At 35.4% G+C, this 72,089-nt stretch overlaps 1 protein-coding gene across 1 annotated transcript; it reads right to left on the bottom strand.

Moving 5' to 3' along the window:
* Positions 1–12,946: 12,946 nt before the first annotated feature.
* RFX6 (regulatory factor X6) lies at positions 12,947–68,123 on the bottom strand. The gene is made up of 19 exons (XM_054491814.2): positions 67,867–68,123; positions 67,413–67,569; positions 64,700–64,823; positions 62,933–62,994; positions 51,107–51,184; positions 49,964–49,991; positions 34,130–34,237; positions 29,093–29,170; positions 28,864–28,977; positions 27,030–27,079; positions 25,830–25,989; positions 24,667–24,811; positions 22,962–23,071; positions 21,898–22,015; positions 20,329–20,451; positions 19,456–19,662; positions 17,578–18,090; positions 16,134–16,346; positions 12,947–13,775 (listed from the first exon to the last, which is right to left on the bottom strand). Exons 1-19 carry the CDS (start codon positions 68,087–68,089, stop codon positions 13,600–13,602), a joined length of 2,787 nt encoding a protein of 928 aa, XP_054347789.2. The 5' UTR covers positions 68,090–68,123; the 3' UTR covers positions 12,947–13,599.
* Positions 68,124–72,089: the final 3,966 nt, after the last annotated feature.

Genomic DNA, 72,089 nt, shown 5'->3' with positions numbered 1-72,089 from the left:
CCTAGACTGTTGCCATATTCTCACGCACCTACCTGTCTCCAAAGATATGCCCATAGTTAATTTGAGTGCAAATGGATGTTCATCTTTCAAAAGGTCTTTTTTTTGGGCGGGGGGGGCGAATTTAGGCCAACGAGGTTATTTTGCTATGTCTACCCTAAAACTATCACAAAGCAGGTTCTCCTGACATTCATCATGAATAGAAATATATTAATAGAGTTGTTGTGAGGACTAAAAGAATACATCCATTGATCAATATTATTAATATTTTGGAAAGAATTCTAATTTAAGAATATTTAAACAACTTAATCATCCCCCAAGAATTTCACTTTGAGCAGTTTTAGTGTGGCAACCCTTTTCCCTATCTCCAAAATAGGCAGATAAAAATCACTGTGGGGATATAGTCCTACCCTAGGGATGCCAACTTCCAGACATTCTAATAGGTGGCCAGGGTGTTATAGTAGTTTTGTCTCCTGGACATAAGACATGCTGAAAATACATAAAAAATTTAGCTCATCACCTGGATGACTCCTTATGTTAAAAAAAAATCAACTCTGTGTATTTATATGTTGGGGCTCAATAAATAAAATGCGGGGATTGAAGGATCTTCTAAACCATATTATTTCCAATGAACCAGGAAATCACTACATTTATATATTTTTAAGTCTAGAAACCACTTAAATATCCAACAGTAGGGAACTGGTTAAATAAGTTATAAATATCCATATTTAGAAACTCTATACAGCTACCAAAATTTTCTGTCAAAGGAAGCTAGTTAATATAGAAAAAAAGTTCACATATAGTACATAAGTGTAAACCAATATGCATAGAATCATGTTGTTAAATCATATGTGCACATAGGCTTATATGTGTATATGTGTAAAATTATGTTTTATAGTTTTTACTTATGAGAGGTCAGTTTATGCATTTCTGAGCATCTTTTGCTTTTGTATTATAGTTAGAAAAATATTTATTTTGTCAAAGGAAAAACAGTCTTCTCCATCTTCTCTAACAAAACATTTATTACTGCCTAATTAGCCTCCCTGGAGATATAAACGTTTGCTAATGAGACTTAAATAACCCCTTAACTTCAATAGCATATATTTTACTCCACTTACTGCTGTACTGTTCAACTAATATCAATGGGTAAATTATGTTTGAATTTTTGAAACTGAATAGGATCTCTTTTCTTATGGCTTATTTTTATTTTACCTTAATAAATCATTATGAAATATTTTAAGTTACCAAAAGTACACAGAAAAATATAGTAGACATCAATGTATCCATCATTGTACTTGAACAAGTATGTAACATTTTGTTATATTTGCTTTGCATCTTTTTAAAAATGAAACCAAGTCTTTCACATACAAATGGACCCTCATCCAATCTCATCCCCCTGCCTCCTTTCCCAAAGGTAATCGTATACTGAAAATAATACATATAACTATACTTACCTCCCAATCACATATTTATATTTTCACCACATATGTATGTTTATAAACAATAGTTTTATTTTATGGTTTTATTTTTAAATTTATATAAATACTGGACTTTAGTCTTTTGAACTTGACTTCCACTCAACATGATCTTTTCAAAATTTATTCCTAATATGTAGAGATTTCATTAATTTTGCCTGAAGTATACTATTCCATTGGATGAATACTTACTCATTTTGAAAATCCATCCATCTGTTGATGGTCATTTAAGATGTTCTAATTTTTTGCTTTGAGAAATAATGCTACAGTGAACATCCTGTCATCTGTCTCCTTGAGCAAAAGTACAATCATTTATTTGGGATGTACACTTGGGTTCCGTGACTTACAAAAGCATCTTCCAGTTCTCCCCAATCAATCAATCAAACAATTAGTGCATTAATCAATATTTGCTGAGAGCCTAGTCTATGAAAATAAATAACTAGACATTAGTTCTTAGAACCCCCTTGTGTTTCAGCCCTGCCATTGATTCAAAATAAAATCAAATCTAAAGACAAAAAGTAAGTAGACAAAATTTATGTGCGTATATAACACAACTTTCTTCCCCAAGGAAAGTTTTAGATTGGTAATTATGCCATGGCAAGTCCAGCCTCCATAAATTTCCATACTTTGTGCAATTCTGGTCCCGTTAGATGACAATGATTGTTGTCCAGACTGTCTCCGGCCTCAAGATGTTATTTGGTGCACGGCATCTTGAGTGATGAACCCAAAGGTGACTACTCTTATTCTGAGTTTAAAGGTGTTTACTTGCAATTTTAATTAATCATGTATTTATTGCAGGATTATATCAATAAACCTGAAAATTGCCTCAGCCATCCCAGAGCATATAGTCTAGTTCAGGATACAGAAAAATAGCATAGTATAAGTGCCATGTTGGGGAAGGACCTAATGGGAGCTTATGGGAGGAACACTAACCTGGAGTTTAGAGTTTCAGGAGAGACTTCTTTGGGAACAAGACACCTATACCGGAAGATTAAACAATCAGCCAAGCACAAGAGGGGCAGAAGAGAGAGTTTATTAAATTCCTGTGTATTAATTTTATTATCTCAGCCTTTGCCTCAATTAGGTCTCAATATGCCTTTATGTCATGGGGGTCTATCAAGGTATTTCCTCAGCTTTTCAATCTCACTTTGTCACACATTAAAGAGACTGAGAATTGAGCCAGAAACGCCCATTAAATAAGGTTTCTTTCAACGTTGTTTGTGTCAAATGCTAATGTCCTGAAATATTTAAAACCATTAAAGCTACTGATTTTTATAAGCAATTTCATCTCTATTGATCCTTTATCCTACACTTTCTACTCTGACAACAAAACATAAAGGAAATCCCAGTACCTACAGTGATTATTTTTGCCATCTAAAAATTCTATAAGCCTTCCAATTGCAGATGAAGTCCTCAAAAGCGTATACATTATAATGATTAATACTAGCTCCAGGCAAGAAAAGTGAAAAACCTTAGACTCATTCAGATGAGAGTGGGCCTTGTTCCGAGGTCAAAGAGGAGCAAGTGACGAATCTTGAGCAGAGGTGTAGCTTGTATCTAAGAAAGATCTCTCCAGATACGACGGAGAAACTGATTGAATTGGGCTAATATCACAGTCCTGACAAGAAGAGTTTGCACGGGGTTGTACACGAAGATAAAAAGAATGAGAGGGCTCAAGAAGACAATTAGAAGGAAAAGACTGACCAGAAGAGGGGGCAATGAGGGAGCATTTAGGATAATTCCCAGGTTTCTGGCTTTTGTGGCACTGTAATGAGGAGAAAAATACATGGTCAGAATACAACAAGAATGAAGCAAATGGCTCCAAGTCTGTAAACACCGTACTTCACGGGCCTGGGGGACATTTTGGGGGAGATTTTCAATTGACAGTTGGATGTACAGCTTAGTGGCTTGCGAGACTGGCCTTTTGACTAGGGTGAAGGTTTTCCTTATAATAATAAGGAAGAGATCAGAAAGCACCTTTTCCCTAAGCAGTTATGAAGGCATTAGAAATGTCCAATTCATTAATAATTTTTTGTTATAAATTTAATCACATATGCTTGTAGAACTATTAATTTAAATGACTTTTAAGGAAGAAAAATTAACCCATGAAAAATACTTTTTTATAATAGAAATTTTCACAGACAAATTTCATGTTTTTATGACTTTATTGCAGGTCTGTGAAAACAAATACAATTAGACTGACATAAACATTGACAATTCTCCTGCTAGAATTACTGATTAATAGAGAAAGAATTTGTATGATTGTATGAAACCAGTAATATATGTATAAAAACAAATTGTTTTAAAATATTGCTTGTAATCTTATTTTCATATCTAACAATTCAGACCATATTGTTACCCCATGAGTATCACCTCTATGAAACCACATTGGAGTAGTTAATGATTTACTACATTTTTCCTTTTTCCCTTTACTTTTACATAATAAATTATTATTTAATTGGCACTGGCCTACGTTATCTTACTAGACAACTCTAGCAATAGAGCAGTTCATGTTACACATAAAGACATAAAAGAACAGTCTGCATTGCTTTTACTACTGCTACTGATTTCATGGGATTTGAAGAATAATAATGATAATTAGCAACCATTGCTATTTATTGAGCCTGTACAACGTGTCAAGAACCATCATGCTATATGGCTTAATTAATTCTCACAAAAACCTTCTTTGATAAATACTATTATTAAACCCATTTTACAGATGAGAAAAATGGTTCTCTGAAAAGTATCTAAATCATCACACAAATAATGTGGTTAAAAACAGATCCGTCTGACTCTGTGGTAAGAGTTTTAAAATTATACATATTTGGTCTCTACTTTAAAATCATATTTTAGCTAATTCTGTCTTTATATTTTAATATTATATTTTAATAGAAACTTGAATAGCCACTTCAATGCTATGACATAGAGATGAGTATGGGAATCTTGAAAAGATGTCTTTCCTGGGAAAGCTTGAGACTTGCCTACATCATCCTGACACATCTTAGTGCCCGCTGCACCCCCATCTGACTCTCAAATCAAGGAGCCCAAGAAAAGCTATACTGGACTTTCACTAGGTCAAGCCATCTAGCACTGAAGCATGGGCCAAAGACAAGCAATTCTTTCTGGTTCTAGGATTAATTAGTTAGTTCTTGGCCACTGTTCCCATATACTCCCTGGGGAACATCAGTATGTAAGAGAACCACTGATATACTAAGGGGTTATCTTTCATCCGAGGTTCAATGTTCCCCCGGAAGACTTTGTTCTGCTGGCTTGATGTCCAAGTGTCTCAAATTCCCCAGGCAACTGAATATCCCGCTTCCTGTAAAAATGCTGACATCAGGTGTCACCTTCCGGCACATCTTCTAGGTGAATCTTCCTTTGGGGAGTAGAAAGTCAAAATGGGCACAATACATTGTACAGGGGTCCAGACAATAAGAAACGCGTGGAAAACAGCATGTGTGTGGCAGGGAGGGGTAGCAGATAGTACAAATATATTACCCCTGAAATTCACAGGCAAGAAATGTTGCCATTTTTAATATAAAAATATTATATGAAAAAACATGAAAAGTTTTATTTTTTCATAGAGGTCACGTGTAAAGCATTAATAAGCCAAAGTACACAAAGCCAAATGACAAAGCTTGATTAACAGACTGCCCACAAAGCTCATATTTGCCTCAGTGTGTTTAAAGATGCTTGAAGGCTGTAAATCTCTGACCCTTATTCTGACTATTGATTGGTAAGAACTCCACCCTTGTTTTTAACTAATAAAAACAATGGTTTCTCTTTACTTTAGAGCAGGTATCATATTGGGTAGGTTAATTTTTCACTTTTGTAAGTGTGTTTCTCACCCAAATCTTACTTGGAGTCTCTACGACATCTATTTTGAGAAAAGAGGTCAAGTCACCACATCACACTGAAAAATCTTGGTTTTGACCTCTTCACCTTTAGTTCTCTTCAATTTTAGGGTTAAAATCAATCACGCCATAAATAAAGGAAAACACCATTTAAAAGAATTCACATACTTTTTCCTTTTCTTGTTATCTAAGTGTGTTTTTCAAGAAAGGATGTCTGGGATTAAGTTTGTGGGGGAAAAGAACAGAAAATTCTACTAAAACTTGTTTATATTGGCTGAAATCATTTTTAAAAGAGATCCAATTTGAAACCTCCACAAAAAAACACATGAGATTAATTTTCTTGATTATGTGTTGTCTTTGGACACATAAAAGGGACTTACAGCCTATTAAATAACTTTTAATTGTGAAATCTAGGAGAGCAAGGCTGTTCTCATCATGAAAATGTTTCAGCATTTCAGAGTTTATAAAAATCTCAGTTAGGCATTCTTACCGCCTCTTCTAATTCTTTATAGATCTTCACAATCACACAAGTTTCTCACATTTAACAATAAATCGCTAAGATCACCATTAAAATTTGAAAGCCTCAGTAGTCGCTCTCTCGACTTGTTCTGGCCGCTCTCCCTAGCTGTCTGTGATCTGCCACATCTTTTCAACTTTGATGACCAGTCTTTAGTTCCTCACATGTTGGATTCTTGTCCTGAACAAGCGGTTCTGCTGCTCACCACCACTCTCTCTCCACCAGAAAGTTTCTCCCCATCACCACCCACTTCCTACTCATGCTTCAGGTCTCAGATTGGACATTGCTTCTTCCAAGAAGCTTCCCTGACCAGCTATCCCTGCCCTATACCTTGCCCTGCACACACCTCCATGAGCCTAACTCTTGTTATCATTTCTCTGAGCAGCCTTCACTTTTCACACTTTCAATTAATTATTTCTTAACTGTAATCAATTGTGTAAATGTTTAGCTTATTGTCTGCCCTCCCTCATAACTATTAGCTTCATGAGGGAAGAAATCTTGTCTGTTCTTGTTATCACTAGTGTGAGCAGACATATTCATTAAAATGTGGGATAAAAGGGACTATTTCTTGGAACTTTCAACACATTAATTTCTTAACAAAACTTAACCAACCTGAGATCACTACAACGTTATCTCATTACAATATTCATGCATTGGCTTTTCTAATTCTGTTATTTATTTATTATTTTTTGAGACAGTCTCACTCTGAAGCCCAGGCTGGAGTGAAGTGGTACAATCCCGGCTCACTGCAATCTCTGCCTGCTGGGCTGAAGCCAGCCTCCCACCTCAGCCTCCCAAGTAGCTGGGATTGCAGGCACCACCAGGGCCGGCTAATTTTTGTATTTTTATAGTAGGGACCATGTTTCACCATGTTTTCCAGGCTGGTCTTGGACCCCTAACCTCAAGTGATTCGCCTGATTCAGCCTCCCAAAGTGCTGGGATTATAGGTGTGAACCGCCGCACCCAGCTATTTGTCTAGTTTTGAGAGGGGGTCTTGCTCTGTCACCCAGGCTGGAGTGCAGTGGCATAATATTGGCTCACTGCAGCCTTGACCTCCTGGGCTCAAGTGATCATCCTGCCTCATCCTCCTGAGTAGCTCAACTACAGGTATGCATGTGGCTGACTTTTTTTATTTTTTGTAGAGACAAGGTCTCACTATGTTGCCCAGGCTGGTCTCAAACTCCTGGCCTCAAGCAATCCTCCTGCCTCAGCCTCACAATATGATAGGATTATAGGCATGAGCCGCTGTGTCCAGCCCAATTCCGTTTTTTAAAAAGAAAGCAAATAGGCCGGGTGCGGTGGCCCACGCCTGTAATCCCAGCACTTTGGGAGGCCGAGGTAGGTGGATCACGAGGTCAGGAGATCGAGACCATCCTGGCTAACATGGTGAAACCTCGTCTCTGCCAAAAATACAAAAAAATTAGCCTGGCGTGGTGGCGGGCACCTGTAGTCCCAGCTACTCAGGAGGCTGAGGCAGGAGAACGGCGTGAACCCGGGAGGCGGAGCTTGCAGTGGGCCGAGATGGTGCCACTGCACTCCAGCCTGGCCAACAAAGCGAGACTCTGCCTCAAAAAAAAAAAAAAAAAAGAAAATACTACTCAAGCAACTGATAGATTTTAAATATTGATATCAAATGAAATATTTGTAAATAGTGAGACAATGTTTTTAATAGGAACAAGAATCTAGAGTTATTTTACATTTATATGTCCAAAGCTTCCCATGCCATTGGATGGACAGAGTCTTCTACTACAACCTCATCATATGACAAGTAAAAGGGTCAAACTAACAAGGGGTCAATTTTATCCTCATAAACTTCGCATGAATATTTTTGAAAATATAGATCTTTAAAGAGAGATTTGGGAAAAATCAGAGACCTCTCCAGCTGGATTAGATTCTTTAAAAAACTAAATAAAAAATGATTTTGCTTGTTCTGGAAAATAAATTGTTTTTATAACTGAAAACATTTCTATGATGGTATTATATAGCCAAGATCAGTGAAAAGCAAACTGTATTTATAGGGCTTTGATATTAGAGAACTAATTAAAACCTTTTATCAGTAAGGAGACCTTATTTTATGGTTAAATGTCTCAAAATTAGTGAATAGATCATTCCTCAGAGTCTGCTTACAACTACCAATCTTTTCCAGTCATTGCTAATGCCTATAATCAAGGAATAACTACAATTTATTTTCTTTTCATTTAATCAGTGTGCTTTTGAAACAGGCAGGTTGTGTTCTCTGCCATTTACAAACTCAACTCAAGGATTTAATTTAAAATTCAATAATTGAATGAGATGGTATAATAACCTTTTATATAAATTCATCATTTCTTATCTTTCCCAAAGAACAAAATGTCCTGTATGCCATAATCACTACTGTTTACTTTTCTGGAAGGTTTTTGTATAAATTTCTATATCTCACCCTGGATTGTAAATCTGTCCTCAAAATACAGTGTGAACAGTTTACTACTCCAGGCCTTACAAGGGCTCATAGCTGCTATTGTAACATTGGTATGGCAATTAATTTCACTCCCTGTTATAAAGAAACAGAAGTCCCTGTAATATCCCTTTCCAGGGAGTTCAGACATATCACTCTCATTTGCCTCCTGCTTTTTAAAAAAGTTGGAACTTTGAATTTGGGTTTCACAAGATGTATCTCAAAGATTTTCCTCCCCTACCCCCTCTCCTCTACTCCCCTCCTTTTCATTCCCCTCCCCTCCTTCTCTTGCTTCCTCTCTCTCTCTCTCCCCCCCCGCCCTTTCTCTCCCTCTCCCTCTCTCTCTCTCTCTCTCTTCTCTTGTCTCCTTTTTGGAGGGGTAAGAAAGGAAAATGCATTACCTAGGCTGACTTTCAAGAATTGACAGTATTTTTTGTCCTATTTTAATGGACTGCATTTGTATGAGAAGAGATTTATTTGTTGAAAAATAAAATCAGTGAACCACTAATGTATTATTTATCAAGATTTTCTACAGAAGAGGAAATATACCGTAGTATACCTGGTAGTATAGTTAAAGCAGCTGTACTTTGAGTGACTATACGAAGACCATGTCCATTTAAGTTTCCAAGGGCAAACTCAAGTAAGTGGGCAGAAGAGAACTGGGCATTGTTTATCATTGGTCAAGATGGCACAGCTGCAGCTCTGGTTTCTACTGCAGGTCTGGGAAGCTATCATTTCAGTGTCCCATTAGAGGGGGCCAACCAAAGGGGGCCAACCATTGCTGCCCAGGGCCCTACTCACAACTCAGCTTCTCTCTACCTCTGCTTTTTCTCTGTCTCCCTCTCCCAGCCTTACTCTTCTGCCTGTTTTTTTCTCTAGGCTGTGTGTGTGAGGTTTGCAGTCACAGTTCCTGAGGTTTTTTTAATAATTTTTTTTTAAGTTCCAGGGTACATTTGCAGGACGTGCAGTTTTGTGACATAGGTAAACGTGTGCCATGGTGGTTTGCTGCACTTATCAACCCGTCACCTAGGTATTAAGCCCAGCATGCATTAGCTCTTTTCCCTAATGCTCTCCCCTCCTTGCCCTCCCCCAACAGACCCCAGAAAGTGTTGCTCCCCTCCCTGTGTCCATGTGTTCTCATTGTTCAGCTCCCACTTATACATGATAACATGCAGTGTTTGGTTTTCTCTTCCTGCATTAGTTTGCTAAGTATAATGGCTTCCAGCTTCATCCATGTCCCTGCAAAGGACATGATCTTGTTCCTTTTTATGGCTGCACAGTATTCCATGGTGTATATGTACCACATTTTCTTTATCCAATCTATCACTGATGGGCATTTGGGTTGATTCCATGTCTTTGCTATTGTGAATAGTGCTGCAATGAACATACACATGTATCTTTATAATAGAATGATTTATATTCCTTTGGGTATATACCCAGTAATAGGATTGCTGGCTCAAATGGTATTTCTGGTTCTAAGTCTCTGAGGAATTGCCACACTGTCTTCCACAATGGTTGAACTAATTTCCCAACAGTATAAAAGTGTTGCTATTTCTCTGCAACCTCACCAGCATCTGAGATTATCTGATTGGATTAGTTGGATGTTAGATAATATGAAGCATCATTATTGGGCAAAGTTTTGTGGCAACCACCTCATAGCCTACTGGTCTGCCTTCATTTCCTTATAGAAGCATTATTGGCTTTTGAAGTAAGACAATTCCTCATTGTGCAAATCTGACCCACACATGGCAGGACATTCACATGCATGGTCCTGGCACTAAATGCCAGTGTGCCTTCCCTGTTTAGGCGTTGTGATAATCATCCCCCCTCCATTTCCAAAATAGGCTCTGGGCATGTTAGTCCTTGAGGGTCTCCTGGATTCTTCTTTGAAAGGGGAACAAAGAGAAAGGCTTTTACATCACAAGTATAATGGGAATTTAGCTTAAATTTGTGTTTAAACATTCTGACCTGAAAGCATACTTGGGAACATATAACTGATGAGAGTTCTAATTTTTCTTAGTGCAACACTACCTGCAGAGAGGAAAATAAACCAGGTCCATTGTGATATGTGATTCTATGTTAATGACATAGCTGGGTTTTAAGTTGTTGTAAAACAGGTTCTTGGTCTCTAAATTCTATTAAGAATTTACTGAAGCCAGGATTGAAGTGGCTCATTACTGTAATCCCAGAACTTCAGGAGGCTGAGGCAGGGGGGTCACTTGAGCTCAGGAGTTTTGGGAGGATCACTTGAGCCTAGGAAGTCTAGGTTGCAGTGAGCTGTGATCGCCCACTGCACTCGAGCTGGGCGACAGTGAGACCCCGTCTGAAAAAAAAAAAAAATCTACTGAGTTAATTGGAGCATTCATTTTTCAATAGGTCTTTTATCTATAGCAGCCACCACACCATAACAACATTTGAAAAATACTACTCGAGGACTGAGTTATAGGTCTGGTACTGTGGCTTATGCCTATAATCCCAGCACTTTGTGAGGCAGGAGGATCACGAGCCCAGGAGTTCAGGACCCATCTGGGTAACATAGAGAGACCCCCATCTCTACAAAAAGTTAAAAAATTGAAAAAGTAAAAGAATTGAATTGTAAAGCAAGCACTTTTTGAATTCTGATTTCTAACCTTAATTTTGCATTTGACATAAGCATTAGCTGAAACAGGTCACTTTATAATTGATACTTCACAACTTCTAAAAACTACTTGAGGAATAATATACTTGCTTTTGGAAACAGAAACACTAAAACGCTAGGCAAGATCCTTTAACCTATTAAAATAAACAAGAATATCAGAAAATGCCTTGAGCACCCAGGCTTAGATCCATGAAGGAAACCATTTTTAAATGATGAGTGTAACTGAAGGGCAGAGAGGTATTATATTGTCTCATGCTCCTTCTAGGTAAAATTAAAGATGTTGTCACCTTTAATTCATGCAGAACTAGCACTGCCTCTCCAGAGGCATTTGAAAAAAATGTGAGGTGTTTTTGGTTGTCACAGTGACTGGGAAAGGGAGTTCTATTGAGATTTAGTGTTTGAGAGCCAGGGATATAAATCTTGTGCAATATGCAGAACAGGGAGATAAAAGAACTGTCCTGCCTGAAAGCCAATAGTGCCTGCATGGAGAAACACTGTTATGCATTTAACAGAGATAAACTCAACTCCCACTGCCTGGTGAAAAGAGCAAGTTAGTCATCTGTCTCTTGACGTCAAGATTGAGCACCTTGTTATCAGCCAGGTGCAAATGAGACCCAGAGATGCTGTTCACATGTCTTGTAAGCTTCTCCCTGCTCTGGGTCATTTTCTCTCATTTACAAAGAGGGCATCAATATATGGCAAATTATTTACACTGCAATGCTTTACAAATAGCGTAGGGAAATCCTTTGCAAACAGGGTTAGAGAAAATCCTTAAATACATTCTTTTGAAATGATGCTTCTTTCTCTCTCCCTGATCTCATTCCCTCTGCTTCCAAGTATTCTCTGTGTTTATCCACTGGACATCTAGATGAGAGAAACAACCTCCAAATAGCCCCCTTTTCAGACTAATTTCTCCGCTATACAATTCAGCCCCTCTCTCCAACTAGTGTTAGATATTCCCTAAACATCACTTTCCCCACGTTGCTTTTCTACTCAAAAATCCTCTAGGAGCTTCTATTTTCTATCACATTACCCCTTCATTGTTACACAAAAATGTATAAGGTATGACAGTGTCTTTCCCATCTTTGTATCTTCCATGTTGTTATATAATGAAGTGTCTGACACATAGAGGCTGAACATGTATTTAATTAGTATACATTAAAATTTTGGTTAACTTTCAAGACTTATGGCCAAACGCTTTTTAAAGCTGTTTTGTTTACTACTTAATTCCAAGTCTTTATTAATTTTCTCCTCTGTATTTCTACAATATTTCTAGATCAAAGAATAGAACATTTGCTATTCTTCATGATTTGTTACTGCTACAATCTTTTTCTGTTCAATTAATTAAATTATAAACTGCATACCATTGAACATACAACTAAGCAAATGGTAGTAATACTCTGACAGGTCCACAGATAATTGTTTACTGCTTGCTGAAAAAAAATCCACAGTTTGTTTTACCAAATTCCATCATGATGTATAATGAGTATCTGGGGCTTATAGATCCTTTTATGATGTACCTAGGGTTTATAGTGTAACCTAATCCTTAATACAAATAATATGAGGCTTGTCATAAGACTATAGGAGAAGCCTGTAAAGTTATGGAAGTCTCCTACCACAGGCCAGGAACTTTACAACAGAGCTTTCAGTGAAGACATATGGAAAAGAAAAAGAAACAGAGCTAGAAAGATAGTGTTATCAAAATGTATTAATTTGTATGTAATGATTCCTTCACTTCTGAATTAGGCTTTGCATCTAGCTAATCCCTGAACACTCATTTACTTTCAATGTATAAGAAAGTACTTGGTAAAAGACTGCTTCTAAATCTGAAAAGGTTCAAATAGTCTACAATTCACAATTTCTTTATATGTATAGGCATGGATATGATATGCAAATGTTTTTAAATTATAGTGTTTAACCAAACTACTTTACTCCTTAATCTCATATCCGAAGGAGCTGAGATTAAAGAGTAAATCCCCAGCATTCTTCAGAAACAGTACCAGCCCCAAGAGCACCAAGCCTTTAAAAATATTTCCATACATTATTTCTTTTATTCCTTTTAATCTTTTTTAAATAAAGAGGGGAAAGCACTTATCATCTCCATTCAGTTACATAGAATCGGAATGCTGCTATGTGACAGAAATCATCACACTAATGCACGGGAATTGAAAGTCAAGCAACTTTGGTCTTGGCTGAGTTGAATTAAGTCTTGACCTTGTAAACATTTCCGTTGGAGGTAGAACATACACATTTGACTTTTTGTCAAATAAGGGATAGTAAACAATGATTCTGAGATCCTAATAAATTAAAGGTGTAAAGGCATTAAATATACTTTTAAAAGAAACCAAAGATAAAAAGGCACACAGATGTTTAATAAATTAGAAAGTGAAATGTAAATCTTCATAGTTGAAATTTTTGCATCTTCAAATCTTCAGTGGTTTTATTTGATAAATTTTGAAACTATGATTAATAATGAGCTCACATTTTAAACTCTTAGTGTGCATGACAAACTCTGCAAGTATCTCCATTCACTATGGAGTTGTCCATAGTACCAGTGACTTAAAAACAATGTCAGCCACCGCATATTCATTTTTCTTTACTCTTATGGAAGTCTGAGTGAATAATGATATTTGCACAGTAGAGATTTTTAAAAAAGTTTTAGCACCTCCTCCCACATTGGTGGTTTAAGTGCCTCCAGCTGCTGTTCCCATGAACACAGTGTTGATAGGTGGTAAAGAAGACACCATTTCTCTACTGCTTGTTCCATGGGAGTCCAGGGTTTCTTGAGCTGGATACTGGTTGGAAGTTCCATACATACATTGGGATGAGGAAGAAGGAATTGGGGTTTGCAAACTGGAAGCTGTAAGGGAAAATATAATCAGCAACTGAAAATTGATTGACATTTTCTTTTCTCCGCAAATGCCACTCATTTTAATTCCCTGTATTTATTTTTGCACTTAGCACACATACCTATTCTAAATTTGAGTCTGTATGGTTTACCAGAGCAATCATCTTTTCTTCCATTTGTTCCCACTTGCTAGTCTCCCAGAAATTATTTCCTCTACATATTTCACAAAGAAAACTCAATTTCAACTTAAGTGCTACTACCAAAATATATCCCCCAATCTCCCTCCTCTTTCCATCTGCACTTTCACGGTTTTAGTTCAAACCACCATCTTTTCTCTCCTGGACCAACACAGCAGCCTCCTGACTGGTCCCATGATCTCCACCTTTGTCTCACCCACTCACCCTCCTGAGAACAGCCAGAATGATATTGCTGAAGAGTAGATCAAACTTTCATTTGTCTCAAATGCCATAGTGGCTTCCCATACCCTTGGAACATGACCCAAGCATCTTACCCTATGTAGATGGGCCCCTGATTTTTTATTTATTTTGCTCTACTCTCTCCTTCATTCAACATGCTTAAGACACACTGGCCTGCTCTCTGCCCATTGATTTTTTCAAACTTATTCTGATTTCAGAAGTTCTGCATTCACTGTTTCTTCTACCTGGAACTCCTCCCTCAGATCTTCACATCTTTGCCTCCTTCTCATCACTCAGCTTTCAATTCAAATGTTTCTGCCTCAGTATTCCTTTCTCAGCTGTCCTACTGAAAGCAGCTCCTCCTTTACTATCTGTCATTTTACCCTATTTAATCAGGTTCAGAGTACTTGGCATTAGCTTTTTAATGCATTTGCTCATATATTTATTGCCTTACTGTCCCTCTACTAGAATGTAAACTTCTTACAGGCAAGAACTATGGCCTGATCACCACCATATCCTCACGTCTAGAATGGAGTCTGGCTCCTAGTAGGTTCTCAGTAAAATTCACTAACTGACTCACTAGCTCTGTATTTCCCTCATATATGGTTGGGGCCTTCTTATTGCTGACATGACATGCTCTCTGTCTAAGAACCAGGCTTTATAATTCAGAAACAGTTGAACTCAATTCTCCTTGCACTACTTATCCACTTATTCTATCCCCTCATTTTACCCTGCAGCACAATTTGCAATCTACTTGTAAGCCAGCTCTGATAAACCAAAGCTTAGACTCCACCCTACTCTTAACCTATGTTTCGTCAAAGCTTCCACTATCTCTTCAAGTAAACAGAACTAATAGTAACAATAGCAACACAGTACATTTTAGTCTCATGGTGAGAAAACTTCCTGAAGTGGAATTTTCTGCTTCATTAGAGTAACCTAGAAGCAATGACCATTTGCAGATAGCAGCAGATGAGCTGCTAGATTCTGCTCAGGGAGCATGTGTGACAGTGACAGGAAGAGAAGGAGTACTTCCTATTGAATTATTGGGAAGGTACACTGAGTGAGGAGAGATGAAATTGATTTCATTTTCCCTTATGCTCTGGTTGTGTGTCAATGCCCTCTACTTATGCTAGTCTGAAATCAATTTCATTGGAAGATTTTAACCATCTCATATAAATATTAACACTCTGCCTTGATACTTAGTGAATATATACTTGTCCTGTGAAATCTTATTAGTATTTTTAGAAACTAAATCTATAGTGACTAAATCTATGTTATTACTAATAACTTACTAATTATTATTGCAGAATTTCTTCATAGATGAGGATTAAGAAATGTAACCTGGTTGGAAGAAGATTCCAGGAGGCTTCTTGGCAAGCACACATTTTTCTTATTTTTACTTACATGATATGTTAGAGAGCAATAAAAATAGCAACATTTTCTACAGAGGTGTTGAATCACATTTGACATAAGAATGAGAAAATGCTGGTAGCACCCATCACAGAACACCAGTTTTTTTTAATCTTGGAGTGATTTCTGGATACTGATGGAGATCATGAGGCCTAAAGATATCTCTTGGCACTACAACTGGGTCCAACACTAATCAAGAGTGAGAAAAAGATATTATTACTGCCCTTTTAAAACTTACAGTTTTAGACTGCATTTGACAGGTCATATTAATTTTTTGCATACTTAATAGATACCAGCTATCTTTTTGTAAAAAGTAACAGATCTAGCAGTAGGTTGCATAATAGAGATATACAGAATAAGAAATGAAAAACTGTTACTAACTGTGTAGTCAGATACAAGAAATATAACTTTAGATCCAAGGTAATAAATCAACCATGGGAACATGCTTGCTCAGTTCACCTCAGCATATCTCCCTCAAGTAATATTGCATACCTGAGGTTAACAACTTCTTAAAATGTTTTCAAGAACTACTAAAATAATTTACCTAGGACTGGAGTTCTACATGCAACTGGAGATGATGTGTCTGTGTAAAACGAGCTGGTCTGTTTTCTACCACCGTCATCTAAAATGTTAAGTGGATCATGGATGTCACTGTAGGGGGGCAGTGAGCGAACGCTGCTGATGACAGAAACGTGCTGATTCACCATTGATCCGAGCCTGTGAGACTCTGGGTAGTTTATGTTGCTTCCATAGTATCCTGTAACAGAAAATGTTGAGAATTTGCTGTTAATTCACTACAAAGAACTTTCAGGAAGGAAAAAAGTGACAAAGTAATGAGGTGACGTCCTAAAGATATCAAACTGTAAGTATTCCATGTGTATCTATACATGCTACAGAACTGGATTTGTGCTTGTATATGGATAAGGTTTACTATGCTGTTTTTTTGTGTTTTTTAATACATAAGAATTGTAGCATCACACATAATTTAATACAATAATTATAGCATAATACATAATTTAATACATAAGAATTGTATTAACTTTAAGACCAGATTACACTTCTGTCAGATTTCCCTTATCTAAATTAACAAGATCTACCTTTGAAGAAAGAAAAAAGCACTATCACCTGTCACAAAAATACTACTTTCATGTATAGATGCATGTTTAGGGGAGACAAAGACTGGCCTACACTTAGGAGAAAGATACCAAAGAAGCCTACACACAAAACCTATTTTGGTGACTCAAGGTCACAGGTCTCTCTAGTTCCCTTAACTTCCAATTTTTATTGGTCTGTTTTGGTCCCAATCTTTAAAATCTGCTTTTAGTTATCGGAAGAAATATTATCCATTAAAAATGTTTTCAAAAGACAGAACATTCTTCTTTGGGGCTATTAAGGTAGGTCTCAAACATATGATTTAACTATCTTTTTTTTTTTTTTTAACATATGCGGTATTTAGGAGGACAGCTTTAGGCCAGGGGTGGTAGCTCACACCTTTGGGAGGCACCTCAGCATTTTGGGAAGCCAAGGAGAGAGGATTGCTTAAAGTCGGTAGTTTGAGACCAGCCTGGGGAAACATAGCGAGACTTTGTCTCTAGAAAAAATTTAAAATTTAGACAGGGATGGTGATGCGTGCCTGTAGTCCCAGCTACTTGGGAAGCTGAGATAGGAGGATTGCTTGAGCTAGGGGTTTGAGGCTGCAGTGAATCATGATCCTGCCAAGCACTCCAGCCTGGGCTACAGTGCAAGACCCTGTCTCAAAAAAAAAAAAAAAAAAAAAAAAAAAAGGAAGAAGGGCAACTTTAGGAAAGCCACAAAAATTAGGAAATATATATGTATGTGACATAAATCAGCTCCAAATGTCTAAGATTCCATGATCTTTGGAAGCCTTAAATGAAAGGACATGCTAGTCAGCAGAGGTAGAACGCAATGTCTGATTTTGCCTCATTGCCATCTCAAAAACCAAGAAAAATTCTTTTAAATATCAATACCATTTGGTGAATTAGGAGGCAGTGTTGCTCCTTGGCAGCTGGCAGCTCCTGTGTTGCTCAAGAAATTGAAGCTTCCTGTATTTAAAAACTGCATATTGTGTGAATCCTGGGCTTGCAGGGATGGGCCATAGCTAGACGGTGGCCGGGAGTTATATGGAGACCCTGCACAGCTGCCACTGAAGAAGTCTCTTGAAAGCTGCTGTTCAGTCCAAGCCATGCATCGACCATGCTCAGTGTGATGAGGATAGAGTCCTGATGTGGGGTGGGGCTGTGCCCTAAACACAGTCTGGTAGTTAGAGCTGGTGCTATAAAAGTCATGATTGGCTTGAGGGAGAGTAGGATAAATGGGCTCTGGGTATGTGGAGCAGTGTGATGGAGCTGACAGTACTGGGCCCACACTTGGGGGCCTCCCTGCCATTGGTCCTTGGTTAATGACACTTCCTCGGCTTGCCATGGCTGGAGAAATGGGTGGTGTCATCAGATGACCAGCATTCTGTGAAAGCTCCATTTGACCTGGAAAAAATTACCAGAACATTCCTTTAGTGTGATATTAAAGTAGATGAGCTCACATCTTTAAAAAATATTCAAAAGATTTATTAATATATTGTTTTCCAGCTTGCTTCATTCCTGCCCTCCAAAAATAACTAAACTGAAAAGCATCAAAAATCCAGAATTTAAAAAATATAATCACAATACATGTATATATCACAACAGTGGAGACTTGGATTTGGTGACTATAGAGGAAAGTCTGGGATGGCTTCATGGTTTCTCCACAGGTAGCATGGGGAAGACACGGGTGTCTGCTGCTCATATTTCCCCATAATTAAAAAAATTAGCTGATTATTAAACTGTTTGATTTTTAGGGTAAAAAGAAAAAGTCACTAATGTCAAAATGGCCATGGCTTCAAAGCAGTCAATTCAAAATGTCATGCAAACACCTCTTATAAGTAATGTGATTTATGAATGCCACCAACTCTGTGGCCGCCAATGTTCCATTGGTAGAAATGGACCCCTGAACTATAAGGCTCTTCTAGGTTTAAAATTCTGTATATCAAATGAAGTAATGTAAATAAAAAGATTTCAATAAAGACACAAGGCAATAAGCAGATTTAAAATACTCCCGAGTAGCTAGTTCAAGCCACCAAATATTCATTTTGACACAAAGAGAACCTTAGACCAAAAGGGAGAATTATTGTAACGATTATCCTAAAATGGCCGAATCCAGTTTTTTTGTTTGTTTGTTTGCTTTTTTGATATGGAGCTTCACTCTTGTCACCCAGGCTGGAGAGCAGTGGCCTGATCTCAGCTCACTGCAAGGTCCGCCTCCTTGGTTCAAGAGAGAGTACAGGCACCTGCTACCAAGCCCGGCTAATTGTTTGTATGTTTAGTAGAGACGGGGTTTCGCCATGTTGGGCAGGCTGGTCTCGAACTCCTGACCTCAGGTGATCCGCTCGCCTTGGCCTCCCAAAATGCTGAGATTACAGGCATGAGCCACCACACCCAGCCCGAAACTACTTTTTAAGGGAGGAGAAATAAAGTCTCCTCAAAATCCAGAAATAAGCAACCCATTTTTTTGATCTTCAAAGCATCTTAAGAATTTTATGTATACCTAATCTAATTATTTCTTCCACTAAATTAACTAATTATTCATACTTCTAATATAATTTATGGAGTGTGTCAAAACATGATACTTTTGTTAATAATAGTATCACCAATGCTGAAAATCACAAAAATACTATAAATCTTTATTAAAACTCAGTTAAGATCATCCTTTTTTATTGTTGGAATTCCTGGACTGGAGGTTATGAGTTTTAAGAAAAATGAAGCAACAGGCTTCTCTGAGATGTGTTGGAGCCTAAGCAGTTCTCTTTAGCATACCTGTGAGCGGCATGTTGTCTGTATTCCCAGCAGGGAACGGGTGCAGAGCAGGGCCTAGGCCTCCAGGTTGACTGGATGGCAGAGGGAGATAGGTTGTCTCCACATGGCTTTCATTCTTCACAGCATCGCTGGAAACCATGTTCCCTTTATTACGGTTGGCCAGAAAGCATGAACTCGGAGAAGCAGTGAAAGCAGCTTTACTCGCATCTGGAAAGAGTTTTTAAAATGGGAAATTTGAGATTTTTTTCTCATATTCCTCGTAGATAAACCCAAGTAAAAGAAAATGAAAATGTTTCATTGTTGAGTATTTAATCTGGAAACTACTAAGCAATGTTTCCCATGGGAAATGAGGCTGGCAGACCTTTGCTCTTGACAGTGATGCTAGGTTTTTTTTAGCTGCATATTTGTGGATGTGGATGTAGTTAAGGAGCACTAAATAATCCAGTTTGGAGTGAAGTCTTCAAAATGCAAGTTGCCCTGTCCTGAATAGATGTGTTTCTTTCCTTCTCTAAACTCCTATAGAACTTATTTTTATACCACTTACATATGTAGTATACCACATGTGTCTTGAATTACAGTTACTTTTTGTATTATAGTCACTTCTCCAACTTCACCTTAATTCCCAGAAATTAAGATCACCAATTTTGTATACTTCAGAGTTTCCAGTAAAGTACTTTTGACTACTCTACATAGCAATGAATGAAAGAAAAATAGTGCCCCAATAGTGTGACTGTATGGTGAGAATTAGTAATGACATGTTTGGAGAAAAACTCTGAGATTATGATAAACCCACTTAATATCTGAACTTACAAATTCTTGAACTTAAGATTAAAACAAAGAAATATGCAAAACAAAACAGTTATTTTAAGTTACCTGAATTCTTCATATACTTGTCCAATAAATTCTGTAACTCCTGCTCCTTGTCATTATTAAACTGGGTCTCCATGGCCAGGAGAATGTATTCATCGAGAAGCATTCGAATCAAATGAAAAGAACCTTGTTTATGGATGGAGAATGAGGAGAAGGACAGTGTGAAATGTAAAAAGGGGAGAGAAAGAGAAGGAAAGGGAAAGAGAAGTCAGTTATCTTTGTGACCATCTCACAACACTTTACAAGGAGCAACTGAAATAAACAAATACTTGTTGGACTTTAAATGACCTGCTAAGACCAACATGCTTAACTTGGATCTCTAATCTTTCTGTGTATTGCCTGTCCTGCTCACTGTGTGTACTGTCCTGCCAGCTCTTTGGCCACTAATTACATCAAAGGAAAATACGGATGAAAGTGAGACATGCTTTATGCTTTAAGAGGGCACACATTGGAGTCTGATAAGCTTTAACTTGGGGAGAATGAGCTCTACTCTGCTCTATTTCTGTTTACTTTGTACTAAATAATTAGACAATGGCCAACATGGTCTGAAAAAAGGCAAGTAAAGAGATGTCTTTCTAGCCTGAAAGAAAATATTCTTAGATTTGGCAAAAACTAAAAGAGTAATTTTCAAGTGAAATATGTTCTGGAAAACTAAAACTTCTTTTAACTATTCAATAGATTTTCCAACAAAAGTATTTTTCGTAGTAAGGCCAGACTTCAATGCTGTATATTTTATAAAACTTTAAATATGGGAAGTCTATTTCAAATAATAGACAATGTGTTTTGTTTATTCTTCAATACAAATTCACTGATTTTATTTAATTCTATAGAACATTAAATAAAAACAATTTAGTTAATTGTAATCTCTTTCATAATGTGAAGATTTCCTGAAATGCAGCTACCAAATGCAGAGTTACTACTCATGAGTTTAACGTTATAACTATAAAATAGGAGTCTCAGGAATTTTAAGGAAAAAGAAGGCATTCAATTTTATAAAAAGCTAACTTAACCCTATTTGTCTCCCAAGTCATATAGAACAGGAAAGATGGGTCAGAAACATGAGAGTGTGTCTTCCAAGCTGTTTTTTGATTCCTGGAGTGCAGCTATATGGGTGCTCAGAAAAGCTGCAGAAATTTGCCATATTGCAATGAATAATAACTTTGGAAAATAATGTCTTAATTATTGTTTGTTTAACAAAGAAAATTTATCCAAGCACTGATGGAATGTAATAATAATAGCTGCTATGCATTAAGCATTTCCTGAGTGCTAGGCAATTTGTTTTTATACACATCATCTCACCAAAGTACCTACATAACCCTTTGAAGAGAATATTCTTCCCCTTCTTCAATGAGCAGATTGGCCCACAGCCAGAGAGAATCATTGTTAGGATTTAATCCTGCTTGTGGTCTGACTCCAAAACCCAGGCTCATAAATACCATTTTCTCATAGCTCCATATTCAGATACAGTTTAAGAAGTGACGATGTAACATGTTTAAAAATTGAGAGGAACTGTGAATGGGAAACAAATTATATAATTCACGTAAGAACAGTTTTATAATGCACATATGTTACCAAAACTGGATGCATTGTTCAAGGTGAGATTATGCATTACTCGAGCACCAAAAAAACTCCACTTTAACAGAAAGTCTTGAGCTCTCTTCTTTAATGACCTTCCATTTTGTTTGCTGGTCTAAAAGTAAAGGAACAAAATGAAACAATAAAATCTGTCCTCTCAGTACTACATGCATCCTGTGTTAGATCAAGAAGTAAATAGATTGTCTAACAAATGGACAGATGGCATGGTATTTATTTCATCAAATAAAACTATCTGTCCAGGGAATTTAATGTTAGCCTGTCTTTGCTGATGTTTTAAGGGTAATAAGTCTTTATTCAATATGGCTTTGTTTCCTAATAGAATTAGACAACAAAATGAAATAATATTTTTATTTTTTAATTTTTCTTTGACAGAGCTTTAAAAAGAACAGAAGGTGAGGTGTGAAGGAAGGGCTATATATTTTTGTGAATGATTAACTCTGACTTCTTTGGTACTGAATGATAATCTATTTTCCTTACAGAAGGAAAAAAGTCTCCAAACTATAACTAGTTTCCTTGATATGGAATGGCCAACACCAACTAGTGATGGATATATTTGTTCTTATTGTTTGTTTCACAATGGATGACTAGATTAACCAAAGAAGGTGAAGAAACCACAGAGAAAACACAAAATATTGAGCTTTTGAAATTCAGAAATGCAAATGCTTAGAACCATGTTTTCCATCAGCATTTATGAAATCTTGCTTTTTAGAAATGGGCCAGATTATTCCAGTTTCTAAGTTTGTCTTTCTCTACTGATGTTACTCAGCTGTAATGTTATTGACTGTTAGGGAAGGCAGAGCATCTTGTAGTCTTTGGGCAAGAAAGGAGAAATATAATGGAATCCATGCCCAATGCTCTCAAATGTTGACATATTCCTAATTTCAATATTTGGCCTGCCTTATTCGTAGAGCATCAAAAGCTTTTCAAAGCCTTTACACACACAGCCTTCCACCCCTCTCCCCCCAGACAAAAAATTATAGCCAGTTTAGCATTTACTCTTAACAAGGAGCTTATTTTCTGAATCTGTCATTAAAAAGTACCTTAATAACTCTCTGTTCTACCACAGTATCCAACCATTCAATAAAAGCCTCCACAGTGGCATTCTTCTTAAGGAGATCCTTCAGTTCTTGGAACACAGTGATAGAGTCATCTACCCAGGAAAAAAAAAAAAGAAAGAAAAGAAAACAGAATATTGTACTCTACTTGGAATCCAAGAGAAAACCTAAAACTTGGAATCATCAATACTTTGATAGCATGAAAGGGAAAGACAGATAAATGTGTGAAAAGAATTAATATCATATCTTGAAAACAGTAACAAAAAAATCCTTAGTACTGTACTCTTCAATGGTGTGTGTGTGTGTGTGTGTGAGAGAGAGAGAGAGAGAGACAGGATCTTGCTTTATTGCCCAGGCTGGAGTGCAATGACGTGATCATGGCTTACTGCAGCCTCAAACTCCTGGGCTCAAGTGACCCTCCTGCCTCAGCCTCCCAAGCAGTTGGAACTCCAGGCACGCACTAACAAGCCTGGATAAATTTTTTAAAAAAATAGTAGAGCAAGGTCTTGCTATGTTGCCCAGGCTTGTCTTGAACTCCTGGGATCAAGCAATCTTCCCACCTCAGCCTCTTGAAGTGTGCCCAAAATTTTAATAAGTGTATATATCTTGGTATATATTGAAATATAGGTTTAAATCTTATATATGTATTCATATACTAGGGAAGATTAAGTTGTTTATGTAGTTAAATATTCATTTTGAGTCTAGTGTTTTCATTAAATGGAACAGATTAGTTAAAAGCGAATGAATGAACCTAAGCTTGGTGATTTCCTGCTTTCCAAAATATCTTTTATCTTTAGTAAAAGTTAAGTTCTTCACAGCAGAATTGAGCCATTTACCTGAATAACGTTTTATCATGTAATATTTAAAAGGGCAGTTTAAGACTATCCTTTTATTAAAGGGTTTAAAGTTTACTGAATCTCAAAAGGTAATACTATTTTATGTTAGGCAATAAAAAGTGGAGTTGAGACTGGGCCCCAGAGAGCAGTCCATAGTTTGTGCTCCAGTGTGTAGGAGGCTGCAAGTTTTGTCTTTTCAAAGACAGAGGGAGAAAAAAATAGTGGCTGTTATCCCTTGAAATTCAAGCCTAGTTGTCTAGCCATGCATATTAGCTTGGTAAGCTCTGTCAGATGGTCCAAACCTGAGTAGAGAGTCTGCTTTGAAAAGCAGTATTGTGCTGAGATACCATTTTGATATGTATCACACACCACAGGATGACAAGACTATAAAACATGCAAATTTCTATACATGTAATGTAAAACTGAAAGAAAACTTACAAAACTCAAAACCATTTTGATTATTTTCAGATTATTTCCATTTCATTTATTTCTAGGTAATGAAATTACAGATGACTTATTTTCCTCAATATTTTCTATCTTTTCCATGGTGAGTAATTATAACTATTTTTTCTTAGAAGATACATTTTTTAAATTAAAAATATTTTTATAAACCAGGTTTTTTTTTCAATCAGATGTGATTTTTCAGCCCAGAACACCTTTGACAATGTGAGGAAACATTTTTGGTTGTCTCAGCTTGGGGGAGGCTGCTACTGTCATCTAATGGGTAAAGGTCAGGGATGTTGCTAAACATCCTACAACACACTGGACAGGCTCCTCCAACAGAGTTACCCAGCTCAAGATGTCAATTTTCTGAGCTTGGAAAACTTTGTTCTAAACAAAGAGAATGGACTTACGTTCAGTGTAGATACCAGATTCAGTGTCTGTGCTGCCTGAAATGGTAAGAAGGGCTTGAGAGCCAATGCTGTTCAAATCAACCCTTTCAATATCAGATACCATAGAATTAACGACATGCTGGTCAAAGAGAGCTGGTCTGGCAATCTGCATAGAGAAAGTAAAGAAGACACTACACTATATCATTTCTAATGTATCTAGAAGAAATTTTTAGCTATCAGAAAAATAGTTCCTTGAGATAAAAGTATCATAAATAACTTTTTTCTTATTTTAAAGACAAAAGCAGTAGCTGAGACTCATGATCATCTCTGTTAAAAGTCTGAAAATTATAGGAGATACACCTAATGTAAATGATGAGTTAATGGGTGCAGCACACCAACATGGCACATGTATACATATGTAACAAACCTGCACGTTGTGCACATGTACCCTAAAATTTAAAGTATAATAAAAAATTAAAAAAAGAAAATATAAATGGATTCTCTTTGTCCATGATCACAAAATAAGAATTTTTAAATGTTACATTTTGTATCTGAAATCATCTCAAGCTTGTCTTTTAAAATTTAGAAGGCAAGAAACCTTCATAAAGCAGATAATCATTTTGGGGAAAGAGAAATATATTTTAACAATATACAAATACATCATTCTTAACTTATGAATTACTTTTGCTCTCCCTATTTAAAAGAGCCATGATTAGTCAGCAGTTTAAAATGTGTTGAGTTTGCGGTTTCACAATATTAAGTATCACATAGGCTTATTTCTCACAACCTTAATTTGTACCAATTAGATTCACATGGCAAATAAATGTTTAATTGCATTCAAGTTTTTTAAATTTCCAATCACAGAGAAGTTGCAAAGATAGTGCAGAGTATTTCCGTATACTCTCCATCCAACTTCTTATCATCTTCTGTAACTATTGTATATTACCCAAATTATGAAATTAACATTGGTACAATACTATTAACTACAGACATAATTCAAATTTCACCAGCTTTCCCACTAATGTGCTTTTTCTATCATAGCATTCACTTTTGGGTCTCACGTTGCATTTAGTTGTTGTCTACTTAGCTCCCTTCAATCTATGAAAGTTCCTCAATCTGTCCTTATCAGAAGATTCATTTTTTATACGGTGACTCAAATGCTCTCGACTTAGCAACCAACATACCTGGGCAAGATGTAAGAAAGATGTTTGTCGTTTCAGAGAAGATACAAATCTTCGCACAATAGGTATTTTCTTGTCAGTTAGAGCTTCTGGCAAGTTTTCCAAGGATGAAACAACCCACTGTTCCCAATTTTTAGCAAAATTTCTTATGTCTGCTAATAAGCTACAAAGAAGGCTATGTGTTAAATGCTTCATTGTTAAAAAATGCATTAAACAATTATATTTTAATTGAGGTATACTATTATTCTATGATTTCATGAGCAGTACTTTTGAAGTCAGACAGCCTAGATCTGCCATTTATCATCTTTTCTTATGCTATATTTTTAAAATGTTTGTGGGTGCATAGGAGGTGTATATATTTATGGGGTACATGAGATGTTCTGTTATCATCTTGGTCAAAACACTCAAGCTCTTCAAACTCCACTTCAAGTACCCAATTCACAGTACAGAATAGATATTTAAAGACTACAATTGATAATTAAAAGACATTACTGATCAGGCTAATACCAACTATCATATAGATGAAATAATCTAGAGGAAAAGGTAAATAAAAAGTAAAATTTGTTTTACCAAGCAACATCTATTTTTGGAGCACCAACTATGTCCAGTCCTATATGAATTTGTACCCCCAAAATACTAAAATAAATTTTATCATTTCATTAGATTTTGTTTTCAGAGAAAAAGCTGGCTTTTTTTTTCAGAATTCTATTGTTCTTATATTGAAAAGTTTTTTTTTGAAAAATCTTCTGGTATTGTTTCAATAAACTATTTGAGATTTTATTCCTATGTTAAAAGGCAGTAATTTCATCATGCCACTTTCTGATTTTGTAATTAAGACAAAAGTTAATAATAAAATACAATAATTTCTCCTATAGTTTTATTCTTGTGGTTATTTTTCATTAATTATCTTTTTTATCATACTCCAGCTAGTTTCCATTGAAAAATTTCTCGAAGGTCAACAGTGCTTAAATCTATTTTTCACTTTAGCCGCTCTCAAATTAAAGGGATTGAAGGATTGTTTCACCCATTTTGTTTATTGAGGCCAACTATAAGACACATCTCTTCCAGCAAATACAAAGGGAAAAAAGTAGAAAATAGTCTTCTTGATAAATGAATAAATTACTACCTAATGTTTTCTTCTAATATAATGTATAAAGTTAAATCCTATACTAGGAATGCTCGTGTTTTATTAACTGAACATACCTTTCAGGCATTTCTTGCATTGTTGCAGGAATGAGTACATCTGTAAGAACCTTAATCATAGCAAAAGAGGTTAATACAAATCTTTACTTAGTATTTCTATAGAAGACGTATTATTGGTCAACTACTTTTTATTCCTAGCTTCCTAGAGAATAACATGTTAACTCCTTTCTCAAAGTTATAATTTTATCTCCAAAATGAATGTATGTATGAGTTGTGTGTGAGTGTGTATGACAATAAAAAACAAGAGATAGCACTGTATATGTATATGCTCAGTATGTTAATTACCAATGGATTGGTCCATGGTAATCATATACCATTTTATGATGAAAAGCTGACCACTTTCTAGAGGTGGGAGGAAGATTTTTGTAGAAGCTCATCTTACACCGTTCTACTTACAGAGCTCACTGTGCCTGTCTGGGTCCACCATGAGGAGGAGAAACCGGGTTCATTTAAAGATATTTAAAGTCAGGATTTTTATACTAGACTAAAAAAAATAGATCACTTAAAGGGAGAAGTATGTTTTAAAAGTATTTCTTGGACAAACAGAATGACAGTCCAAAAAGCTTTGCTCTGATGGAAATGTGTGTGCATGAGCCCCAGGTCTTTTCTTATACTCACTCATGGAGCTGCCTCCTCTCCCCTTTTGGGAGCCTTGTCAAGTGTTAAGCATTACAAAGAATTAATGCAAATTAAACTTTTTCTCTAAATAATGGCATTCATATTCAATCCAGAAAAAAAAAAAAAAAACAAGACAATCCTTACTCGCCTTTGAAATTTTTTTCAACTTGAACTTGAACTAAAGGCAGAAAATATATTGTACTTTATTCCTCCTTTCTCCTATCCTGTGATGAGGAAGTACCAGACAGAGGATAAAAATATGCACTCTCTTATTCAAGTTGTCTCATTAGTTCTTGGTCTGCATAGGGGCTTCTGGACTTAGTTTATATATAAATAGCTTTTGCTTTACTTTTCTGCAAAGCTGAGAATCTGATAGTGGCAACTAACTTAGAAGGATTTTATTTCCTAAATGTTTAACAGCGTCCAGCTTGGGTTTTCTTGCCAACTCAGATTATTTTTTAAAAGGAAAGCTTTTGTTTTTCCTTATGGTAAGTTAGCAAGCAAATGTAGGCAAACTCACTTTAAAGTACCCACATTGCAATATAGTTTTATCCATCAGCTTAGAACTTGTAGCCACCAGGGAAGAGACTGTCAGGAATTAGCCTCTTTCTGTCTCCCATTAAATAAATGTTTGCCTAGAAGGACAATCAGTTTGTCCTTATTTAGGATGTCTTCGAGATCCTTCTGCAGACACTTAAGAACCCTGATTTGGTTTGAGAAGAGAATTAGACATTAATGCATTAAAGTTAGAGGTTTTTGAGATTTTCAAGTTATTAATCTCATGAGGGTGCCTAATTCTGCTTTCTGCCAAAACACTGGCATTGTGAAAAAAATCCATTGTGTTATTTTAATCCGAAAACACCTTAGAGAATTAATAAAATTTAACTAAGTTTTCACATATTAATAAGTGTGTCACATATAGATTCATTATTAGCTGTAAAAAGAAATTGAGTTTGTTTTACTTAATGTAAACTTCAGTTAAAACACATACACTATTAAACGTGCACTATTAAATTCTTGCTTTCTCATCAAAAAAAAGACAGTGTATCTCCAGCCATAAATAACATATTTACTGAAAATATATTTAATTATATAAATATATTGCAAGAAAATATATTGCAAGAATATATTGCAAGAAAATATATTGCAAGAATTTAGATAGAATGCTATGTAAAGAAATAAATGGCTCATGTTTAAGACATCCCAAAGTGCTTACCTTATAAAGAATTGAGTCACAAACACAGAAAATATCAATGATAACAGGATTTTCGAGTAGGGGAAGAAGATGGTCAGGCATTCCTTGCCAAAAGTGTAATAAAAAATGCTGGATCTAGTTGCAGAGTAAAAAGTATGTTAAGATTTTTTTCTTTAACATGAACTCATTAAGAACAGAACATGAAAGCATATATAATAGGGTCAAATAAAGCATTCTTTGTCATTCTTACCTCTTCAAAGTTTCCATTAATTGCATTGTCCAGGATACACTGGCAGTGAGTTTTGTACATCATTATGAGTGTATCAACCTATTTCAAGGAAGAAAAAGCTTAACCAAAGTATCCTTTTAACACTGCCTTTTCTTGTTAATTTGTTCAACACAGATTTTTTAAAAGATCCTATGACGTACCAAGCAGTATGCTCAATGTTGAGGACTCAAAAATTAAGGCAAAATTCTTATTTCAAGGATCTTACTGCCTTGTGAAGGGAGAAAAGCAAACAAATGGACAACTACAGTATAATATGAAAAAGGTAATTTTTCAGAGTACTATGGACCAAAGCAACATCCTAGTTTTATGCCTACTAAAATATTAAATTTTAAAATTTAAATTTTTTAAAATTAATTTTTGGGTAAATAAACATAAAGTAGTAAAAGTAGTAACAGATTTGGATAAATAAACATAAAGTAGTAAAATACATCAAATCTTCACACAGTTTTATGAAGTGGATGCTTGGAGCAGTATGGCATAATGGTTTCAAATTTTGGCTCTGGAGTCAGCTCAACTTGGTTGCCCACCTTCACTGCACTACTTACCAGGTATGACTGCAAAAGTGGCTTTGTCTCTGAGCCCCCAAACTTTTTAAGTAGGCAGTAATAACATATTACTTACATGGTGTTAAGAAAATCAAATAAAGTAAGATGTGATACATATGGAACAGTGCCTGGCACCCAGTAAGCCCTTACTAAACATTATCTGGAGTTAGTAATAATACCAAATGATGCGTTTTCCAAAAAAAGTTTCAAACACTGAATGTCTATTATGAAAAGTCTCTATTTTCAAGTTACCATGGATATTTGCATAGCATAGTTTAAAAGTTTTAAATATATTCTAAAATTTGCAATAGGCTAGAACTAGATAATATTCTGGCAACTTAATAACATTCAAACTAAAACTTTTATTTTACATGTTAGAAATTTCCCTACCTGTTGCCAGTTATATACTCTACGTGAAAAAAAGCAATGTTTAGAGGTTGAATGTGTGAACTTTGCCTTCAGATTACCTGGATTTCAATCGCAGCTCTAATTTGCCACTTACTAGTTATTACTAGTTATGTAACATTAGGCACACTACTTGATATTTATGTGCTTTAATTTCCTCATATCTAAAATTGACATGATAATAACAGTAGCTATAAAATAGGGTTGCTAGGAAGGCTAAATGAATGAACAAATATAAAGTGTTTGGAATAATCCATAGTACATATTAAGAAACTGATGGATGTCAGCTATTTTGATTCCAATAGCATCTAGAGTGGTGGTGGTGATGGAGGTGTCCTATCCTAACCCTTTGCATCTCCCTTTATTCCCGCAACCCAATACACGTATGTTTGTGGTTTAGCTTAGAGCTGTAGAACCATGACATGAACATTATTGATTCATTTGAAGGAGCTGTGCTGACTATAGAATACTTCTAGCAGGATATGTTACCATCAATGCAAATGAGAATTGCTCTATATTTCAGGCAATGCTATTACATTTTCAGATTATTCCAAGTCATACGTTTAAAATGAGGATGAGTAAGACATGAAAGATGGAAGGGAAGTCATAACTGTTGTCAAAAATTAACCCTTTCTGTATATATCCAGAAAAAGGAAATAAATATATCAAAGAGAGATATCTGCTCTTCCATGTTTATGGCAGCACTATTCACAATAGCCAACATATGGAATCAACCTAAGCGCTCATCAATGGATGAATGGATAAAGAAAATGTGGTATATACACAAGGGAATATTATTCATCCATAAAAAATAAAACCCTGTCATATGCGGCAACATGGATGGAACTGGAGGGCATTATGTTAAGTAGAATAAGCCAAGCAGAGAAAGACAAATATCACATGCTCTCACTCATATGTGGGACCTAAACAAGTGGATCTCATGAAGGTAGAGAGTAGACTGGTGGTTGCCAGAGGTCGGAAAGTAGAGGGGGAGAGGAAAATAATGAGAAGTTGATTAATGGGTACAAATACACAATTTGATAGAAGAAATAAGATCTGGTGTTTGATAGATTTGTAGGGTGATTATAGCTTACAATAATCTATTGCATATTCAAAGTAGCTAGAAGAGAACAATTCAATTGTCTTTAGCAAAAAGAGAAGATAAATATTTAAGGTGATCAGTAACCCAGTTACACTGATTTATCTGTACAAATTATATGAGCATATTTATCACATGTGCCCCCAAAATATGTACATCTATTCTGTATCAATAAATTCTTTTAAAATTAATCCTTTGAGCCCTGAAACCTATTAAAATACAAGTCAGCCTTTATCTTCACAAGTATTTCTATTTGTTACAAAATTTATTGCTTTATATACAAATCATCAAAATTTTTAAAACTTACAATTAGTATAATACTTAATTTGTTTATTTAATACTTACATAGTCTTAGCGCAATAAATTTTAATTCCAGTGTACCTTGCATTCTTTGTAAACATAATCTTAGTCAATTTTCTGAGAATAGACATTGTATTAGAGTGGGCAGGAGCAGAGGCAAGGCTTAGCTCCACTAAAGACAGTGAGCACGTGGTGGGGGAGACAACTGCCTCGAGAGACACTATGAGTAGCAGGCCCCCAGCTTCAGTCAGTACTCTCACTGGAGTCAGCTTTTCACTGGGCAGTTTCCATTCTTTCGGCCTTAAAGAAGCAAGTGCTGGCTGGGCGCGGTGGCTTACGCCTGTAATCTCAATGCTTTGGGAGGCTGAGGCAGGTGGATTACTTGAGGTCAGGAGTTCGAGACGAGCCTGGCCAGCACAGGGAAATCCCGTCTCTACTAAAAACACAAAAGTTAGCCAGGCATGGTGGCAGGCACTTGTAATCCCAGCTACAGAAGCTGAGGCAGGAGAATCACTGAACCCGGGAGGCAAAGGTTGTCGTGAGCCGAGATCGCGCCACTGCACTCCAGCCTGAGCAACACAGCGAGACTCTGTCTCAACAGAAAAAAGAAAAAGAAAAAAAAAAAAAAAAGAAAAAGAAGCAGGTGCCTAAAGTGCTTGATTTTAGCCCCACCGCACTTTCTAGGAACTGATAAGTTACCTGAGGAGCCTGGCTAATGGCAAGGAAGGTGACAGAGCTAAATTGTCCTCAAAAAAGAGTGTCAGTCCCTGGCTTTCATGATGGAGTCCACTGGGAATGAACTTAGAAACCAAGGGTTATAAAAGCACCTTGATACCTGAGAAATGATCTACAGACCAGTCTTTCAAATTGGCAGGTATGAACTTCCTTGGAGGCCAGCAGAGAAACATGAAATTCCCAGCAAACTATTGAGGTAAACTATTGGAGCCTGTTTCTCACCTCTCTTTTCTTCTTTGTTGCTTGCCTTTTTGGTCCCCCCCTCTCTCTCACCAGGTATATTTACACCATAAACATCTTCATGATAAATTTGCATGGAAGCAATCCTCTCCACAAAAGTAACCCAATAATACCCTCCCTCAGAAGACTGAGATCCTCCTGATTTCCACAGGAATCCTCACAAACTGCTACATGTTAACATTTACTGGGGGATTCTCAAACATGAAGTCATCATATCACACATTACATCTATAAGGTAAAAATTATGTGATAACCTTGAGAAATGTAATGGGAGAGAACAGTCAGAATTGAACAGTTTGAGAGACTCCCTTGGATTTGGCATTTGAGAATTATCTTCAATACTTTGCCTATTCTTTTTTTTAAGGGTATATTTTACTTTATTTTTTTTCCAACTTTTATTTTAGATTTAGAGGGTACATATGCATGTTTGTTACGTAAGTATACCAAGAGATGCTGAGGTTTGGAATACGAATGATCCAATTACCCAGATACTGAGCATAGTACCCAATAGTTAGTTTTTCAACCCATTTCCCTCTTCCCCCTTCCCCAGCATCTACTGTTGCCATTTTATGACTAGAAATATCCAGTGTTTAGCTCTCACTTATAAGTGAGAACATGTAGTATTTAGTTTTCTTCTCCTGCATTAATTTGCTTATGTTAATGGCCTCCAGCTGCATCCATGTTGCTGCAAAAGACATGTTTTCATTCTTTTTAAAGAATACCTTGCCTGTTCTTAACAGAGTATGGCTGTCATCAAAATGAGCCCTGTAAGTTACTATGCATCTCTACTTATATGCCAATAAACTTTTTTTTAAATCAATGTGCTATCTTTACCTCATTTCTACAAAAAGCCCATTACTAAAGTAAAGCATCTGGACATTAATCGTATTCCTCTATCTTTGTACCTCAGAAATACGAACTAACTCAATATACTGTAAGAGATGTCTTCTTCAAATGCTAATGAAACATGTACTTTGGTTGAAACAAAAATGTAGAAATAATTATGCTCTAATTTAATAATGGTCTCTGCTACTAAACAGCCAACAGATCCCCGACAAATGACTTTAGAAGTACAGAAATCGAAGATTTAGTTTACACGCTATTACATAAACATTGAAAAGTCATATTGAGAATTATTTATAAACTGAATCCCAATGAAAATGATTCTTTCTTAACTTTAAAAAATGCAAATATAAGAGAACACAGAATTTTAGAAGTAAGGAAAGTTCATGCTCATCTAGCATAGTCCTTGCATTCATCTAGCATTGTCCCTCAGTGCTAGGGACAGATTCTGTCCTAGAGAAATGCTTGATGACCATTTACTGAAATAAAATGGAGATAATTGAAAACATAAAACTTTTAATTGAAGAAAGTGTATGTGACAGACACATTCTAGTATTTTCTTCCTCAATACAGCTTTAAATAAAAAATAATGTTTAGTCTTTTAAGGTTTATTTTACCACCTTCTGATTACACACTACCATGGAGATGGTAAATAATTAATTGGAAGTGTTAATCAATGTTAACAAAAGTTTGCCTCTCCTATAAATCAGTCAATTATGTTTGATTATGCAGATTTCTGATTGCTTCCTACAGTGCCATGAAATTCCCAGCAAATTGACATATGGAGCCAACATATCAGAAAATCAATAGAGAAGTATCTGTAATTGATACCTTGTCCTTAGAAATGCATCCTTGGTATACAAGGTGTTGAGCGCTGGGGAATTCTGGAAGAAGTGTTCCAGTTTTTGAGCTAAGCGAATATTTACGAGTGAAGCCACCCTATAATTTAGAAAAATGAAAACAAATACATCATTATCAACTATATGCTTCCAAAGTACTATTCTAGTAAAATACAAATCCATAAAATTTCATTATTCTTCATCCTGCAAACCATGAGAACTTACGAGATTTGAGTAGACTGTTTAGATTGTGTAACTGAATAAACGAGACATGTCAGCCAAATGGTTTTCAAACCTTCAATAGTTTCATAGTTAGAATATTTTTCCCATCACTTCAAATTTTAGTTTTGAATATTTGTCAGTTTTCACAACTTTTAGAAATTTAAGTACACATTTGCTAATGGCATAAGTTTAGGAAGATCTGCCTTTGGAACTATTGAAATTATTTTAACTATAAGAGGATCAGGAATTGTCAAATCCAACCTTCCTTTTTACAAATTAAGTAAATGAGATGATTGAACGTAAAATAATTTATTCAGTCTCAGAGGTAATTACTAGCAAAATTTTTATTGGAGTCTAACTTGATTCTCAAGCTAGTGCACTGGACTCTCCCACAGTAAGTTTCTTCTACCCTAAATTCAGGCATGTGTTGTTCTTTCACATCTCTTGGGGAAAGCATACTTGAGCTATTTTCAGAAAATTAGAAAAGTGACAAATAACTTATAATGCTACTGTGCTGGTATACTTACAAGAAACCCACACAGAAAGAACAAATGCATATTCATGACAGAACTGGAGCCTCAGCAAATCAGTCTCCCAGGCCATAACTGATTGTTCCTCCTCCCCAAACAAAATTTTAACAAACCAGATTGTAATCAAAAGTTTGGGGAAATAATGAAATTATTAATATAATAAAGGACATAAAGTGTCCCTGGCAAGGACTAAATTTTGTTCTTTCTCCTAATTTTCTCACATTTATTTCTAGACTGCATTTCTTTTTTTAGCTCTGTCATATTGAAGATGTTTAGTGGACAAAAACTTAATTACTGTCATAGACAGGTTGGGTTCCCATCCTGTCTTTCTAGAATTTATAATGGTAGAGCCAAAGGAACTGGGAGCACTTTTGAGTCCTTTAACACCAGATATTTTAGAAGCCCTGATTTCTTGTTGACTTATTTGATATAAGATTTAAATAAGCTGGAGGCAGCGCTTGCAGTGAGCGCTTGCAAGATCGCGCCACTGCACTCCAGCCTGGGTGACAGAGCAAGACTCTGTCTCAAAAAAAAAAAAAGATTTAAATAAGCTTTATATTTAAAATATAGTAGAAATTCATTTTTTAAAATTATGTTTAATTTTTAGCTTTATTAATCTCTTTTCAAGTATAGTTATTCTTAATTTTTTAATAACTATTATTTAATAATTATCATAAACTGATATAATAGCACAGTTAATCCCAATCCAGTCTATTTATTAATCTATCTTAATTTAAGAAATGCTTCAAAGACTTTCAATGCTTGGATTTTCCATTTATGAGCACCAATTATCATTGCACTGTCAAGGAATGTTACTGTCAATAAATAGGGAAAAATAATATAGAAAACAAGAAAATAAATAATTTAATCCTTAAAGGAAGGAAGTTATATGACAAAATAGAAAACTAACAAGTGTTGGATAAGCATAACAAAAATTTATCTAAATTTTAATTTTAGAAAGGTTTGCACTTTTCATATATTTTTTCTCTTGTGTGGAAAGTCATGTTTATTCATCTCAGTATGTGATTTGGTGATATAGGAAAAGAGAAACAGAGAAATATAAACCCCCAAAATGATAATACACAGTATGATAGTAAATTGAAGTTAGGAATAAAGGAATACTCTTATTTCCACTAAAGAAATATAATTAGTAATCAAAAATCTTTTTACAAAGAAAAAAATAGACTCAAAAGATTTTAACAGGTGACCTTTTATCAAGTATTCAGGAAACAGACAATTTCAAGCTTACTAGATTTTTTTCTGACAATAGAAAAAAGGATAACTTCCCAATTCACTTGAAAACATATATGTCAAAACTAGACAAGAACAGAAAATGAAAAATTATATTTCAATCTCACTTATTACTAAAGACAGTATTAAACAAAATATTAAACAAAATTCAGTAGTGTATAAGTACAGTCATACTCAAGTTAGGTTTAAATTCACCATATTAACAACAAACAGAAGAGAATGCTGTATATTATATAATCATTTCAACTGATGCAGGAAAAAGTTTGTTTAAAATCCACTACCATTCATTAGCCTCTCTCACTCTCTCCCGCTCTGTGTGTGTGTGTGTGTGTGTGTGTGTGTGTGTGTGTGTGTATGCTAGAAATAGAGGAAAACTTAATTATTATACAAAGAATATCTATCAGAAGCCCACAGCAAATGTCTTACTTAGTGGTAAAATACCCTTGAAAATCACAAACAAGGTAAAGTTACCTGCTCTCACCTTTTTTACTCAACACTATAGCAGAGTTTGTAGCCAGAATAATAATGAACTCAAAAAAGTAATGACAGATTAAGTACCGAAAAGGAAGAGACAATATTAGCATTATTTGCTACTGATGTAATTGATTTCATTGAAAAACTAAAACAAATTACACAAAAATTATGGTTAACAATAAAGTTTTTTTAGCAAAGTTGCTGAATACAAGATCAATTTAAAAGTGAATTGCAACAATATGGATGAAACTGGAAAACTGGAAAATATTATGGCAAATGAAATAAGCCAGGCACAGAAAGACAAATATTACATGTTCTCACTCATATATGGGAGATACAAAATTTGATCACATGAACTTAGAGTATAGAATAGTGGTTACAGGATGCTAGAAAGTGTAGTGGGTAATGGAGGATAATGAGGAGTTGATTAATGGTAATTACTTTAAATGTAAATGAAGCAGTCTCTCCAACTGGAAGACAGATATTGGCAGAATGAAGTTAGACAAAATAGACTCTAAATTTTAAAAGGTGTGTAAGAGACAAGGATATTATATATTAACAAAATTTTGATAAGGCAAAAAAGATCTAACAATCATAACCCTTTATGTACCTAATAACAGGTATGTACAGATAACAGATAACAACAGATAATCAAAATATATGAAGAAAAATTGACAAAATTAAAGGGAGAAATGAACAGTTTTACAATAATTGTTGGAGACTTTAACACCTCATTCTCAATAATGGACAGAACAAACAGACAGAAGTTAAGTAAGAGTATAGAGGATGTGACGGCACAATAAACCAACTATACTGAACAAACATATACAGAATAATCCACCCAACAACAACAGAATACACATTATTTTCAAGGGCACATGCGACATCTTCCAGGATAGACCATATGTTAGGCCACAAACTAAGTCTCAGTGAATTCGAAAAGATAGATGTCATAGAATGTATCTTCTTCAACCAACATGGAATGAACTTGGAAATAAATAATAGTAGAAAACTGGAAAATTTACAAATTTGTAGTAGTTAACCAACACACTCAAAGAAAAGCCCCAGAGTTGGCTTCAGCAGTGAATTCTACCAAACATTTAAAGAGGAACTAATATCAATACATCTCAAAGTTTTCCAAGGAATTGAAGAGGAAGGAGTGCTTTGTAACTTATTCTATGAGGCCAATATTGCCCTGATACCAAAGCCTGACAAAAACATTGCAAGGCAAGAAAGCTACAGACCAATATCCCTTATGAACTTTGATGCAAAAACTCTCCACACAATATTAGTAAGCCAAATTCCACAGCGTATTAATAGGATTATACACCATAAATGAGATTTATTTCTGGAATGCAAGGATGGTTCAATATATAAAAATCAATAAATGTGTTACATCACATTAATGGAATAAAAAAATGATAATCTCATTAGGTACAGAAAAAGTATTTGAAAAAATTCCATATCCTTTCATGATACCAATACTCAACAAACCAGCCATATAGGAAAACTACCTCAACATAAAAAAAGTTGTTTATGAAAAACCTATAGAAAACATATGTAATGGTGAAAGACTGAAAGCTTTTCCTCAAAGATCAGGAACAAAGCAAGTCTGCTTTCATCACTTCTACTCAACATGGTACTAGAAGTCTTAGATAGAGTAGTTAGGCCAAAAAAAAACACCAGGCATCCAAATTGGAAAGGAAGAAGTAGAAAATCTCTGTTCACAGATAATATAATCTTACATGTAGAAAACCCTAAAAATTACACACACACACACAACTAATAAATGGATTCAACAAAGTAGCAGGATTCAAAGTCAGCATGCAAAAACTAGTTGCATTTCTATTCACTAATAATGAACAGCCTGAAAAGAAAATTAAGAAAACAATTTCATCTACAATAGCATCAAAAAGAATAAAATACTTAAAAACTAATTTAACCAAGGAAGTGAAAGACTTGTACAATACAAACTACATAAAAGAGCTGAAAGAAATTAAAGAAGACATAAATAAATATAAAGACATTCTATGCTCATGGTTAGAAAAATTAATATTTAAGATAGCAATACTGCCTAGTGTGAGATATAGATTCAATGCAATCCTAGTGACAGTGTTTTCAGAGAAAGAAAAATCTATCCTAAAAATATCTGTGGAATCTCAAGGGACCCTGGGTAGCCAAAAATCTTGAAAAAGAAGAACAAAGTCAGAGAAGACTTCCTGATTTCAAACATACTATAAAGTTACAGTAATCAAAACAATATGGTACTGTCATGAAGACAGACACATAGACCAATGGACTAGAACAGAGAGGCCAGTAACAAATCCTCACATATATGGTAAAGTAATTTTTGATAGGGGTGCCAAAACCATTCAATGAGGAAAGGACAGTTCTATCAACAAAGGGTGCTTGGAAAACTGGATATCCACATTCAAAGGAATAAAGTCAGACCTTTACCTAACATCATATACAAAAATTAACCAAAAATGAATCAAATATCTAAATGTAGGAGCTAAAACTATAAAAATTTTAGAAGGAAACATAGAGTAAAAGATTAATGACGTGATTTGGAAAAAATTTTTTATGTAGGACACTAAAACACAGGCAACAACAAAAAATACAAAAATTGTACTTCATTAAAAAAAATAGTTCTTCATGAACTATTTATAATCCCAGCACTTTGGGAGGCTGAGGTGGGCAGATCATGAGGTCAAGAGATCGAGAACATCCTGGCCAACATGGTGAAACCCTGTCTCTACTAAAAATACAAAAATTAGCTGGGCATGGTGGCACACGCCTGCAGTCCCAGCTGCTTGGGAGGCTGAGGCAGGAGAATGCTTGAACCCAGGAGGCAGAGGTTGCAGTGAGCCGAGACTGCACCACTGTACTCCAGCCTGGTGACAGAGTGAGACTCCATCTCAAAAAAAAAAAAAGAAACACTTTTGTTCATAAAAGTTATGCATATAACTGTACATGACACTATGATCAGAATAGAAAGGCAACGTATGGAATGAGAGAAAATATTTGCAAATCATGTTTCATAAGGGATTAATATACAGAATATATTGAGAACTCCTAAAACTTAACAACATAAAAGTAAACAAAATGATTCATAATGGGCAAAGGACTTGATATACACTTCTCCAGAGAAGACATATGAATGATAGTAAATACATTAAAATATGCTCAATGTTACGATCATTAGGGAAATGCAAATCAAACCCTAAATGAGATACCACATCACACCCACTGGGATGGCTGCTATAAACACAAAAACACACACAAACACACACAGCAAAAATAACAAGTGTTGTCAAGGATGTGAAAAAATTGGAATCCTTGTGCATTGTTGGTGAGAATGTAAAATAGCACAGCTGCTATGTAAAACAGTTTGGTAGTTCCCCCTAAAATTAAAAATAGAATTATTATATGACCCAGTAATTCTACTTCTGGGTATATACCCAAAATAATTATAGCAGGATCTCAAAGAGATATTTGTACATCCACATTCATAGCAGCATTAGTCACTATAGCTTAAACGTGGCAGCAACCCACATGTCCATCGACAGATGAATGGATTAGCAAAATGTGGTACTGTATATACATACGATGAAATATCATTCATCCTTAAAAGGGAATGATGTTCTGACATATGCTACAACACGGATGAACCTTGAGGACATTATGGTAAGTGAAATAAGTCAGTCACCAGAAGACAAATACTGTATGGCTCTACTTAAAGAGGATTCTAGAGTAGTAAAAATCATAGAGACAGAAAGTAGAATGGTAGTGGCCAGGTACGTGGTAGAGGGAAGATGGGAGTTATTGTTCAATGAGTAGAGCGTTTCAGTCCTGCAAGATGAAAGAGTTCTGAAGGTGCATGGTGGTGATGGTTACACAATGATACCAATGTACTTAATACCACAAAACTGTACACTCAAAAATGGCTGAGATAGTATATTTTATATGAAGTTTACCACAATAAAAATATGAACAAAACCAATTACAAATGAAATAAATGTTCAGAGCAACTTCATGCTTTCAAAGTAATTTATAGAGAATATTGTTATAATCTTGGAATATACACAAATTTTTAAAAAACAAGATATAAAAAATACTAACCATAAAATAAAAAAAAAGTCTTCATCAAAAGATACAATAGAATATTGAGTCATGCCACTAACAGGAAGAAGTTATGTATAACACATAACTTACAGGATATTAGTATCCAGAACATATAAAGAACTCTTAAGATTAAAATTTCAAAATAAAAAATGATATGATCTGAACAAACATTTCACAGAAAATAATTGGCCAATAAAAATCCAAAAATATATTCTAGCTCATCAGTTGTTAAAAACAATTTCCAAATAAAAAACACAGACATGATTTTACACCCACAAGAATGGCAAAAACTAAAATGTCATTTAATACCAAGCATAAGAATAAGGTACAAAAGTAATGATCACACACAGCTGGAGAGACAGAAGTTGATACAACCATTCTGGAAGATAATTTCACCTTTACTAGTAAAGTTAAAGATGAGTATATCTTAGGACCTGGAATTCAACTCCTATAGATGTCTACCTGGAGAATTGTTTGTGTCAATATTGTTTTTCAGGCAAAAAAAAAAAATCCCATCCACAATGGAATGAATAAATGCATTGGGATAGTTTCCTATAATGGAATGTTATACAGCAGTACAAATAAATTAGAACTTCATATATCAGCATTGAAGAATCACAAAACCTAGCATTGAATAAAAACAGAAAGTCACGGGGAAAACAAGGAGCCTATTTTTATGTAGGATACAACTGGGCAAATAATAAACAATATGTTGTTGAGAGATCTATTTGTAAGTGGCAAACTTTATAGAAAAAAACAGTAACACCATATTCTGGAGAGTGGTAACTTCTGATGAGTAGGAATGAAAAAGTGATTGAAGTGGGTGCACAGAGGACTTCTTCTCTCTTTTAAGTTATGAGAAAGGGCTTGAGTTTTCATATTATGATTATTTTTAAAATTCTATGCATGTGTCTGTGTGTTTGGGTGGGTGCTGTGAATAACACATTTCCCAATAAAAAATGTTAGCATGCTAAAGAAACACATATTAAGAAATAAAGTATGTAACTTTAATTGTAATACTTTTAAAAACTCTCATATTGGTAAATAATAGTTTTGTGTAATCAAAGCTAGCAATATGTGCAACATCAAGCAGGGGCAAAAGGGCCCCAAAAAACCTTAAAATTAATTTTGTTTTGGATGTTAACAACTGGATACAAAGATGATATAAATTGCATATATCGAATAATATCAAGTAAGTGTAACACAAAAAGAAAGAGAGGAGTGATCATCTTTAAAATAGTAAAATATGCTCATTCTAATTCCACTATATTTGCTATTACAATCATACTAAAAGAGGTGCCAGATCATAGGCCAGCTACAGAGGTCTGGGTTTGTTTTGTTTTTTCCTTTCTCAATTGATAACTTTGGTACTCTTGGGAGAACTATTAAGAATCGTATTTCTAAAAGAAAACAAGAAGGACCCTACAGAAAAGAAACAAATATGACTAGAAGGCAAGAGGGTCTGATTTATGAGGAAAGATTAAAGGACTTAAGCTGCACAGCTTGGCTAAGTGATGACAAAGGAGAGTATGATAACAGTCTACAAATATTTGAAAAGCATATACCAAGGAGGGAGGATTTGATATTTATCTTGGTACAAAGTTGTTCAACTGGCTGTGAATGGTTGATGTTAAGGAGAAGAAAACTCAGGCTATCAAGGAAACTTCCTGGTAGAAATGTATGAAATCAATGGACTCATTCCCTAAGAAATAATGTCAACTTCACTAGCTGCTTGAAACAAAAATTTGGCCCACACTAGAAGACCCACAGGAAAAGAAAAGCTTTCTTTGATGGGGAGAAAATATTATAATTAAGTTTTGTTCATTTGTTTTATTCCTGTGAATTAACAGATTCTGAGACAATCTCTAAGACATTTCTGAAATTTAAACCACTCCATTTATGAATAAAAATTTTAAAACAATAACAATTATTAATACTAAGTAGTAATGCTCTTACCATCTTTTTCCTGTTTTTTATTTTGTTTTTGTTGTTTTTTGTGGTTGTTTGCTTTTATATTTTGAACTATTTAAAACTTTTTAAAAGATATAGAGAAAAAAATTATAAATACCCACTTACCATCCTGATTAAGACTGAGACGTTTCCAATACTAAAGCAGCCTTGCCTAATCTCATTCCCTTCTTCTCCCACAAGAAATAATGTTCTGGGCTTGGTTTAGATCATTTCTACTCAAACATTAAAAAATTTACCTAGTATGTAAATCTTCTTAATATTATACTGCTCTTTAAAACTGGTACCATATATTATGTATCCTTGTATTTTCAATGTGCTTTTTTCACTCAACTTTAGGTTTTTGAGATAACCCTAATTTGATTATTATAACTATCATTCATTCGCTCATACCCAAAGCAGTATAGCACTCCATTGTATAAATGTATAAAAACTTATTTCCAATTATATCATAATGAACGTTTAGATTATTTTCGAGTATTCTGCAATTATAAACCATGTCACAGTGAACATCCTCATACACACCTCCTTGTGCACAATGTGAAGGTTTCTTTAGGAATACAGTCATAAAGTGTGTAAATCTTCAACTTCACTAGATATTGTCCCTTCTACTCTATATGAGAGTTCCTTTGGTCCATATTCCTGTCAACAGTGTGTCTTTAGACATTTTAATTATTGCTAATGTAATATATGTGAGACAATCACACATTAGGGTTTTAATTTTCATTTCCCTGATTAATATTTAGATTGAGCACTTTTTTATTGGCAAGGGGTGGTATTCAACATACGTTATGGACACTGGTCCACCAGAATGCCAGCTAGCACTGTTAGTCATTCTTTGTTTATCCTGAATTAATTGCCTCTTCATATACTTTGCTATAATTCTGTTGCGTTGTCTTTTCATTATTGACTTGAATTCTATACATATTCGGGAACAGTGCTGTCCAATAGAGCTTTCTGTTATGATGGAAATGTTCTGTATCTTTCCTGTCCAATACACTAAGCACTTGAAATGTAGCTAACGTGACTGAGCAACTAAATTTTTTACTTTACTTAATTAATAGTCACATGTGGCTAGCAGCTACAATATTTTACAACATAGTAATAGATATTAATTCTCTGTCATGCAGTGCCTCTCAATTTACAATGGGGGTTACATTCCAATAAAACCATTACAATTGGAAAATATTATAAGTCAAAAATGCATTTAATATACCCAACTTACTGAACATTATAACTTAGCCTAGCCTACCTTAAACGTGCTTGGAACATTTACATTAGGTTACAGTAGGACAAAATCATCTAACACAAAGCTTATTTTATAATGAAGTGTTAAATAACTCATAATTTATTAAATATTGTATTGAAAGTGAGAAGCGGAATGGTTGTATGGGTAGTCGAAGTACAGTTTCTACTGAATGCATATCTCTTTCACACCATCACAAAGTTGAAAAATTGTAAGTCAAACCGTTTTAAGCCAGGGACCAACTGTATATAATTTATAAATACCCAGTTATGCTTTACATATTTCACATATATTTGCTTTTGTGTCCTTTTTTTCATAATTAACATTTCCCTATATCATTAAAAGAGCCTTTTAATAAATAATATTTAGCCACACAAAAGTGCAATAAATTATGTAACCATTTCTTTGATATTAGTCATTTAGGTTACATATAGTTTCTCACTGTAATCAATAAAAATTTTGTGCATAATTTTCTGTCCACATTTTCTATTTTATTTCACTATGAAATTTACCTATTTTTATTTTTATTTCTATTTTTATTTCACTATGAAATAAAAATAGATTCAAGGCCGGGCACGGTGGCTCACGCCTGTAATCCCAACACTTTGGAAGGCCGAGGTAGGCAGATCACCTGAGGTCAGGAGTTCGAGACCAACCTGGCCAACATGACAAAACCCCGTCTCTACTAAAAATACAAAAATTAGCCAGGTGTGGCGGCGCACGCCTGTAATCCCAGCTACTCGGGAAGCTGAGGCAGGAGAATCACTTGAACACTGGAGACACAGGTTGCAATGAGCCATATCACGCCACTGCACTCCAACCTGGGTGACAGAGCAAGGCTCCATCTCAAAAAAAAGAAAAAAAAGATTCACACAAAATCCATACAAAAGTAGAATTAGTAGGAAAGGATATAAATACTTTAAAGACTCTTGGTGCAGATCTTCCAAACATTTTCCAAAAATTCATTCTGCCTTCAGCAAGATATGAAAGAGTTTATCTCATCCAACCTTCACCAACTTCCCAATAATTTTTAAATATTTCATAGTTTCATATTGTAAAATGTTATCTTAATTTTTGTTTATTTGGTACTCCTTTCTTCGTGCATTTATTAGCTTTTTCTTTCTACTGTGAATCATCTATTCACATCTTCTACTACTTATTTTGGTCTTCATATTTTCATAGGATTTTTTATGTACTATGGATATAATTTTATTGTCATGTTTGCTGAAGATATTTCCCCCAGTTTTTCCTTTGACTTCAAATTTTGCATATGATGCTTTTGATATGAAGAAGTTTCCAATGTCTGTGTTTTTCTTTTTCCTGTGAAATTCCTTAAACTGCTTTTATGCTTAGAAAGTAAATAACTCCTTCCAGAAGTGTGGTAGATATATATATATACACACATATTTCCTCCTAAGTATTATTTTTATATTTAATTGTTTATATGAAATTCACATAAGTTGTGGGGTATAGAAATTTTTTTGCAAAATGGTCAATTTTTCTAACAGCCCCTGAATAATTTTATTTATATAGTACTCCACCTTTCTCCAAAAAGGACACGGAAAAATATTTTCTTCCTTCATTTGTTGTAATTTCTGTTTGGTCATATGCTAAAACCTTATAAATACTAGGGTCTTTTGTCAGGCACCTAATCTCTGCTGCAGATTTGTTCTATCTACAGTTGACTCAGTATCATGTCATAATATTTTGATATGTGGCAGACAAATCCCGTTTTCACTCTTCTTGTTTACATTTCTCTTAACTATTACTTCCTGTATATTCTTCTAGATTAAGCTCATAACATATTCATCTCCAAAAATTAATTACCCACTCAAATTTTCATTAGAATATAAAATGTCTAAATTAATTTAGGAAGAATTGGAATATTTATAATATCTAGCATTCCTATCCAGGCACATGGTATGTCATTTCACTTGTAGTTTTCTTTTATGCCTGTATTTTTTTTCCAAATAGGCAGTATGCTTCCCTTATTATAACCATTCCTGAATATTTTGCATTTCTTCTGGCTCATGCCATTTAAATTTTACAATCTTCTACCTTTCTTGTCTTCCACAAAGGCTGTTGCTACCTATCTCAATAAATCTGTGAGAAAATTAAGTCCTACAGAAAATGATTTGAACAACCATTTTTCAATTCTCTCAAGGATGGTGCTTAATCAATACCATTCTAAACACTCACGCACGAAAGAGTTTATTCCTTATATTCAGTGGGTGTCTTAGGGCATTAGGGCTATATTCTCTCTAGAAAACCTGGTTGAGAATAGCTAGGACTTTCTTTTAAGTTCCTCAAACTCCTACTTTCTTTCCATGATTTTTGCCACAGCACATGACCTACACTACCATTCCTGAGAGAAATGCAAAACTACCAAACAGAAGCTACCTCAACTTTCTGCCACAAAAATCTACAAATCTACTTGCATCCCAGCTTACCCTTTCTCTTTCTAGTTTTAGTGGAAGAACTGCTCCTCCTCATTAGGGCCAATTCCTCTACTCTGGCCTCCTCAGTGACCGTGTGCTCTCAACTTTCCTTTCTTTAATATTTTCAGTCTTCATTCTTTACTGTATCTGTTTTATTAGCATTAGACATTAGTCTAATCATCCTTCAAAACTAAATTCCAAAAAATTAGCTGGGTGTGGTGGTGTGTGCCTGTAGTCCCAGCTACTTGGGAAGCTGAGGTGGGAGGATCACTTGAGCCCAGGAGGTTGAGGCTGCAGTGAGTCAAGATTGTGCCACTGCACACCAGCCTGGGTGACAGAGTGAGACCCTGTCTCAAAAACAAAAACAAAAAATCCAAAATCCCAAGTCCTTTTCCAATTATCACCCTGAACTTGACTAAATGTTCTACATTCAATGCTACTTCCCACTCATTTCACAAACCAAACCCCAGCTCACCACTGAAAAGGCTCTCCCTGAAATCATTAGTTATCTCCACTGAACTAATTCCATGGATCCTTTCCACTCCTTATCTTGATGACTTTTCAGCACCATCTGAGCATTCCCTTCTGTAGGGAGCATTTTTTCCTCCTGAATCCTGTGACACTGTATTCTCCTCCTTCTCTTCCTACCACTCTAGACTCTCCTCTGTTATCTCGCCGACTCTTCCTCTCTCTAACTTTTCACAACTTTTTTTTGGTAACCTCTTGTCTTCTCATTCGTTTTTTCCCTAAGCAATTTTATCCATTACCATGGCTTCAATCACCATCACACCAAATCTTGAAGTCCTCCTTCCCAATCACATATATCCAACTTCCCACTTAAAATTTGTGTTAAATGTTTCACAAACACATCAAATATGACAAGTCCCAAATTAAACCCCTTATCTTTTTACTCTTTCTGCCTGCTTCTCCTTCAATATTTCCCAACTAAAATCAGTTACTTCTCTCCATCCCTAGCGCTATTATTCTGGTCCAGATCTTCTCTTACCCAGACTATCCAGATAGCCTCCAATGGATCTACTGGCTTCCTGCCTTACATTCTTCTAATGTATTCTCCATGTCATGGTCAGAATGAGTTTTATAAAACACAAGTCTGATGGCATAATTCCCCTTTAGTGGCTTCCCATTACAGAATTCTTAACCTAATGAGACTACCCACAATCCAGCCTCTACCTATTATATTACTCTCTACCTCATTCTACACTATAGCTATGCAGAATTTTTTTTATTTCTTCTACAACATGATACACCACTTGCTTGCCTTCACATATGCCAGTAGTTGACATTTGGCAATGTCAGAGATGTTTATGGTTGTCACGACAAGGGGGTGGGGGTCTGCTACTGGAATGTAAAGGGTAGAGGCCAGAGATGCTGTGATACTACTAAGCATCCTACAATATACTTGATATCTTCCATAAACATTATTATCTGAACCACAATTTCCATAGTATGGAGGCTGAGAAACCCTGGCCTATGCTATTCCATCTGTCTTAACCACTCTTCTTCCCTCTTCCCCTACTCCACTCCTCCTCCAAACTACCACTATATTCTCAGTTATTTCCTTAATATCACTTCCTGTGTAAAATGTCCTTAATTCCCTAAACCTAGTTACTCCCATGACACCCTCTAGATTTTCTTATAATTACTTGTTCAAGATATGCTTTCCTGCTATACTGTAAAGCTCTGGAGGGGCAGGACCAAATCTCTTCATTCACCATTTTGTCTCCTAGTACCTGTAATATAATACATCTGTTAATTAATATCTTGACCATGGGTTTAAAAAAATAGAATCTTTCTCTGACCTCTTAAAAAAGCAAATACATCTCTCAGCATCATTTTTCTTAGCTGTAAATATACTGACACCATACCTCACAGTTATGAATGTTCAAATGAACTGACATATATGAAGATTTGCACTGAAAGTCATGTCTGAGCACACCAACGATGGTTGGTCGCCCTAAATACAATTTTTTTTTTTTTTGAGATAGGGTCTCACACTGTTGCCTGGGCTAGAGTACAGTGGCACAATCATGGCTCACTGCAACCTCCCCGCCTCTTGGACTCAAGTGATTCTGCTGCCTCAGCCTCCTGAGTAGCTGGGATTACAGGCATATACCACCATGCCCAACTAATTTTTTGTATTTTTAATAGAGACAAGGTTTTGCTATGTTGGCCAGGCTGGTCTTGAACTCCTGGGCTCAAGTGATCCACCCACCTCAGCCTCCCAAAGAAAATAATTTTTTTAAATTTCAATTGTGTTATGAAAATATTTTATTATCATTTTAAACATATTTGGAGTAGTTCTGAGCCTTTAGAAAACTCTTAGTTGTGTTAATTTCTATAATCATCAAAGTAATGGTACACTATTATTGCCTTCAGGTATCCACAGAAAATGGTTAGGCTATAGAGCTTAATCAGAATATTTTAATTTTAGTAACAAAATCTACAACAGTATTTGTAGTGTCCTCTTCTAAGGAGGAAAAAGTAGACTTGAGAAATATTTTTCTTTTATTCCTTGAAACAAGGCTTGCCATTTATCGGCAGAGGGCTTGCTAATACCACCAGCCTCATCAAACTAGTAGAAAGAACACCTGAGAGAAATTACTTAAATTCCCTATTGACATAAATTTTACTCAACCAAAGTGTATCTCTAAGTCAATATTTTTGCAGTTTCACAATTGTTTATCTAATAAAGAGCTATTATTTCATTGATAAAAAGAGCAATCTGGAGGATTTGTATTATGTAATTAGCCATTAACTGTATTAAAAGCACTGGTGGAAAGAAATTGGCCATTTAGTGGGTTGGGGGCCTTATATTATTTCTTAAAATATGCTTGCATCATTTCACCAAACTAATGGAGTTACACTTTACCTCAGGTCCAGATTTACTACACAACACATTGTCATGTGCCCTTAGCTTGGCAGCACCTCTTCTTAATGATTAGTTAACTTGAGAATAATGAAGGCCTTATCATTTGTCTAATTAGCCATGCAGTCCCTAATGGTAGTCTAACTCATTTAGATAAAGTCTGTTCTTGAAGGAGGGGGTGGAGAGGAAGCCTAGGGAGAAAGATTGTGTACACGTGTGTACATACGTGTGTGTGTGTGTGTGTACACAAAGTAGTAAAACAAACCATAGTGTAGCATAGCATTTGGGCTCCTTGATAACTAATAAATGTTTTGCTATATGGGTGCAGTCCAAAGACCAATTCTTTCCATATCCTCAGCTTAAGCTTTTTGTTTATATTTAAGTGAAAACTTTTTGGATAAATGATAGTGGTTTTTTTTTTACAGTCCTGTAAGTATCTGATATTAGGTAAAGATAACTAAAAATGTATCTCTCCTAGGTTAACTGAAAGTTGTTTGGTAGATCCATGCAAAGATTCATTTTGTTGTCCCAAATCTAATTGAGCTGTATCTGAAGTCCTTCGTCAAGGAATTCCTAATAAATAACATTTATTTCTACATTCGCCAAAGGGAATAATTAACATGTATTGCTCAGCTTGTAAGACATATTATAGCAGATGTAAAATACAGATGAAAATAATTCTTACCTCATTCTTTAGCTTGCTTCCAGAAAACCTTAAAAAATTAGTACATTTTCCATTAGTTCAAACAAAATTACAGCTATGGCATTCAATGATATGTAGACAACCTAAAGAAGCAGTAATTTCATACCATGATTAGGGAAATAAGCTGGAGAAATTTGCTTTTTTTAAAGAACTCAAGCATCTTTCTCAACTTACTAAAACAAAATAAGTTCTTTAGAAAAAAAGTAAATGAATAATATTTTTAAAAGTCAGGTGAGATTTGAGACAAGTAAAGGACACTCACTATTAAACATTTGTGTGTGTTCCAGCCTATATTTACATTTTATAGTGGGGTGGTGGCTAGTAAGCAGCCTTATGTTCCTTGTAATATCTAAATTTATCTTAGTATGACTCAGTGACTAAACTTTTTTTTTCCACAAGATACTTTACTTTTAAAAATAATTTCTTCTTTTAAGAGCTAAGAGCAGTTCTTGGTAAATCATACCATAAAGCAATCGCAGGTACAGATCTAATTATTCAGAGTTTCAGTTTAAAAAATGAATGATGTGTTATCACTGGTTTCATTAGATGTAACCTCACTTACTAATATCCCCATGATAGTTAACAGTGGCTTACAGCAATGTGCTGTTTATTTTCATTCATGTTTTACCTTTCATAGAAACCCAAACAGGTCAGTAATTTCACCTTCATAAGGTAAGATGATGGTCAAAGTATATGTGATTAGAGATTATTACAATAAACTTTCTATCTTGGTAAAGTACTAGTCAAGCACATAGATCTTTAAAACAGGTTGTCTCAGAAAAAAGTTACATTTACATTTACTGCCTTTATTTTATTGAATCCAACCTGAAAATAGACTTTGCTTTATTAGTAAATACTAATTTAAAAGCAATTCTGCTTCCTTGATTTCTTCTCTTCATCTCTCTGGAACACTAGTTCACAATTAATTTCTCACTAATTATGACAAGTTATATAATTTTCCCAGTAATCTAGATTATATAATCATCCATACAAAGCGGACATTAAGGTCTGATGCTTAAATGGAAACATCTTGATAAGCAAAATTAAGAAATCATTTTATTCAATAGGTATCATGCATATTTAAAGTACCACAGAGAATTTGTCTTGAAGATGGTGTAACTCTACCTTGTCAAGCCCTTTCCAGAATAAACGGAGTGGTAATATGCACTGCTCTCTTTGATGCCAATCCCATAGTAATGATACCTAGAGCAAAGACAGGAACCAGCTCTGTGTTAATGAAGGAGATTTTTGAAGGGGAAAAAGAGACTAAGGTATAACTGAAATAACCATGAATAAGAACTGCAAACCATGATGACCTTTCTTTTCTGACATTTTTCAGGTAGGTAGCATCTTAATGTGCTACATCCCTCTTTGATAGTCACTACTCCTACTTATTGTTGTTATTTCTGACTCTAGGCCTGAAAAAGATAGGAGAATTACCTACTGACAATCCTCTTACGTCCCCTAAAACATTAGGTTCCAAATCCCAAGAACGTATAAATGTAGGCATTGGCTCTAAGTATATGTACTGTATGTATTTACAAATTGAGTGATTCAACATGAATTTAGTCAACTGGACAAGAAAATGCTATGGTATTCTTTACCATATGTGTAGGGAAGACCAATCTCACGCATGGGAATATGTATGAAGCATGTGACCCTTTACACATTATTTTCCTCATGAGGAATCAAAAGTCCAATTCACTATTATTTTCACTTCAAAATTTCATGCAACAATGGGGAGAAGGCTGTGTTGCAAATCAATGAAGATGACATGTGGAAAGTAACAGTGCCATAGATAATTTGTTTTAAATACGCCAATGGATCATGAGACACAATACAAGTATAACAACTCACTGATTCTCAAATTATAGCTCATTCTCCTAAGCCACAAACTCTTGACATATTACACACCCATATACAAGCACTACAAATATTATACACATTCTAGTGGAATAGTGGGCATTTAGTGAGGATAGCCAGAGTCCTCTAGCATCTGCTTTCTGTGGTCAGTCCCCACTCTCCACCATCCGTCCCCCATGAAGCACCACTACCTACTGTTTACCAACTCCTTCAATTTGCGTTCATCTAAGATCAGGAAAGGAACGAAAAAAAGGGAATGAGGGGATTTCCAGTGGACTTCAGCCTAATTATATTTTAAAACGTTGTTTCTGAGCATCACCATCTGAGTTTAAAGTGGATCCTTTAAACTGAGGAGCCACCATCTGAATCCTCAGTTCATCCATCTGGTTGAATGGATGAATCTTCAGTTCATCCATCTGGTTGAATGGATGAATCTTCAGTTCATCCATCTGGTTGAATGGATGAATCTTCAGTTCATCCATCTGGTTGAATGGATGAATCTTCAGTTCATCCATCTGGTTGAATGGATGAATCTTCAGTTCATCCATCTGGTTGAATGGATGAATCTTCAGTTCATCCATCTGGTTGAATGGATGAATCTTCAGTTCATCCATCTGGTTGAATGGATGAATCTTCAGTTCATCCATCAAGGGCCCTATCTCTGGCCTCAGCAATAAAGAACTACTTGGCCAAGAAGTTCCACTCCTAAGCATTTTCAGGATCCAGGACAGGAGTACAAATGGAAGCCTACATACCATATGAATAGCTATTTGAAAACTGTAAATCGAGCTAACAAACAGCTAACAAAAATATTCCTGTCCTCTTACATTGACAAGTTACCTCCATAATGATCTAGTAGGTAAATATGAATTTAGCATTCTTAGACTCCTGGAGTTCCATATGGGAACATGGTGGTGGGGAAAGACCCACTTTCACCCCATTTTTCAGCTCTGGCTCCTTGGTTCACTGTGAGGGAACTGGATTGCACATCCAAGATCCAGCTGCATCTGCATCACCTACTAACAACTACCCCCTGGCCACACCTCAGTCTAGTGTTATGAACACTAGTGAAGCAATGTGGCCTTCTGAGGATGGACTTGGGACATGCCCAATACAGGCCCAAGAAGTGGGCCTGGGGGAGTTTGAACAGGGAATTCCAGGGCCCCAGGGACCCAGAAGTGGGATGTGGTTTTTGGATGAACACATTCACTCAGGCTATGGACTCCCTGCCTCATGGGAGGACAGCAGCTGGAGGACAGCCAGAATGAGCCCCACAAAGTGGGAGACCCAGAAATGGCTTCTCTCTTCTCAGGTGCTAAGGGCAGGACTGTGGCAGCAAACTTGCCTCTATTGATTCAAGGTCATTTGAGATGAAGGAAAAAAGATTTTTAAACATCAAAACTACAACGGCAGCAACAAATATTATAACTAATGTTTTCAGAAAGAGTTGTTATATTTGGGAAACAATAATATATGGTGGTCAAGGTAAATGAAGATATTTTATGATTCTGGAAGACTGGGAAGATGTTTTCAAGTCCTCAATTTTAGTAAACATATAATTACAGTCTGTTAACCTGAAAAAAGGACCATCATAACTGCTCATTTTTACAGTACAGAAAAAGAAATCCTATGGTAGATTAAAAAAAGAACCTCTAAGGTATAATGGAACAAAGGGAGAAATGAAGGAAATGGAAAACATAATGGAAACTTCAAAATACTAAACTGAGTATGTCTCTAATTAGAAACGAAAAGAAAGAAGCTTACTTAAGTCATAAAGACTTTACCAAAGGAGCTGTATTAATAGATATAGGTAAGGGAAATATTTAAAACTGTGAAAAAATTAGCAGATTTAAATGATAGTCACATATATTAGTAGAATTAGTTAATAAGCCAGAGTCTGAAATAATTACTAATATTTCATTTGTTAGATTTTAGAACTAAGATACCAAAAGAAATGTTTATATATTAGAAGAAATAAATCAAGTAATGTTTGAAAACAGAGATCCATTAGAATGGAACGATGTTGTAATTTCATGTTCTTTTTGCAAAGCTTGCTGTTTGTTCCATAAGCTTTATAGTTTAAATACTACATTTTAGCCACTTGCTAAAGCAATACATGTTAAACGTTGGCTTAAAAATTGATAAACTTCTTTTATTATAACTTCAATTTTCTTGTTTCTCAACTCTAATCCTCTTTTCAGTGTGGTAAAATGGTTTGCCATGCAGATTGAGAACAAACTACACTGTCTTCACAGGTGGTACACAAAAATCACAAGACAAGTCAAAGGGATGACCATTAGTTCAATAAATGTTAGAGCAGATACTGTGCCCTGACCACTGTGCTAGTTGTCAGTACAATGATGAACAAAACAGACATTGAAAATCTGATCAGGAATATTCATGTTTCCAAATTCCTCCATAGTCTATGGCCTCCTGATGCCTGCTGTCATGGAAAAGTGACTACACTGACCAGCACTGAGGCACATTTTACTTGCAGTTTTTAAAACCATTTGATATTCACATTTTTAAAAAATTGCTACATTTTAAGACTAAATAAATTCTAACTAATACAGATGTGTAACTTTTTTCTTATGACTTTTAAGGATAGAATGTTTTATTATGCAATTTATTTGTTTCTTATTGTTATAAATGATTATATTATTTGGCCCCCTTATTCCCATCCCCAGTCATTAGGACAGAATATCTTTACAAATAGAAATATTTAATGCCTCTACCTACATCCAAAATATTTATATTCTGAAGGTAACTATTTTATATATACTCAAAAAAAGGTGCTTTTTAATTAATATATGTATTTTATGTATAAGTCAAATGTAAATAACACTATAAACCCATAAACAAACTGACACCTGAAGAAAATGACTTGGTCAGCTACATTCAGCTCTACAAGAGAGAAATGGCATGTCCTTTTCTTATTAGCAATGCCTTAGATTTTAGATATGTTGATGTAGCTGAGCATATTCTATCAATACAATCTTATATACATGCCAGGAGATAGAGAACCAGTGAAAGAGTACACTCTTTTTTTTCCTACATGTATTCAGTGCTTACTGTGTGCTATGTGCTGAGGATTGAAAGAGAGGTAGAGGAGAGTCTCTGGAGGAGTTGACAGTCTTGTGAGGGAACAAATAATGCAAAGAGAGAATTGTAATACCAAATTAGTATTTGCTGCCATTGAAGCAGGTGATAGTGAGTCATGATAGAAATAGTTACCATTTTTGATCATCTATTACATGCAAAGAATTGTATGTGTACATGATCTCAAATTTTCACAGCAGCTGGCAAGTAGAGCATCATCCCCATTCCAAAACAGACATTCAAAAATTATGATTTGTTTAAAAATGTTATGGGTTTGAAGGCAAAATTTAAACCCATGATTCCACAAACCATACTGCCTCCACACTCAAGATGCAAAAGATATCTCTCTTTTGTATCGCAATTTTATTTACAATTAGAAAGTTCTAGTGAAATACAGTTCAAATATGTCTGCATTCACACACACACACTCTTTATTCTTGTTTGGCAGGAGTAATGTAAGCATAGATAACTAACATGAATTATTAAGACCCACACCACTGATCTGGATGTTTCATATTTGACATTCCATATATAAACTCCCAGAATGTAAGCTCCCTGTAATAGGAAATTAATAAACATTTATTAGATAAATGAATGAATAACTTGAAAAATGAAAAATGTGTCACAAAACCATAAAAAAATTTGGCAATTAAGAGATTTCATATAATATCATATACTTAAACATATCACCACAATTTAAAATTTGGTAGAAATTAAAGAATCTCTTATCTAACATGATGTAAGAAAGTCTACTAACTCCTTTAACCCTATCACAAGTACTGTAGAAACTTGACTATTACTATCATGATGACTTGCTCTTCATAAATAGCTTGCCATAGCCGTGGTGGTGCCTTTGGTTTCTTGAACTCTCCATTGGGAATACCCTTCTTCCATCAGGTCCTCATTTCTTAATCATACTTTAAGGCATATTTTAACACATGAAGCTTTGCCTGATATCTCAGGCAAAACTCCTGAATTCCCCTGAACTCCTCCCTTGGTCATTTACCCTATACAGCTTTGTCCTTGTATCATTGGCATTTGTATACATGGCTTACCTCCCATACTAAACCCTAAGGTTTAGAGGACGAGAATTTTATCTTTCCCTTCACTGTATTCCTCATTAAAAATTACTACGAAGAAAAATCCTCATACATTTACTGGTTAAATCAATGTGTTCTTCTAGGAATTTAGAAAACAATAAAACAAATTTTCTTAAAGCTGATAGTTTTCAATAACCACCTTCTGACACTGCATTTCCAGGTCATCAGTAAAACATTGACATTGAACAAAAGTTGCATACATAAACAATATATACAAAGGGCATGAAATTGGCGTACTTTGGTGGAAAGACTGTTGCTAGCAATACAAACCTCAGTATTTTGCAATGACCACTGTAAGGCTTTAGCACATTTCATACCCAGTTTCTTCTGGAGCCAACAAAATAACCTCTCCCCTTTAATCTTCCTTTTAGTCTAACTAGGTACATGTTGTCATCTGAGTGATTTAGTGTCTCTGAGAACAGAGAAGAGATAATAAATGAGCAGCTTTCTGTCTTCCTAGTCACTAAAGATAAACCTCATAAAACTGGGGAGAGAGAGTTCATGCAAAGTGTACATAAATTTTTCATCTCACTCGCAATATTTTATAGCATTATTTTGTGGTTAATAGACGACCCTAAAATAAATCTTGCTAGGGAGTATTTACCATGCATACTGTAATATAACAAGAAGATATGCTGGTGTATGTTAAATAAAAAGTGATGTTTGTCTCACTGTGGAAGAAATAGTTGTTTAAATTTATATAACACTACCTGATGCTTATCCTGTAGGTTACTCTGAATAAAGATTCCCAAACATTTCACAGTTCCTTCTCCCTATATGATTATTATCCATTTCTATTAAAGAAGATATATGATAAATGCTCAAAAATCCTGGGGATGATTAGCTAATTTCTCCAAGAAAATGTGTCATGAAAGCAGCTTCTGTGATTATCTAAGAAAACTGTGTTCATTTATTAGCAACTTTCCTCAATCTTATGTCAAATGACAGATCTGATTTAAAATTTACGAAAAAAGAATAACAATTAATGCTTGTAGCCACATTTTAATGTGAACATGTTATAAAATATAACAGACTTTTAATACAACAAATGAAATTATTGCTGTTCTTTTTTACTACTAAAATATTTACTTTGTGCCTAATACTTTTCTTCATTTACTGAGCAATTTGTACTTGCATCTATATTTCTTCTTTTCCATTTCAGTCTTTATATAGAATTCCTGAAACATATGTTCCCACTGAGCTAGTAGCCCTGATGTTAGTTTACACTACACAAATGATAACTGATAAGGAAATGATGGGATTAAGCTGTTCAGGGACTTGCAATAACTTGCTATGATAAGAGCAGCTGCCATATCAGTTTTATTAACCCACTAAATCACTACTAATAAATAAGATAATAGCTTTTGTCCATCATGTCTGAAAACCAAGATTTGGCTGATCAAAGTCTACAAAAAATTAAAATGTAACTTAAAATCAAACAGTCTACCATGTGCGTAAAATCTATTTGTGAGCTCAATTTGTTCTCCTTTACTTAGCCAAGCCATTCTGAGCAAGGGTAGGATACAAGGTTTTTGCTTATCATTGTATCCGAGGGCCTAGTTAGCAATGGGACCCTCAGTAAAATGCTTATTAAATAATTAAGATGAATAGCGAAAGTTCTTTGCCAGCAGGTACCCTATTTTACAATTCTTTGCATCTCAAAAACTCTTTAGCATCACGCTTTGTACATCAATGTCAGTAGGAATTGACTGATTATTCTCAATGCATTCATAACCATCAAATATGCAAGAATTATTCATTATTATAGAACTTTGTTTCATTTTTTATTTATTCAAAACCTCAATTAAAAAATGTCACACATAATAAAACCAGGTGTATACTTTTGGAATTGGTAGTAAAACTAAAGGGAAGAAAAGAAGAAACATGAAAGTAAAGTCAATTTTTATCTTGGTATTGGGAATGTACAGTGTCTGCCGTTGGGGTTGCTGGTTTTCTTGGCTGGCAGGGGATGGTAAGCGTGAAGGAACTGGATAGAGAGCTGAGCTGCTAATGGACCTGCAAACTGACTGGCTTTGTCCCCAAAGCACACTTGTTAGGTGCCCTAGAGTGACGCTTCCTGACCCCAGCAGTGGCCTCTCATGTGGAATGTTGAACTTGCCACTGAAAACAAATTATTCCATTTTTAATTGTTCCTAATTTTGACAGTGGATGATATCTGGCCCTACATAGTGATCCTGTCTGTTTAGATTTTTTTGTTTTATTATTTTTTTATTTTTGCTTTGTTTTGTTATGTTTTGAGATGGATTCTTGCTCGGTCGCCAGGCTGGAGTGCAGTGGTGCGATCTCAGCTCACTGCAACCTCCGCCTCTCGGGTTCAAGCGATTCTCCTGCCTCAGCTTCCTGAGTAGCTGGGACTACAGGTGCGCACCACCACGCCCAGCTAATTTTTGTATTTTTAGTAAAAACAGGGTTTCACCATGTTGGCCAGGATGGTCTCAATCTCTTGACCTCGTGATCCTCCTGTCTCAGCCTCCCAAAGTGCTGGGATTACAGGTGTGAGCCACCACATCCAGCCTATTTTTTTTTGTTTTAATATATCTGTTTTAAATATTTTATCTCTTCCATTTAATTGAATAAATTTTGGGCTCATTTTATACAGTCAAACTTTTTCATCTTTCACTTTTCAGTGAGGGAAAGAAGTAGCACATGCACAAATGTGAGAATTGTGAAGACATTACAGTAATTAATAGCCAGTTATTTCAAAACTTAGGAAAATAGAACTTGAAAATAGACACCACATTCATTCATGATTTTTAGGCCCTACTAATCATCTCTTTGTCACATAGATTAGTGTTTTCCAAACTTTAGAGAGTGACATTGCTTCATGAACCTCAAAGACATCTAAGAACAATTTTTAAAAAGAGGGTGCTATCTCATGCCCAGAGTACAGGAGAACCTTTTGAGTCAATCATAATCTAAAATAAATTCTGATAGTCCCCAGTGAGATGACTGGACATACTCTAGGTATCCTACAATAATTTGGCACAAACTGAGAACTCATTTTTTTAAGTAATCATCATCAGAACAGTTTCACAATGTTTGTATGTATTAGTATGCAATCCAAGGAAGTTAAAATAAATATCACATTTATTTATATTTTTTAAATAATTCAATAAATATTTAGTAATACTATGCTAAAAGTACTGTATTAAACACTACAATAACAATAAAATATGTTTTGCAAAGTTACTAGTAAAATTCGGAGAAATTATGATTCCCTGATTTTCTAAGGTATACTTACTTTATATTTCTGTCTTTCATTCAGTTGTTCATATTTCCATAGAAACATAAAAATATTTTTATAAAATGTAAGTTTATGAAATAATAAACAGCCATTAGAAATGTTTGCAAAGATAATATATAACAGAGACATGTTTAGGACTAAAATTAAAAGGCAGAAAATAAAATTGTGTTTGTGCTACAAATTTGCTGTTATATAAAACCCAAATACCTCTAAATTAAATGTCTTACAGTTGTGGCGTGGTAAAGTGTTGTTTGTTCTCTGAAGAAGAATCTAATATGTTAATAAAGTTTAAGAACTGTTAGCTCTGTTAAAAAAACTTAATAAAACTTATATGTCAAAAATCAAACATTCAATTGAACAATTATTGGTTGATACGATTGATATTGGAAAAAAAGTAGTAGGCTTCCCTACTTTTACTAGCAGATAAAACATAAACTTTAGAGTCAGATATACTTTGATTCAAATGCCAACATTGTTATTATGTATTATCTATGTGGCCTTGGGCAAACCAATAACCTTTGAAATGCAATTTCCTCATTTGTAATACAGTAATTCCTATCTTCCATCATTATTGCAAGGATTAGAGATGAGTGCATGTATCTGTGTATGTGTGTAGTACTCAATAAATAATAACTTTTAATTGTATTGCAGATATTTTATATTGAGTCATTAATTTTTTATTAAGGATAGTGGGGTTGAAAGCATATTCACTACCATATTCATTCCTATACTTTATCTCATTTAACTCTCACAACAATCCTATAAGATATTGTATACCCACTTTACTGGTGAAAAGCTGAATAACCCTACAATAAATCACTGGCTGGAAAGCTGGTGTCACACAGCTATACATGGAAACATCAGACTCGTGTTTAAAGTTGTCCAACTTTAAAGCCTATTTCCCTAACCATTAGGCTATACTGCCTTTTGATATTCTATCTTCCAAGATAAAAGCTAAGGATATTTCTTGGAAATAAAGGCAGAAACATACCTAGCTAAGAATAATTATATCAAAAAAATTACTATTTACAAGATATACAAACTACATTTTGCTATATTTTTTACCATATGTAGTTTAAATATGGAAAATTAATTTTTCTCTATGATATAAAGATATCAAAAAAAGTCATGTCACAAAAATCAAATGGCATATCAGCACAGCAGAAAAAAATATTCAAATTGTTAATGCCTTGCTGTTGGGCACATCTATGGCTCTTGGATTCAAATAAATTGCCCAAAGTCACCCCATGTTGTTACATCAACCTAAGTACTAGAGCCCCACTGTGACACAATGGACAGGGTTAATGATTCATCCCTAATCCTAAAGGCTCCTTCAAAGATTAATTGACTTTCCCTGCAGCCTGCCAGCCCACCCTCTTGTAGATCCTGTCAAGAGGGTTTCTCTTCATTGCTCTGCCTCTTTTCCCCCTATTTACTTTAAACACTATCTGATCTTTCCTCAACCTACACAATTCAGTAGGAATCAAATTCAGTAGAAATCAGTCAGTTAAACTGATCAAACTTTGAAATAAAGTTGACTTGGTTAGAAGGAAGGGATCCATTTTGCCTTTTTGAATCTGGCACTTTATTTATTCTTTCCAGGCCACAATCATGTTAACATTAATTGCAATCAATTAAATAAGTATTAATTGATAATCTATTATGTATCGACCAACAGAAAGAACATAAAAGTGAATGAGACAAAGTTTCTGTCCTCAAAATATGTATTATCTGTTTAGAGGAGGAGATAAGTTAATTTCACATTAAGATAGGTACCAACAAACTGCCACAGGGTGCAGAGAAGGAGCCTACAATAAATCAATGGACTAAAAAAAGATCTAAAGGAAGAAGTTCAAGAGACATTCTTTCAAATGGGTAAAATTTCAACACACATATATGGGAAAAGGCACTCTCCAGGGGAAGACAGCATAAACTTAAACAAAAGACTGGCAGTTGGAGTGAATCAAAGGTTACTGGGATGATTATTTGGTGAGCACATAGACTACATGCTAGAAAGTAAGAAATAGGTGACACAGTAAAATGAACTTGGACTAAATCATGATGGACCTTGAATGTCAAGTTGAGGAAAGTTTGTTGTTAATAGTAGAAATTATGAGCCAGCGGAGGTTTTGAATATGGAAGAGATATGATTGAATCTCAACTTTAAAAGGTCAGTTTGGAAAAATTGCATGAATGGACAAGAAAGACAGAGTCAAGGCCAGGCTATGAAAGTAGCAATGAGGAGAGTCATATTCAAAAGAATTCAAAAAGTAGAACCTATGTTTTTGCAAGTGTCTAAAGCTGAGCTATCCAATAAAGCAATAAAGCCACTGGCCATATGTGGGGGTAAGCACAGGAAATGTGGCTAGGCTAAACTGAGATGTGATGTAAGTGTAAAATACACACTAGATTTCAAAAACGTAGTATGAAAAGAAGAATGTAAAATATCCAATTAATAATTTTTATATTCCATAGTGAGATAATGTTTTGGATAAATTGGATTACATAAAGCATTAAAATTAATTTTACTTGTTCCTTTTTACTTTTTAAATGTGGCTTCCAGAAATTTTTGAATTAAATATGTGGCCACATTATACTTTCATTGATCAGTGCTGGATGTGATGTCAGGGCAGAAGGAGGCAGTGGACAAGCCAGAAAAGGAGTGGTAGAAGAGGGAAGAGGACCTACATAGTACTATGACAGAGAAGCTATAGAGGTAGTTTTCTGTATTTATTTATTTTAAGAGGGCATTATCAGTTGGTTCAAATGCTAAGGAGGAGCCAAGGAAGATGAGTAACAGTAAAAACCAGCCATTGGATTTTTGCCCAGGTAGAGAAATGGACTAGGTCAGAGGGATGTGATCAGTGGTAAGGGAAGCAACAACTCAAAGGGGGAAATACTAGAGCAATCATGAAGGTTGGAACTTTTTTCTTTCTCAGCATAAAGGAGATCTGGACATGCTCATAGGCAGAAGGAAAGGAGAAACTGAAAACACAGCACACATAGAAAATAGCTGTTGAATGAGAAACTGTACCTGGGAGTTCTCCAGAGACTGCCACAACAGAGAGGAAAATTTAAAGATACAAAGAGGGGGAATGTGTGACAGCTTAGTTTATGTTTACATTTACCTTAATAGATGACCAAACAGGTCATCTGTGCATGTCATTTGTCTTAAAGAGAAAAGAAGGAGATATCAAGAAATTATTGTCTCAGAAAGAAAACTAGAGGAAGAACCTGAAGCATCCTAAGGCACTTCCTTCCAACTCAAAGCTCTTTACCCCCTGGTTTGGGCCTTGCTCTTTGGGAGGACTGTGGAATCTGCTTGGTTCACTATAGTCAGTCTCATACATTCCTCCTCATAACACTGGTGCCTTCAGTAACGGCTTTAAGATTATGAAAATGACTCATTTAAATTATTTCAGCAGAAATAATAATACATTATTGTTTTCATATGTAAAATCTACTTTTTTTTTTTTTTTTTTTAGTTCTCACAGTTGATAAAAGTCTGCTTCATCAAGAGAATACCTGGTTCTCTTTGTACTGACAAAGACAATACTTATTTTACATCTGTGTCAATCTTCATGCACAAGAGCAGAATCTGATATATGTTCACTGGTATCTTACTTTGAATGGCCTCTTGTTCCAAGCCGCCTTGTTGTTAGGAGGGGAAACTTCTGGCGAATTGTCTAAAAAGAAAGATGATTACTTTAGGCTTTAGAAAGTATATGGTCCTAATGCAAGCCACTCATAGCCAATTACTTGGAGAAAGTAAATGTTGAACTCTGAATGAACTGTGAGTGAATACTTGGTCTGGAAAAAGTAATAACTTACACATATTGATAAGCAATACATCAGTAGAGGCAGGGAGGTACTTTTTTGATTGAAGTGCTCTACTGACCTTGTCTTGATTTCTAAGGCAGATCATACCAATATCTGCTTTTGCTTGATGGTACTACCAAAGCAATTATTACTTTATTTATGTATGGAGTGAGAAGATTTGGGTCTCTTCATATAATTCCATACAGAGATTTACCCACAATTAAAAATCTATTCCCAACCCCAAAGGACATATAAAACTTTCTCTGCCTTACTGTATCTCCATTATAATGTTATAAATTTTTTGTTTTGTATGTTCCTTTCTCTAAATTTGCTAAAATTAGGATCTGATTAAACATTTTTTAAAAAGTCTTCTACATAAAACAATTTTAACCTCAATCTTTGTAGATCCGTAAATAAACTTTAAAGAGCTCCATGGCAAACTATGTATGTGTTAATTTCTTGGAGGCTAGGTCTATAGTTTTACCAGGTTTTCAAGGTGCTTCATGACTGCCAAACAGTTAAGAATTATTCCCATAAGGTAGACTCACAAAATGGTAATATTAATATGGATATTAGAAGTTGTCTTATCCAAACTCCTCATTTAATAGAATGAGTAAACAGAATTTTAAAGAGATTAAGTGCTTTTCAGAAGGTCTCACAATAAATTAGTCCAGTCTAGGCTAGAACCTAGGTTACCTGATTACAATGTATAATATCACACTCTCTCTGTAAATAGATAGGTTTGCGAAATAAATAACTTATTATTTTTTAAATGAGAAGCTGGACTATAGTATTCATTATTTTCTGGACAATGAGTCCCTCTACAGGTTAGAATCTGGATTTCAATTTGTATAAGATACAATATTTGAGACCCAAGCTTCCTAAAGTTTTTCTGGGATATCCTAGGTTCTCAAACACAGCATGACATGAATCTTAAAGAACAAGGCTTTCTTAAGAGATTGATATTGATTCTCAAAGTGATGTCTCTCTCTATATATATATATAAGCATAATAATGTCAGTTATATAGATTCCCATCCTAACCACACAGGTTGGGTAGAAAGAAATATTTTTAAATGAGAGAATTCTAACCCATCCCATCATAAAATCTTGGGATTTGGAATGTAAACATAGAGTGAAGTGGAGAATTAGGAGAACTTTTAATACATTTTAAAACCTATTAAAAACTCATATATTTGGACTAGCTAAATAATAAGGATAACCACTAACCACTAATTGCATTAGCAAGAGACTTGTCACCTCCACTTAATTTTGCTTCTTAACACAGGCCATACTATACACTTTAATGCATCCCTCTTTGAAGGCAAATGCTACTGCTTAAACAAAGCTTGCTTTAAATTCACATTAGATCTTCTAATAGTTAGGATTCTAATATTAAAAATCAAGTTATAAACATATAGCAATTCCAAACAGAGTCCTTAAGACGATTTATGCCTGCAAAACACATGTCTCAATATTCTCTAAGAGAACTTGCACAGATGAATTTGTTTTCATGCTATCTGCCTGACATGACTTTAGTTATAAGTCACTATAGCCAATATGTGTCATTTACCTTTCCAAAGGTGGCCGCACAGGCTGGCTCTAATTTCTCTTTCCTACAGAAATCTAAGTAGTGTGCATAAAGAATGCACCGTGGTAAGCAAACTCCTTCACATACAATGTAATTCTCTTCAAGCCTAAGAAAAAGGAAAAATTAGGTCAAATATTTTATTTCCTTTTCCTTCAACTTTCTCATTGACTTATTACCCATTTTGAATATGTACTCTATAAATGAGGTAATGAGCAGACATAAGTAGACTTCATTTATTCTGGATATTTTTTAAAAATCAAATTATAAGGATTAATGTTAGAAGTACAAAAACCCCAGTGAAAAATCTGCTAGTACAGTTAAAATATCATGGCTAACATAAAACCATGCCTGGTCCACAACACAAATATTAGGTCTTCTATATAAACCTCATGGTTCATCATGATTTGCTCTGTGACATATAAATATGAATGGTGAAATTGAAGATGATGGGTATTTTTTAAAACATTCTTAGTACTAAAGGGCTGTCAAGCTTCCGGTTGGCAAATGCTTACGTTCTCTCACTTTCATTCAAAACCTATTTCTCAGCCCTGAATAATTAGGGAAGGACAATGATGCATTTATTTGCAAAACACATGAGGATAAACTCATTTTACTTAAGTCTGAAATGACACTGATATATTTCTATTCCTATACTTTTTACTACTGTGATCAGTACTACAATTATCTAAAACATCCTATACACTTAAAAGATAATGTAATTCTCTATAGATATCTCCAAACATAACATATATACCTTCAACTTTATATTATAAAAATAACTATATAACCTTTGAAAATTTGGAGTAATTCTATTTAATTTGTAACTAAGCATAACATATAAATGTAATAAATACATATTTGTGTTACAACTTTCTAAACAGCAATGTAGAAATTAAACTTTTAGATTCCATTCCCAGTTTTCCTAACAGTTCAGTAGGTGATTTTGACTAAAATTTACTTATACCAATTTTATGTATAGTAAGATAATATTTATTATAATGCAGAAACGATGCAATATAGAGTCTGCAGATTAAAATTGGATGAAACCCTTCAAAGATTTGATTTAAAATATCCTAATGTGTACAAGATAAAGGCTAAAGAAAGTATTCCCTGAACAGGTAAAATATCACTCATTTTTTTAATGAAGAACAAAAAAAGACCAGAAACTAAGATCTAGTGTTTCAAAATATGAAATCAATATATGTACATAAAGTCAGTTGACATACTAGTTGATAGTGAAAACTGGAATTAATCAGCCAGCTTTTTCACTTTGATTTTCAGTTCTAGTTTATCTATTTAAAAATTTTATTTTAATTACATGTACACAATGTTCACATTTCATCTTGCTATTTTGATGCTGTTGTAGTAGGCATTGTCTCTGTCTTCAAAATATTGAATCATCCTAGACATAAGTATGATGTTCATTTGGGGTACAACTTTTTTCTTTGATCTTAACTTATATATATTTATGTATACATTTATTCATAAAAGAAACATGTATATTTCCACACACTCAATTTAAATGGAAAAAATGAGAGTAATCATTCGAAACAGTTCAATAATATATCTGAAATCAAAACACTTTTGCCCCAGTTATCCTGCTGCAAACAGTTGTATCCTAAATATCCCAGATATTTAACTCAATTACTTAACTGCTCTAGTATATTCTTAACTAGTAACCACGACATCAACTTCAATAGTTAAACTCCAACTTTAGATGAATATTTGGCTTATATTTCAAATATTTGAAGGGGTTCAAGCATATAATCACAAAAAACTACTATATGTAAATTGTAATTTAATCTTTAAATAAATAATAAAAATAAAATTTACTAGTTCCTTATCTTGTATTTTTCTAAGGCTCCTTAGATCATACTTTACATAAAATTAGGTTATGTAACTAATCAGTAAATATATAGTCCTTTTTATTAGTTTGTTTTTTACTTGGAATTTGTGAGGAAATTTATGCTCCTATTTCTTCCTACTATGTAGGGAAGTTTAATATAATGTTTTTACTTTAGAGCCGTCTTTCTTTTAGATAGATATTACAAAATGTTCACTCTATGTGGAAATCCTACTGATAAATTCTTGGTTTTAAAAGATTTTCCACAAAATCCAATTTGTAATATTTTATTATTATAAATCATATATGATAGATGCTATAAAAATAGTTGAACATCTACTTAAGTTAGTACAGACATCTTAACCGATTTTTTCTATGTCTTCTACTTCAAACACATTTCATCTTATAGAGTATACACTATTTTTAATTTGCCCTCTTATGAATAAAGGCAGTGTTAAGATCCTTCCCCATTTTAAGTTGTTTTTAAGAATCATATTTTATAAACTCAAAAACTATCAAACAACAAATACGTAAGAACTGAACTGATTGCATATTAAGCCAGTAAGTCATAAAAACGTTCATTAATGCTTACATTTGGAGAAAATATGGTTTTAGTCAATAAGGAACAACGTAATGTGGTTTTTATTTGTATTGCAAATCCTTCATCAGTACTTGTATAAGTCTCTATACTAAAAATTCAGTGAAAAAAATTCTGGGTTAAATTCTAATTGGTTTTTTAAACTTTCCCAAAAAGTTTGAGGAAGAAGTAAATTGCGAAAAACAAAGATCCTGAAGACGCTGGCTGTTAAAACGTCAACAGGTGCTTCAGTGTACCCTGCGGGCGAGTCTCACCACTGCAGCGTGAGCTGTGTCTGCTTCTTTTTATCCTTCACAATCTGCGTGATGGTTTTCTTCTGAGACAGGTATTGATCCGCTGCTTTGGTTTTGCTGTCGTGGTTGTCGGCATCCTCTTCTTCAGAGGAAAAGTTACCATTTAAACAGTGCATTTCTGATTGCCAGTTGAAGGGATGATAAAGAAAAACAGAATATAAAATCAACTAAGTAGCCTCTAAGTGTACCTTAACTTCAAAGGAGTAGCCTACTGGGGTGGGGTCAGAGAGGAGGAAAGGGGAGCTATGCAAAATGTCAAGTCTCTACTTGACATTTTACTGAGGAAATACAAAGATTTGGACAGAACATTCTACATCTGCCTTATGTTTGTTCGGGATGCATTATTATTATTGGGTGCCCTTCCTAGAATACGTCCTCGTCCCCTTCCCAGCTCCGGATGCTGCAGAGCACTCACCTGATTTCACTGCCCCCGGCAGCTCCGGGTCTTCGCCTTTTTCCCCGCCGCCCTGCTCGCCCCCGGGCTGCCCTTCGGCCGCCAAGTACACTGTTTCTTCCGGATAGACTAGCAAGCCCTTGCCCAGGAGCTGCACGCAGCAGTCTTCCTGGATCCCCGGGGACAGTTGGGGTGCAGGCTGCGCCTGCAGGAAGGTGTCTTCCAGCTCCGGGACCTTGGCCATCCTCCTGGCCGCCGGACACCTCCGCGCGCGCCGCTCGGCCGGTTCCCCAGCGGAGCCCCAGCCCGGGGCGGGGCGGGGCGGGGCTGGGACCCGGGGCCGCAGGGGCGGGGAAGGAGGCCGCAGGCTCCGGGGTGCCCTGGCTCAACAGAGAAGGGACGCCGCTTACAGGTACAGCCCAGGCCGCCCGGGAGCCGCGGTGGGCCGCGGTGGGCCGCGGTGGGACTGCGTTTCTCCACCTGTCTGCGGTCCCGGCAGATGCTGCCGCGGAACTCACTTTCTCACCTGCGCCCGTCACGCCCTGGGCGCCCACAGCTTCCCCCTCCCTCCAGTTCTCTCAACCTGCGCTGGCCAGAGGACCGTTTTCACATTCAGAGCTCCCAGAAAGATCCCGGGAAGGCTTACTGTCTTCTGCAGGGAAAGTGCAGCTGTAACTGGCCCCATCCCTACTTTCAAGGTACACTATTGGGGCACCTGGCCGCGCGGCGTGGACTCTGCACGCCTAGGACAGGGAAAAAGTACCCGGTGTACCGCTCAGTCTTTGCACAGCAGGGACCGGGCTTTTTATTCTGGGAACCTTCCGAGGGATTGGCGAGGGCTCTTCTCAGCATTTGAGGGAAGATCCCATCTCGTCACACACTGCTTTGCTCGAGGGTGCACAGTGGCCCGCACTCCTGGGTCTCCCAGCCCTGGAGGATCTGGCCTCAACCCCGAGGAAAGATTCTTTCTTTCCCATTTACCGTTATTTTGTAATTTAAACGCGTCCCTGACGATTACTCATCTCATACCTAGCAGTACGGCAACGGACGTTTGCTTAAGTGAAAAATGAAATTGCGACAATCTTCCAACCCAAAATGGCAATCTCATGGGGGCAAACTATAATCTGTGCTCTCTTTAGGTGGGAGCGGTCAGTGGAGACTTGGGATTGGTGTTACCTGACTGCCAGATCATCTTCCTTTCCTTCCACCTTCTGTTCTTTTGACAAATACGCCCAGTGTCTTTATATGTCCAGTGCTCTCCAAGAAAAGCAAGGATTCTGCTTTGGATCACATTGCTTCATCACAACCTACAGCATGTCATCTTCTCTTGCAGCATTAGAGAGAGAAACCAGCCTTCGACTTTGGCAATATTAAACTACATTACATTGAAATTTAACATAGAACAAACAAAATGGGATCCAAGGTGGTGGGTGGCTGAAGGGTGAATTATGGGAAGGAGCGATACAGTCTAAGTAATACAGCAAAAGCAGCTAAAATTATGAATGGATTTGAATCTCCCCCATTTTTAGTACCACTTGTTGGGAAAGGCAGCAACTCTTTGTCAAAGGTTTTCACCTTACCTGGTACCTCCAGCAGCTAGATCCAGGATGGGACTACCCACCCCTCCACACTCCTAAAGTGGGTATACCCCTCCACTGCCTCAGGACAACTTTGCCAGTTTTCTCTACCCAGTCCTCCGAAAGCCTCAGAGCCTGCTCAGACCAGAGGGCTTAGCTGTATGTACAGTACTAAAGTTTAGAATGTTGCCTCTTTACAGAGATACCCTCAGATTCATTCTGTAAAGGGAGTCCTAGTGATTAACTGTGTCTACTTATATGAAATGATAAGAAGAAAAATGTTCAGGAAAATTACTGGAATTTCTTTTTTAAAATACTAACCTTATGATAATGTGTTTGTGTGTGTGTGTGTGTGTGTGTGTAAGTCATACAGACACTACATGAAAATCTGGCAATTATCCAATTGAACAGATCATTGGAAACAAAAACCACGATCAGTTAAGGCCCTAAGTGAACTTTTTGCCTTAATTTTAAGTAAATCTGTTTGCCTAACAAAATAATGTGAAAGTTATTTCTGCTTCTATTCAAAAATAGGAAGTCTAAATAGACCTATAGCAAGTAAATAAATTTAATCAGTAATAAAAAAAACTTCCAACAAAAGGAAGCCCAAGACGAGATAGCTTCATGAGTGATTTATACCAAACGTTTAAAGAAGAATAAATGCCAGTTCTTCTCAAACATATGATATGTGGTGAAAGCAGAGGAGGGGAAAAGCTGTCAATATCCTAATTTGCTATTTGTAATTATTATAACTAATCTGAGCTCATGAGACTAGTGTTTTAGAAAAGCATTAATGATAAACACCTCATAAAGCCCTAGGCAGGAAAATAGGTAAAAATGGAGAATGGTCTTTTAAAATAGTGATTTGTAAGATTTTTATTTTTTATATACTCTTTAAGAAATTTTTGTAAGCTATCAACTGTCTCCCAGGGGGAAAAATGTCCATGAATACGCTAATGTAAAAATTTCTGCTTACGGTTTAACAGACTGTAAGTAAAAAATACCTGAAAAAGTTTATTCTGTTTTAAGGAAAAAAAAAAAACACATGATGTCTGAAAGAAGATTCTTTGAAGTTCCCAAATTACAGTGTCTTCATGACTGGAGGCACAAGAGTAAAGGGGAAAGGAAAAGGAATTTGGAGTCAGGTACATTTGCACTCATTCTCTTTGTGCTTCTGGGCATTTAACCTTTCTGTGCCTGTTTCCTTCTCTCAAAATTGGAAAAAAATAGTACATATCTATAGTAGATTTTGTGGGTGTTCTGCTCAGATCCCCTTGGATTTCTTCCACATTTTCTGAGCACCCCTCACCCCGTTTTTGCCTCCTTTGGTTTCCAATACCAGCCCCAAGACCACCACCTGAGAGCTCCTGGAACTTTTCTTTGGAGGAACTGCCCTTAGCTACCAGACCACCATTGCCCATAGGCAGATAGAGCCTAGGTGCCCCTGAGTAGCACTTAGCCAATGACTGATGGTTGAGAACCTTGATCTCATGTTGGATAAATCTGAGGTACAACTTACAACCCAGAGCTCCTCTATGGGATCCGGCTGAAACCATCTCCCACTAGACCATTCCTAAAATCCCATCCGTGTTGGCTTGTTACCCTCCTCTGTCCTGCTACCCCTACTCCCTTTCCTGTTTCTCCTGGCAACACTTTCTTTAAATTGCTTTTGTAGAAAAATACTTGACTCAAGTCCTGCTGACATAAGACATCACATTATAGAGTTGATATAAGCATCAAATGAAACATTATAAAGAAGAAACTAGTCCAGTGCCTGAAACAGAGTAAGCCTTCAATAAAACATATCTAATCTTTTTATTCTGAAACTTTAGATCTTTTTTAGTTCACATAAGCAAGGAAAAAAAATTCTCTCTTTCATTGCAGAAGAATTTTGAGGAACATCCTTGCCTAGATTATTTCTGGGCATAGTATTATCTGGAGTGATCATATACTATGAAATTTTCTTCTGTGAAAGTTCATGTCTCTCCTAATTTGTTTTTCCGTTCACCAAAATTATTTTATAAATACAGCAAGTACTTTGCTTTCTGTTAATGAATTTCATTTTGTTTCTTTCAAATAAAAGTAAAGTGAGATTTTGAACCTAACAACAGAGCCCCAAAATACATGAAGCAATAAATACCGTTTTTTTGATAAAAGTACTAACACCATTCAGCGGAAAAAGATATATAGTCTTTTCAATTAGATAACCACATCTAAAAGAATTAGTTTGGAACCCTACTTCACAGTATATACAAAAATAAAAATGGTTGAAAGACCTAAATATAAGAGCTAAAACTGTACAACTCTTGGAATAAAACCTTGCCTTAAGTCTTTATCACCTGGGATTAGGCAAAGGTTTATTGAATGTGATACAAAAAGTACAAGCAATAAGAGAAAAAAAGTAGATAAACTGAACTCCACCAAAATGCGTGCATCAAAAAAAACTATCAGGAAAATGAAAAGACAACACACAATGGAAAAATATTTTAAAATCGTCCATCAGAATATATAAAGAACTCTTACAACTCAACAATCAAAAGACAATAGCCCAATTTAAAAACATGTAAAAGATTTAAATAGACATTTCTCCAGATAAGATATATAAATGGCTAATAAGCACATAAAATGCTCAATATCATTTTCATTAGGAAAATGCAAATCAAAACC

The sequence above is a fragment of the Pongo pygmaeus genome, chromosome 5 (assembly GCF_028885625.2).
Source record: "Pongo pygmaeus isolate AG05252 chromosome 5, NHGRI_mPonPyg2-v2.0_pri, whole genome shotgun sequence".
NCBI lineage: Eukaryota > Metazoa > Chordata > Mammalia > Primates > Hominidae > Pongo > Pongo pygmaeus.
The sequence above is the reverse complement of the archived record's forward strand: the minus strand, read 5'-3'. Positions and strand labels throughout refer to the sequence as shown.

Bases quoted from the DNA above. Each gene is read 5' to 3' on its own strand.
- RFX6 (XM_054491814.2), bottom strand. From the start codon at position 68,089: ATGGCCAAGGTCCCGGAGCTGGAAGACACCTTCCTGCAGGCGCAGCCT. The intron at 67,570-67,866 runs GTGAGTGCTCTG...ACTGGCAATCAG, and splicing joins GCCGGGGGCAGTGAAATCAG to AAATGCACTGTTTAAATGGT. The intron at 20,452-21,897 runs GTAACATATGTG...TCCATAAACAAG, and splicing joins GAACAATGCATCCAGTTTTG to GTTCTTTTCATTTGATTCGA.